This window comes from Manis pentadactyla (genome assembly GCF_030020395.1).
Source record: "Manis pentadactyla isolate mManPen7 chromosome 15 unlocalized genomic scaffold, mManPen7.hap1 SUPER_15_unloc_1, whole genome shotgun sequence".
In the NCBI taxonomy this organism is placed as follows: domain Eukaryota; kingdom Metazoa; phylum Chordata; class Mammalia; order Pholidota; family Manidae; genus Manis; species Manis pentadactyla.
Genome location: NW_026644588.1, coordinates 2,378,228 through 2,450,316, shown reverse-complemented (window position 1 = coordinate 2,450,316; position 72,089 = coordinate 2,378,228). Strand labels below are relative to the sequence as shown.

The following is a 72,089-nucleotide window of genomic DNA, read 5'->3' as shown; positions in this document are numbered from 1 at the left end:
CCTGGCCTGGAGCTACGAGACAGAACACGTGAGTCAGCCTCCCAGCTGAGTTACCCAGCTCTAATGCACCAGTTAGGACACCAGGCCGGACCTCGTGGGCACCCTGGAGCAGGCTGAGTCCTTGCCCATACTGTCTCTGCTACCGGGTCTCATGGGCAGATTCACTGGGTATGAAGGGAAGTGATAAGTGAGCGTCAGAAGCAATTCCAGGTTGCAGTGTCATTGTGAGGGAAACAAGTTGCTTTGTCAGTGACCTTACTTCTTGTTCCTTGCCACTTGAATTTGGGGTGGTTAATGCTGCCCCAGAATCTTGACGAGTCCCCTCCAACGACCGTAAAGTCTGAGCATCTTGAAAAGAGCCAGGTTGGGGGGAGCCAAGTAACAGGACGGGTGTCTGGCCCACAGGGCTGGCTTCTGAGGCCCCACTGGCTCCGCCCACATGGTCACGCGGGGACAAGCAGCTGGGGCAACATCATCTAATGAGGGGTAGTGGACATGAGGGTGGTGCCACAGTCCGCCTTCTCTGGCGGACCTGCCCCTCTGAGCAACCCCCCTGGAGTTCCAGGTCTGAGCTGCTGCCTGGATCCCACACATCCCCACTCAGGTCCGTGCAAATGCCGTCCTCTGCCCTCACTGTTCAGGATTTACTCATCTCATATCAGAAAATGTAAAATATTTTCCATTGTTCAAAATACCTGTTTGGTGTCTACATTTTGGCAGAATCTGTGTTAATTTTATGACGAGAACAAACAACAGTTATGGACTCTTTTATTCATGTCTATCATGTACTAAAGAGAAGAAAAATCTTTAATCACACAACTTAATGCAAACACAATACCTATTTTGATAAGAGGGACTAGCTCCAAAGGTAATCATTCCTTCTACACTGGAAATTTGACCTCTCCAGGGGCCAGGGACGTGTGGTCAGGAACATTCCGATTGGGGGGCCATATAGGGTTATCAAAGTGAAAGTAATGAGATGCAAATTGTGGCACACAGTGTATGTCCTCTCTGACTTGCTGACCTTTCTCCCCATAGTAGATGTGACCTTGGATGTTGACACAGCCAACAACTATCTCATTGTTTCGGAGGACCTAAGGAGTGTCTGCTGTGAGCAGTTCAAACATAATCAGAGGAACCGTGCTGAGCGATTTGACTATGCAGTCTGTGTCCTGGGCTCCCTTGGGTTCACCTCTGGCCACCATTACTGGGGAGGTGGAAGTGGGGACAAGCAAAGAGGGGGACGTGGGTGTTTTCAGGGAATTCATTAATCAATGAGGGCTGGTTCTCCTGTGTTTGGAACTTGGCTTCTGGACTGTGGGTTTGAGAAATGGCAATGTCTTCTCAGCCAGCACCATGCCCTTGACCGCTCTGTCAGTGAGCCCCCAGTTACACCAAGTGGGTATCTTCATAGAAATGGCCATGGGGATAGTTTCCTTCTATCATGTGAGCGATGCATATCATATTTTTATATTGACTAAAATGTCTGCTACAGAGCCAACGCATCCATTTTTCTCTCCTGCGAATTGGATTATGGATGATCAAGGCTTCCAGAGAATCTGTCCTCTGATGAATCTAGGCAACATCAACCACCTACTGAGTCCCAGGCAAGGCACATGAGGCTCTGACTACAGAAGCGTGTTCACACAGTTCCTGAGTGATCATAGCCATAGCTAGGAACTTTTCTGGTACAAGTATAGCAGAAAACTAGGGAACAGTACATGGATCATGAACACCACTGATTAGGGAAAAGGACCTTTTAAATATTAACTATTGTCATGGTTGCTTCTCCTGGGACTTGTTTTTATTCCTGTTCCAGTTAATGTGTTCTGGACTTTAGATCAGTTTGAAAATGTTTTCCTTTATATTTTCTGTACTATTAACATAGGGTGTGGTGGAAGGTATAAACTCAATAAAAATTTGAGACCTACAGATTGTATTTTCTATATACTATGGAAACAATTTCTATATAAATAGTAAAAACATGTGTGTATCCAGTTAGTTTCACTCAAAAACAGAAGAGTACACATTCATTTTGAGTATGCATTGAGCATTCCTGAGGAAGATTAAATCAGCTATAAGAGAAAACTCGTTGATTTTTATATTTATATAATACCATTATCTATGGCAAAAGAATTAAATTAGAACTCAGAAACAGAAAGAAATCTGGGGTAGAGAACCCCATATGTATAATAATTTAAAATCATGCTTCTAAATAAAACAGGCAAAAGATAAAATTATAAGTGATTTGGAAAAGAACATGAGCTGAATGAACATAAAAGCACACCTTCTCACTCTGTATGGCTTCCACTACAGCTTAAAGGGAAATATACAGCATTAAAACTGATATTAGGAAGCAAGACAATATCACAATCAGCTATAAAAGTTCCCACTTTAGGTTAGTAAACACAGAGTTAATTCAACACAAGGTAAACAGAGGAAAGAAATAATGAAGACCATGGTGGCAATGACAAAAAGTAGGAATTGACAAATATTAGATAACATCAAGACACTCAGAATTGTCTTTCTCAAGATCAAATAAATTGATCATTATTTACAGAGAGAAAGAGAGAGAGGGAGAGGGAGGGGGAGAAAGAAAGAACACACGTTACCTGTAATGTGAAGAACGATGGAGAGACATCACTACAGATTCTACAGATGTTAAAAGGAGAGTGAAACAGGGTAGAACCCAGAGATGTTGCAAAATAATCTAAAAGGCACATGCCAGCCACAACAACAAAAGTATTCTGGCCTCATGTGCAAATATCACAAAGGCTTGCAACCCCACTTTATGAGTACTGTAGCATTTTCTCTTGCAACTTTCAAGATGTCTCTGGCCTTTTGCCTTTGACAGTTTGACTCTGATAATGTCCAAGTATAGTTGTCTTGGCTTTTGCCCTTAGGGTTTGCTGAGCTTCTTGAGCTAGTGTACCAATTTTTTTTTTTTTTTACAAAACGCCTCTGATCTACCAAGCATGATATTAGGAAACACTTCTGTGTAGGTTTAATTAAATTCCTGATTTAAACATGAGGATATCTTATAAAAGTGAGCAAAACTGCATGTGAACAGGCTCCATTTCTTTCAGGAGATTTAATATGGATGCCAAATATTTTGGTTTAAAAACTTTTGCCCATTTTCTGAATCTTATCCAAGTCATAATATCACAGATGTAATTAAGAATGATGAAGTTATATTCAAAATTGAAGGGGAGGCTAAAAGTTTCCAAGATAAGCCATGGTTAAAGGAATTCACCACCATTAAACCTGCCTTAGAAGATATGTTAAAGGGATTTCTCTGGATGGAATGTTCTTTAGTCTAAATATTTTTAATCAGCAAAAATAAACCTACAGTAAATGTAGTAGACCAATTATTTACAAAGCAAATTTGAAGTTGAAATAAAAAAGTAGTAAAATCAACTACATACAAAATGAGTCAAGAGATACACAGAAATGTAATTGTACATTAAGGATACCAAAATAAGAATAATAAATAAATATATAAATATATAAATAAATAAGAGATACACAGAAGATGTAGATTATGACATCTTATACATAAAGGGAGGAGGAGGAGGAAGAATAAAAATATAGTATTTTAGATTGTTTTCTAAACAGAGTGATCATCAATTTAATATAGACTCTCATATGTTTAGGAAACCTACTGTGAACTTTATGTTAACCACAAACCTAAAGCCTATAATAGACACACAAAAAAATTTCTTAAAGGAGTCCAAACATAAAAGTAAAGAAAACCATCAAATTACAAGAAAAGAATATGAAAGAAGAAAGGACCAGAGAAGAACTACAAAAACAGCCAGAAAACAATGAATAAAATGGCATTGTATGTACCTATTAATCATTACCTTAAATAAAAATGGAGCAAAACCACCAATCAAAAGACAGGGGAGCAGAATGCATAAACAAACAAGACCCATCTACATATTTCCCACAAGAGACTCATTTCCCACCTAAAGACATACACAGGCTGAAAGTGAAGGGATGGAAAAAGATTTTTCAGGCAAATAAAAGGGAGAAAAAAGCAGGAGTAGCAGTACTTATATCAGACAAAGTAGACTTCAAAATAGAAAGTAACAAAAGACAAAGAGGAACATTACATAATGATGGTAGGATTGGTCTAAAAAGAGGATATAACAATTGTAAATATCTATGCCCCCGAAGAAGGCTCAAGATGGTGGCATAAGTAGGGCAGTGGAAATCTCCTCCCAAAACCATACATATTTTCAAAAAATACAACAAATACAACTATTCCTAAAAGAGAGACCAGAAAATACAGTACAACAGCCAGGCTACATCTACATCTGCAAGAACTCAGCATCTCATGAAAAGGGTAAGATACAAAGCTGTGACGTGGCCGGACCTGAGCACTCCCCCCACTCCAGCTCACCAGCAGGAGGGAAAGAATCAGAGTGGGGAGGGAGTGGAAGCACAGGACTGGTAAATAACCAGCCCTAGTAATCTTCACTGGGAGCACAGACACACATTGCATAATGTACTGGATATTAGAGAAATGGAAAAGTAAAATCTGAGATGGAGACTGCAAGCAGGTACCCACAGCCGGTTTCCCCAGGACAAAAGAAAAGCAGGTGCTTTTTAAAAGTCTTAAAGGGACAAGGACTCAACAGCTAGACAAAATCATCCCAGCACACTCAGCCCAGCAGGCTGGGAATCTTGAGGAAAGTCAGGCCCCCTAACTTCCTGGAAGGTAAAGCAGCTCCAAAGCCCCTCACAGCAATAATCTGCCTGCCATTCATTCTCCCCAGCCAGTGCTGCAAACAAACCAGCTGACCCGCCACAGCTGAGGAGCAGCCAGAATATAGGCCTGCCCACAGCAACCACACAGTATCTCCTCCCAGTGCACAGCTAACCAGCACAGACAGAGGAGGCCAGATCAAGGTCCAGAAGGCACAAAGGGGAGCTGTTCTCACAGGAGAATACATCCTGTGTGGCTGCGAACCCCCACAGTGCACTAGGCTATCCCGAGGGCCGCTCAGCCCACGGCAGCTCAGGGGATTATCACAGAGATTGCTCCCGGTGTCTGGGTAGATGGCACAGGCATCAGAGAGGGGCAAGGTGACCAACAAGCAGGAAGAGACTTTGATCTCCCAGCTGACACACGTGCCACCTGCCTGCGACCACTTCTATGGCCATGAAAAGGCAGAAGAATCTGGTCCAGTCAAAAATCACTCAGACAACCCCAGAGAGAGGGCCTAGTGAGATAGATATAACCGATCTCCCTGAAAAAGAATTCAAAATAAAAGTCATAACCATGCTGATGGACCTGCAGAGAAATAAGCAAGAGCTAAGGGATGAAGTCCAGAGGGAAATAACAGAAATGAAACAATCAATAGAAGGTCTTAAGAGCAGACTGGACGAAGTGCAAGAGACTGTTAATGGAATAGAAATCAGAGAACAGGAATACAGAGAAGCTGAGGCAGAGAGAGATAAAAGGATCTCCAGGAATGAAAGAACATTAAGAGAACTGACCAATCCAAATGGAACAACATTCACATTATAGGGGTACCAGTAGAAGAAGAGAGAGAAAAATGGATAGAAAGTGTCCTTGAAGAAATAATTGCTGAAAACTTCCCCAAGCTGGGGAAGGAAATAGTCTCTCAGACCATGGAAGCCCACAGATCTCCCAACACAAGGGACCCAAGGAGGACAACACCAAGACATATAATAATTAAAATGGCAAAGATCAAAGACAAGGACAGAGTATTAAAGGCAGCCAAAGGGAGAAAAAATCACGTACAAAGGAAAACCCATCAGGCTATCATCAGACTTTTCAATGGAAACCTTACAGGCCAGAAGACAATGGCATGGTATATTTAATACAATGAAACTGAAGGGCCTTGAACCAAGAATACTATATACAGCATGATTATTATTTAAATTTAAAGGAGGGATTAAACAATTTCCAGATAAGCAAAAGTTGAGGGAACTTGCCACCCAGAAACCACCTCTATAGGATATTTTAAGGAAATGCTCTAGAAGGAAGCACCCCTAAGGCTAAACAGGTGTCACCAGAGGAAATAAAATCACAGCAAAGAAAGCAGACCAACCAAATACTAACTAAAGGCAAAAAATAAAATCAACTATCCACAAAAGCAGTCAAAGGAAACACAAAGGAGTACAGAAGAAAACACCTAACATATAAAGAATGGAGGAGGAAGAATAAGAGAGAGAAATAAAGAATCATCAGACCATGTTTATAAAAGCTTAATAAGTGGCACTTGGGATTAAAGATGGCAGCATTAGAGGAGAGACAGAGGTTTCCTCCTAAAACTGGACACAATTAGAAAATATAGTTGGCGCAACTAATTCTGAGAGAGCAACAGGAAAGAGGACAGCATCAGACAGCACACACCTGGAGAAAAGCGCAGACCTCAGGGAACGGGGTAACGCACCAGAGCTGTGGCTCCGTGGGACCTGAGCCCCTCCCCCACCCCAGCAACTGGCGGGAGGAAGAGAAACGGAGCAGGGAGGGAGTGGAAGGCCTAGGGCTGCTGAACACCTAGCTCTGGAGATCTGCTCTGGGAGCACAAACCTACACTTCATGGTGCTTTCATCATACTCTTCTGATTATGGGGTTGGAAAGGTAGGACAGGCAGAGTTCCTGGGGAGACTGGGATTCCGGCTGCTTGTGGAAAGCAGGGATCCATATCCGGCTGCTCTGGGACAAAAGCTTATACCTGTGTGACTGGCCTACTGGTTCAGGCAGTGGAGACAGGCACAGGAGCCAGGAGGTGGGGAACAGATCTTTCCTCCCCTTAGTCACCAATACTAATCCCCTGTGACCCCCAACATTGCTTCAGGGGCTCAGCAGCTCCAGAGTAGAGCTTATGGACACTAGAGGGCGCCATATACAAACATGAAATGCCAAAGGAAGCTTGTCCAGAGTAAAATGAATATAACTCAAGAGAAAGATTAAATGACATGGACCTTACGACTCTTCCTGAAAGGGTGTTCAAAATAAAAATCATCAACATGTTAATGGAGGTATGGAAAGATATCCAAGAACACAGGAATGAATTCAGGTCAGAGATCCAATTGCTGAAGAGAATGATGGAGGGTATTAAAAGCAGGTTGGATACAGTGAAGGAGAAAATAAATGAAATAGAAACTAGAGAAGAGGAATACAAAGAAGCAGAGGCACAGGGAGAAATAAGGGTCTCTAAAAATGGAAGAATATTGTGAGAACTGTGAGAACAAATCAAACGGAACAATATTCGCATTATAGGGATACCAGAAGAAGGAGAGAGAGAGAAAGGGATAGAAAGTGTCTTTGAGGAGGTAGTTCCTGAAAACTTCCCCAATCTGGGGAAAGAGATAGTCTCTCAGGCCATAGAGATCCACAGATCTCCCAACACAAGGGACCCAAGGAAGACAACACCAAGACATATAGTAATAAAATTGAAAAAGATCAAGGATAAGGACAGACTATTAAAAGCAGCCAGAGAGAGAAATAAGATCACATAAAAAGGAAAACTCATCAGACTTCTCAGCAGAAACCTTACAGGCCAGAAGGGGGTGGCATGATGTATTTAATGCAATGAAGCAGAAGGGCCTGGAAACAAGATTACTTTATCCAGCAAGATTATCATTTAAATTTGAAGGAGAGATTAAACAATTTCCAGATAAGCAAAAGTTGAGAGAATTTACCTCCCACAAACCATCCCTATAGTCTATTTTGGAGGGACTCCTATAGATGAAATTGTTAAGTGCAGCTCCCAGGACATTTCATAGGACAGGACCGCCTACCCTCTGGTGGGACTGGGGTGCAAAGCAGTGAGGGGAGCAGGAGGGGTCCACATCCACTGCACTCAGGTGGAAATCACAATCTCAAACTGTTAGGGAGCAAGGGCCGAGGACCCCAAACTCCTGGGAAGACCAGCCCCCAGATCACACACTGATGATCAGCAAGCTCGCCCTGTGGATCACGTTTGGGATGGGGACAGAGCCCAGAGGGGAAGCCCAGGACACAGTGAGGGGGGCCCCTGTGCACTGCGTGTCTGCCACCTGATTACCACTTCCATCCTGACTGGATGCCCCCATGGGAACAGGGAACTTTCTCTCTGCTCAGCAGCTCAGAGACTTTCAGTAATTGCCAGCACTTGTCACTAATCGCCTGCCAGGCTGGAGGGTGATGTCACTGGGGTGGTACTTGCTGCTCGCTGGAGATGCCCTGAGCCTCCGAGCAGACAGTGTGTCCAGGACTAGCCAGGACGTGGTAATGCGCCCCCGTGGAGACATCAGGTCCGGGAGCCCTGCCCTTTAAGTATGGCCCCTCCTGAGTGACGTCTCTGCAGAAGCTCAGGAGCAGAGCCTGCAGGTAGGTGCCTCCCCGCGGTCAGGGAGCCAGCAGGGAGGGGTCTCCCCAGGAAGGACACAGAGCCAGGCCAGGGGTCCCAGGATAGCACAGGGACCCCCTGCCAGCTGCTCTGCTGCCCTTCGCAGACTAAATGGGCAGAAGGATGGTGGGCACACATTTTCCTGTTTGAAATCCCATTTGGGGGGATGCTGCCTCTCAGGGATTTCTGCCCAGTTGTCTGTGGGGTTCCTGTGTCTGTTGTGCTGTGTGTAAGTGCAGCTCATATTTCTATCCATGGAATCAAGTGGAGAAATGTCCCCTGTGCTTCCTGATGTGAGGGGGCAGGTGGAGAATGTAGTTATAGTGAGATGAGATCAGGTAAATTTTGAAAATGGTCCGTATGTTGGAATTAAGCCATGCACAGGACTTTTATTTAATGAGAAATAGGAATTAGACCCATACCCTCTGTGATGACTAATTTCACTGTAGTTGGAAATATGGTGGAAGGTGCCCTGGTCCAAGCACTTCTGTCTGAATGCCTGTCCCCCCAAGATGCATATGTTGCATCACAACCTCAGAGGTGACAGGAGGCTAGTGGGGCAAACGGTGCTCACAGGACCGACACAACGGCCTTCAGTTTGTTTTAGCAGAAGCTCAGCTATGTCCTCAGCAAAGTGGGTGGAGATGGGGCTTCAGAGTGTCCCCGTTTTCTTCAGAACAGTTTTCACCCACTCACCGAAGGATACGGGGAGTGACCTGCGCATGTTGTTCCCCATACATTCCGTGGGGGCCCCTGTCTCTGGCTGTGTGGGCACATGTATGATGGTGGGGTGTCGTCCAGGGTCTGTGTGGGGTAGGCTTGTCTGTCTGACTTCTGCCTGGATGGCTGGCTTCAGCAAGGCCCTGTGTGTGGGCGACGTGTGTGCCCACAATATGCGCCATCTCAGGGTGACCACCTCCCTGTCCAGCAGTCTCTCAGTGCAGAGGAAGGCAGCTGGGCCACGTGGAAGCAGGCAGGGGGCGCCTGCCTTCTTGGGGAGTCAGGGACCTGATGGGGAGATCTCTGGTGTGAGGAATCTGGGCTGAGAGTCAGTTCTGCTCCCACAGAGAAGGCGACCACCCACCCCAGAGATAATGGACCTGCTCAGGCCACTGCAGTAAAGAGAGTCTGAGAAATGACAATTCCCAGGAGTCTGTCCAGCAGGGGCTAATCGGGGGAAGGCAGGGAGGCAGCGATGGGGCCATCAGGGCGGGTAAGGACGCTCAGCAAACAGGGAACCCAGGCTCACTCACCGTGCATGGTAGTACTTTGAGCAACTTCTCACTCAGATTAACAGTAGGAAATGTAAGTATTTTATTTTAATTCATTTTTCCCTTCCAACGCCCTCCTTTCTCTGTGTAGACCCGTCTCTGACCCACGGCATCGTTCTGCCTCCAAAGGGCGTCCTGCACCGTCATGCATGGCAGGCCCAGGGCACCAAACCCCGTTTTACTTTGAGCCTTTACTTCTCCTTCCCTTTTGATAGATAATGTCACAGGGCCCAGAAACTACGTTGGTGGTATTTTTCTCTCAACACTAATATACTTTACTCCACTCCCCTCTGCTTGCATGGTGTCTGCAGAGAAACTGGGTGAAATGTTTCTTTGCTCCTCTGCCGGAAAGGAGTTTTTTTCTCTTATATTTTAAAGAAATGTTTTAATCCAATATATCCCACACATTCCAATGTTATGTGTTGGGGGAGTTGAGGGGTATTGTTTCTTGTTTGTTTCTGTTTTCTTTGCATTTCTCCTGCTTGGTGTCTGCTGAGTGTCCCCCAGCTGGGCTGCGGTGATGACATCACTGGGGGAATCCTCTGTCACTGTGCATTTATGTATCTCTGCTGTTCCTTCTCTGCCAACTCAGTTATGCACAGTTACCCCTCGGGTGGTCGTCCCACAGTCCAGGGATATTCTGAGCTGTGTTTTCTCTCATCTCTCTTCTATTTGCTTTCCAGTTTAGGAGTTCCTATCGATGTGTCCTCACGCTCCACGGTACGTGCCTCAGCCATCTTCAGTGCACTCACAGGCACATCGAGGGCACTGTGGTTTCTCTTACAGTGCACTGTTTTCTCCATCATTTTGTCTTGGTTGTTAGCCTTCCCTTCCTCTGCTCAGTTATCAGCCCTTCTTGCGTGCTGTCTGCTTCACCCATCAGAGTTCATGGCATATCAGTTAAAGGTGCTTCAAACGTGGGTCTCATAATCTGACTTCCCTCCACATCTGCACCTGATGCAATCTCTGTTTTCCAATCCATTGCTGTGGTGCCTTTTAGTCCACCTTGTCATTGTTTCTCCTGGTGGATGTGATGTGGGGGTTCGAAGAATTTCTCTCTTCATCCTTTTGGGTGAGTGGGATGTGTTGGGAGAAGGTACCACCTGTGCTCCTCGGATGAGGCCTCAGTGACTGGCGAGCATGTGCCTCTGGGCTGTGAACTGCACAGGGACCTCTCAGCCTTTTCCCCTGCAGGCAGGACAGGATGGCCACAGGGGCTGGGCCTGGGTATCCCCTTCCCCAGGGCAGTGGGCTCAGATAACACCCCAGCAGGTTAGGACCCTGGTAGGAGTGTCCTGGGGGAAGGCCTTGTTGAGAAGAACTCTGTGCTCTCCTGTTTCTCAAAAACGTCTTTCATTCCGTGTCAAAAAAATGCACTAGGGGGAAGTTCTCTGATATTTACTGAGAGAACTGGTGCAGCTCCAGGAAGTGAAAATTACAATACTGAGCTGGTCCCTCATTACTTAGCCTGCCTGGAGAATTTGGATATCAGCCTTTGCACACTGAGCCCCCAGCTCTTTGTGGACTAGAGGGTGGGATTCCCTACCCCCACCACATTTCTGGCGGTGGTCTCCTCTCAGAGTCTTAGATCCAGGAAGCCTTGATGGCCAGTACTCAGTGCCCCTCTCAAATCTCACCAAGGCAGTGATGTCCCTGGCGTCCTCAATTCTCTTATGAACTCAAGAATTTTGGAATTTTTGGTTGTTAAACTACTGTTAGAATGTAGTGCTGACTTCGAAGCTCATTACACAAAAAGCCAGATAGCAGAAACAGTCACTGATTTTGTAAACTTATGTTGTACCTGCTCACTCTACGGACTATGATCCACAGTGTGTAATGAAATTAATTTGATAACATTGCAGTCTCAGCAATATTTCTGAACTGTCCACTTCATGGTTGTTGATGACTCATCCATACAATAGGCAGATGACCAGGGTCTGTCAGGGGAGCAGCGCGTGCCCTTGTCCCTTGGGGCACAGTCACACTCGGGAGAGGCTATGAGCACCTATTGGACAGCAGTATGTGGAACACCACAGACGGATCCTCTTTTCAAGGACTGTACATTCTGGACAGGCAGAAAATAAAGTGAAATAAATACAAAATGATAATGTTGTAAATAGTAACTGGCATCAGGTGTATGTCCTCCAGGTCAAGCCATCTCTACAGAGGATGAAGTGTCTCCCTTTGCAGGAAAGAAAGGGAATGGATCCTTTCCAATGCTGATTATGTAAGAAGGCTGCTGATGTTACCACCAGCACAGGCCCTTTTGTCTCCACGCCTCCCTGACGCATTCTCCATGTCGTTTCTGAAAGATGTCCTACAAACCACAGGGGAAGTGGCTCTGAAAACCACCTTTCTATTACAGATTGTAGTTGGGACACTGGCCAATGTCATCCTCTTCTTCCACAATGTCTCCCCAGTCTGCTGTGGCTTCAAGCAGAGACCCACACATGTGGTTCTAACCAACATGGCCTTGGCCAACCTCTTGGTTCTTCTCTCCTCTGGGATTCCCCACATGATGGCAGCTTTTCTTTTGAGCAACCCCCTGTCCAGTCTTGGGTGTAAAGTGTTTATTATACACACAGAGTGGCTTGCAGCTCCACCCTGTGCTGCACGTGTGTCCTGAGCACCTGCCAGTTCTTCACCCTCATCCGTGGGAGCGTCGAGCGGATGATGCTCAGTATAGTCCACAAGGTCACTTGTCCTTCTTGTTGTGTTTGCTGGGTGTTCGGTCTCTTATTGAATATCTACACTCCCATGAGTGTCACCAGTGCACAGAACACGGGAAATGATACTGTCACACAGGGCAGGTGGTTCTGCTCATCCTCGAGTCCCAGGGCTTTTATTGTCATCCTGTGGTCCTGTCCGGATGCCGTGTTTATTTGCCTCATGGTCTGGGCCAGCGGCTCCATGCTGGGTTTCCTTCTCAGACATCACCAGAGGGTGCAGCATATTCACACCCCCAGGGGCCCCCACAGCTGCCCCCCAGAGATTGGAGCCGCCGACACCATCCTGATGCTGGTGGTCACCTTCGTCGTCTTCTACATGATGAATTTCGTTTTTACTTTTTACATCACTGTCTTTTTAGACCTTCAGCTCTGGTTGATACAGACATGTAATATTTTGGCTTTGTGTTTCCCCACTGTCAGCCCCTTCCTGCTGATCCTTAGGGATCCTAGAACTCCCAGGTTTTGCTCTTAAATTGTTAGAAATGATTCTTGAAATATTAAATACAGAGACGTCAGCTTCTATACCATACCTGGTATTGTACTTAGTTACCATTTACCAGTTAACCGCTTTTGTCATTTGTTCTTGTGTTTGTGCAGCACGTCATATTCATGACTTACCCATTTCTAAGTGCATAAAATACATTCACAACGTCTTTGACCATCACCACTGTGTGTACCCCGCACTTCTCATCATCCCCAAACAACTGGGACCTATTAAGATATGAAGCCCATTTCTTCTTGCTCTCAGCTGTCCCTGTGCTCTTTTATCTCCCTTGGATTTGTCTGATCTCTGAACTTCATGCAAGCAAACTCATGCAGTATTTGTCCATCTGTGTCTGTATTATCTCAGTGAGCAGAATGTTTTCAATGTCATTCCGATTTGTAGCACACATGAAACTTTGATTCACTTTTATGGTTGCAACTGGTTCCATTTTATCTATATATATATAATATTTTGTTTACACATTCATCTGTGCATGAACATTGTGTTGTTTCCACATTTAGACTATTGAAAATAACTCCATTTTGAACACTGATGTACAAGTATTTTGCAAATCTCTGCTTTGAATTCTTTCATTCACATACCTAGGAGTGAAATTTCTATGTCACATGGTACTTCAATGTGGAGCCATTTGATAAATCACGAGACTCTTTTAGCAAACCTACTGAATCATTTCATATTCCTAAAACCAATGCACAAAGGTGCCAGTTTTTTCACATTATCTCCAAATCTTCTTTTCTGTTTTGTATTATAGTCCATCAAGCAGGTGTGAAGTAGTATATACTTGTGGGTTTTTTTGCATTTACCCAATGATGATATTGAGCGTATTTCTGTACATCTACTGGCAATTTGTACATTTTTGGAGACATGGCTATTCATGCCCATTGCTCATTTCTGTATTGGGGTGCTGTTTTTCACTTATGAGGTTCTTTTTAGTAAATATACTCTGGATATTGATCCCAGTGAGTATAAGATTCACAAATTCTGTCTCCATTCTGTAGTTTGTCCTTAAATTGCAGTCTCCTGAGGGCAGTCCTTTAGGCACAGTGACTGTGTCAGAGTGGGGGGGGGGAAGACTGAGCCAGCCAATACAGGGAAACTGACAGGACATCAGATTCCCACGGTACCATTGTTAACACTACTCTGTTCCCTCAAACATTTGTTATTCCCTGTTCACTGCTTTTGGTCAACGATGTCTCCCTGCATTTAGGTGTGTACCTGGAGTGAAAGCTTTGATCAGTCAGAACATCTGGAAGGGAAAACACAAGCCATTCTGCAGCATGACTTCTCCCACCGTTATCCATTTCCTTTGAACTCATTGAGGTAACTGATGCACGGTGCTCCCATGTAAATACATTGTCTCTGTATCTTTTAACAGACTCATCACTGTTCCTACTTATAGTCCTCATTTCCAGGAGAAGGAAATATGTGGAAGAAATAGGTGAAATGAGATCTCCTCATGGTAAATGATTGTTCAGAGAAGAGAAGGGTGTTCCAAAGTGTGTGTGGAGTTATGATACTACTGTCTGCAGTGCTGTGTGCAGAAATCATCCATTGAAATTAAGATCTTACCCTAACATTCTCAAAATATTGCAAATAATAACAGGAAGGAATGATTCCAAATTCATTTTGAGACCAGTATTATTGCAATACCTTAATATAACAAAGACACTACACAAAATAAAATTAAAGGCCAATATCCATAGAAATGTACACTGAGAAAATATAAAGAAAAATATTAGCAAACTAAATTCAAAAACACACTAAAAGGATCATTCCACACAGCCAAGCAGGGTTTATATAAGGGATGCCGTGATGGCCCAATATCTGCAAATCCATGAATGTGGTATGTGTCATTAACAGAAGAAAGGATGAATACCACATGTTCTTCTCAACAGATTCAGGAAAAGCATTTGATAAATTCAACATTCACTCATAAAAGCTGTCACCAAAGAGGGTACAAAGGAAACAAAGCTCGACATACTAAGGCCCACATGTGACAAATTCACCACTCGCAGAGCAGTCAGTGGTGAGAAGCTGAGCCACACCAGGATGCCCACTCCCACCACTGTCACTCAACATGATCCTGGAAATCCTAGCCAGAGCACTCAGACAGGAAGAAGAAATAAAGACATGTAAATTGATATGGTGGAAGTAAAAGTCTAACTATCTGTAAATAACATGCTGCAATTAGAAAACTATAAACTCCACCAAAAAAACTTAATGAAAATTGAGAAATGAATTCAGTAAAGGTGCAGGATACAAAATCTACACAGATTTCTGTGTATTAAAATGTTGCATTTCTATATAGTAATAATGAAATTTAAGAAAAATTAATTAGGGATAAAATACAATATAGAACTGCATAAAAAGGTAAAAATACCTGGGAATAGGCAGAAGGGATTAAAGATGGTAGCATGAGACGTGACACAGAAATCTCCTCCCAAAACCACATATAATATGAAAATATAACAAATACATTAAGTCCATAAAGAGCTACAGGAAAGAAAGCTGTGGCAGACTGTTTACAATGGGAAAACCCAGCAGAACCCAAGGAAAAGGGTAACATACCAAAGCCATGATCCAGAGAGACAAAATCCCTTCCCCATCCTTGCTCAACAGAGGGAGACAGAGAAACAGAGTATGGAGGGGTTGGCGGCCTAGGACAGCTGAACACCCAGCCCTGGAGATCTGCTGTGGGAGCGTGTACCGAACTTACATGGTGCTCTGGAGACCAGTGTGGTTGGAAAGCTAAGACAGGCAGAATACTTGGAGAGACAGAGATTCCAGCAGCTTGTGGAAAACAGGGATCCACATCCAGCCAATCTGGGACTGAAGGAAGGCAGGCAGTCTTAGAGACTTCCTAACAGTGAGACGGCTGCGAAAGGGCACGGATTCCACTGTGCTTCCTGCTCAAGAGAAAGGACACATGGAGAAAATTTCCCAAGCACATTGTGCCCAGAATGTTTGGAACACTCAGGAGGTTCAGGTGCTCCATTCCCCTGGATAACTATGTGGCTCTGAGGCCCCACACTGTGACACTCATCCTGCTGCACCTTCCTCAGAGGCAGTACTGTCTGTACACAAAAACTACTGTGTACAGTTCACAAACTGGCTGTCTCAACTATTGCACCAGGCCAGCCAGAGGGTGGCACAACTTACGACAACTACAACTGCAAAGCACAGAGGCTTCTACCTGCACGCTCGACACGCAGGCCCTGGCAGTTGAGACAGGCACTGCAGGTGGAAGCTGGAGAGACTCCTTTCTTTCTGATAGGCAACAGCTCCACTTGCCTGCCACCCCCACCAATACAAATATGAAACATCCGAGTAACCTGGTTCAAACCAAAATACCACAAACACCAGAAAGAGGGTCTAGTAAAACTGAACTCATCAATGTGCCTGAACGAGATTTCAAAATAAAACTCATAAACATGCTAATAGAGATACAGGGAAATATTCAGTAAATCAGGGAGGAACTCAGGAATCAGATACAAATGTTCAAGAGTATGGTATCTGAAATTAAATATACAATGGAAGGATTTAAAAGCAGATTGGATGAAGTAAATGAGACAGTAAATGAACTAGAAATCAGAGAACAGGAATATAAAGAAGCTGAGGCACAGAGAGAAAAAAGGATCTCTAGGAATGAAAGAATATTGAGAGAACTGTACGAACAACCAAAACAAAACAGTATTCGCATTATACGGATACCAGAAGAAGAAGAGAGACAAAAAGGTATAGAATGTGTCTTTGAGGAGGTGATTCCTGAAAAGTTACCCAATCTGGGGAAGGAGATTGTCTCTCCAGCCATGGAGATGCACAGATCTGCCAACACAAGGGACCCAAAGAACATAACACCAAGACATATAATAATTACAGTGGTGAAGAACAAGGATAAAGGGAGAGTATTAAAAGCAGCCAGAGAGAGAAAAAAGACCACATACAAACCCATCAGGCTACCATCAGACTTCTCAACAGAACCTTACAGGCCAGAAGGGAGTGGCATGATGTATTTAACACAATGAAGTAGAAGGGCCTTGAACCAAGAATACTCTACCGGGCAAGATTATCATTTACATTTGAAAGAGGCATTAAACAATTTCCAGATAAGCAACAGCTCAGAGAATTTATGTCCCACTATACTGTATTTTACAGAGACTTGTATAGATGCAAGTGTTCCTCAGGCTAAATGCTATCACTAGAAGAAATAAAAACATACTAAACAAAGTAGAATAATTAATTACTAAACAGATGCAAAATGAAATCAACCACCCCCAAAGTCAGTCAACAGATAGACAAATGCTACAGATTATGATACCTAATATATAAAGAATGGAGGAGAAAGAAAAAGGACAGAAAACAAGAACCTTTAGATTGTGTTTGTAGAAGCATGCTAAGTGAGTTATATTAGACTGTTGGATAGTAAGGAAGTTTCCCTCGAACCTTTCATAACCATGACTCTGATGCCTGCAATGGCAATAAGTAGAAACCTATCGACAATCAGTTTAAATGTAAATGGTTTGAATGCCCCAATAAAAGGATGTAGAGTCACGGAATGGATAAAACAAAAGACCCACCTATGTGGTGCCTACAAGGGGGTCACTTTAAACCCCAAAACATAGACAGCCTAAAAGTGAAGGGATGGAAATAGATATTTCATGCAACAAATAGGGTGAAAAAAGGCAGTAGTTGCAGTACATGCATCAGACAAAATAGACTTCAAAACAAAGAAAGTAACAAGATGAAAAAGGACATCACATAATGATAAAGGGTCCAGTCCAGGAAGAGGATATAACCATTATAAATATATATGCACCCAACACAGGAGCACCTACATATCTGAAACAAATACTAAAAGAATTAAAGGGGGAAATAGAAAGCAATACATTCATTTTAGGGGACTTCAACACACCACTCACTCCAAAGGACAGATCCACCAGACAGAAAATAAGGAGACAGAGGCACTGAGCAGCACATTAGAACAGATGGACCTAATAGACATCTACAGAACACTCCACCCAAAAATCAGCATGATACACATTCTTGTCAAGTGCCTATGAAACATTTTTAAGAGTAGATCATATACGAGGCCACAAAAAAGAGCCCCAGTAAATTCAAAGAGATTGAAATTGTACCATCCAGCTTCTTAGACCACAAATGTATGAAACTAGAAATGAATTACACAAAGAAAACAAGAAAGCCCACAATCACATGGAGGCTTAACAACACGCTCCTATATAATCAATGCATCAATGCACAAATTAAAACAGAGATGAAGCAATACATGGAGGCAAATAACAACAGTAACTCAACACTGCAGAATCTGTGGGATGCAGCAAATGCTGTGCTGAAAATATATTGCAGTACAGGCCTACCTCAGGAAAGAAGAACAATCCCATATGAACAGTCTAATTTCACAGTTAGTGAAACTAGGATAAGAAGAACAAATGAGGCCCAATGTCAGTAAATGGAGTCAACATCATAAAGTTAACAGCAGAAATAAATAATATCAAGAAGAATAAAACAATAGAAAGAATCAATAAAAGCAGGAGCTGGTTTTCTTAAAAAAATAAACAAAACAAATAACCCCCTTGCCATACTTATCAAGAAAAGAACGGTACACACCTACACAGAATCATAAATGAGAAAGGAAAAATTACTACGGACACCACAGAAATACAAAGAATTATTAGAGAATTCAATGAAAAAATTATATGCAAATAAATTGCGTAACCGACAAGAAATGGGCAACTTTCAAAAAATACAACCTTCCAAGGCTGAGCCAGGAAGAAACAGAAAATCTGAACACACCAATTACCAGCAACGAAATTGAATTGGTAATCAAAAAACAACCCAAGAACAAAATCCTGGACCAGATGGCTTCACTGCTGAGATTTATCAAACATTTCGTGAAGACATAATAGCCATCCTCCTTAAAGTTTTCCAGAGAGTAGAAGAGGAAGGAATACTTCCAAACCCATTCTAGGAGGCCAGCATTACCCTAATACCAAAACTAGTAAAAGACGCTACAAAAAAGGAAATTACCGACCAATATCCCTGACGAAGATAGATACAAAAATACACAAAAAATTATTAGCAAATCGAATTAAAAATACAACACAAAGTACACGGAGGGCTGTACAATATAGAGAAGACAAGTAGTGATACACAGCATCTTACCACACTGATGGACAGTGACTGTAATGGGGAATGTGGGGGGAACTTGGTGATGGGGTAGTTTTGTAAACATAATGTTCCTCCTGTAATTGTAGATTAATGATACCAAAATTTAAACAAATACATCATAAAGAACATCCATCATGATCAAGTAGGATTTATTCCAGGGATGCAAGGATAGTACAATATTCAAAAATCTATCAACATCATACATCAAGTCAACAAACAGAAGGGCAAAACCACATGATCATCTCCATAGATGCTGAAAAAGCATTCAGCAAAATTCAACATCCATTCACAATAAAACCTCTCAACAACATGGGTATAGAGGGCAATTACGTCAACATAATAAAGGCCATATAAGACAAAGCCACAGCCAACATTATACTTAACAGTGAGATGCTGAAAGCTTTTCCTTTAAGATTGGGAACAGGACAGGGATGCCCACTGTCCGAGGTTTTATTCAACACAGTTCTGGAGGACCTGGCCACAGCAATCAGACAACACCAAGAAATAAAAGACATACAGATTGGTAAGGAAAAATTTAAACTGTCACTTTGCAGATGACATGATATTGTATGTAGAAAACCCTAAAGAATTCACCCCAAAACTACTAGAACTAACAGCTGAATTCAGCAAAGTTGCAGAATACAAAATTAATATACAGAAATCTGTAGCATTCCTGTACACTAACAATGAACTAGCAGAAAGAGAAATCAAGAAAACAATTCCATTCACAATTGCATCGAAAGGAATAAATACCTAGGATTAAACCTAACCAAGGAAGTGAAAGACATCCTGAAACCTACAAGACACTCATGAGAGAAATTAAAGAAGATACCAATAAATGGAAATAAATATTAATTAACACTACATTGTACCCCTAAAGTGGAAAAATATTATATCAACTATATTTCAATTTAAAAATCAGAAAATGAGTATTTTAAGGAATAAATATTAAATATAGTTGTAAAATTTACAGATCTTCAAAATGACATAAAATAATGAGAATGAAACATCAAGGTAAATAATTAGTCCTAAAAGTACATGAAAAGCATGACCACATACTCAAGCCATAACAAAAGACAAGAGAAATAATCCCTCACTGAAAAGCGTGTTAGAAACCTTGGGCAGGGAGCGCTTGTCCCAGGCCTGGGGACACTGGGCTGGCAGATGAGGCGGGTGATGGCCCGAGAGTCCTGACAGGGTACACAGAAGGGCAGGCAGCAAACGTCCCAGTCATGTGGGAACATTCTAGGATCAAAGGCCACGTGGCCCCTGTCACACCCACCCTTGCTGCCTTCCTGGGTGCAAGCAGCCAGACGACAATGGGGAAACCAGTGGGGCTGTGTTCCAATAAATCTTTGTTTACAAACATAAGCAGCCTGACCTCAGGAGAGGGATAGATGATGCTTGAGTTGGTGATTTGACTGTTCTCCACATTACTTAGTGCTCACCACAGCTAATGAGGTTACCAACCATTAACGTAGGAAGATGTTATAGAATCCCAGACTGTGTTCTCTATGCTGCACTTTCATCTCCATGACTAATTTATATCATGATTGAGACTTTTTGCCCCTGTATCGCCTCTACCTGTGTCGCCCCTCACCTAGACCCTCCCCCACGGTAACCACCAGTAGCCTCTCAGCGTCTATGATTCACCTCCTGTTCTGTTCATTTGGTTTTGTTTTGTTTTCAGAGAAAACACACATAAGTGAAACCAAACATATAGGCGGACCTGCCCGTCGTTGAGAAAACACCACTGTGAGGACAGGATTCTAATCTAGTGAGTGTGATATGAGGAAATACTACTGAGCAGGTTTCTATTTCCTGATCAAAGTAAGAGGCCCTCGTACATACGTGAGTAAAGGAATTTGAAACCAGCCGTGTCCATGTCCTGAGGACTGCATTGTTGCTACGTATTTGGTGGGACAGTCTCTGCCCTGATTCGAAATGCACATTCACCACAAAACACACCTCTCAAGTTATAATTCAGAATGAAAATAAAAGAGGGGCCATACTCATAACAAGAAAACCATTCTCAGGATAGTATGTTCTCTCCTTTTGAAATGGTTAAGTGCAGTTCCCAGGACATTTCATACCACAGGACCGCCTTCCGTCTGGTGGGATTGGGGTGCAGAGCAGTGAGGGGAGCAGGAGGGGGACCATGGCCACTGCACCCGGGTGGGAATCTCAGTCTCAAACTGTTAAGGAGCGAGGGCCGAGGACCCCAACCTCCTGGGAAGACCAGCCCCCAGATCATATACTGATGATCAGCGAGCACGCCCTGTGGATTGCGTTTGGGACAGGGACAGAGCCCAGAGGGGAAGCCCAGGACACAGTGAGGGGGGCCCCTGTGCACTACGTGTCAGCCACCTGGTTACCGCTTCCATCATGACCGGATGCCCCCACGGGAACAGGAAACTTTCTGATCAGCTGCTCAGGGAGACTTTTCAGTAACTGCCAGCACTTGTCTCTAATCGCCTGCCAGGCTGGAGGGTGATGGCACTGGGGTGGGATTAGCTGCTCGCTGGAGACGCCCTGAGCCTCCAAGCAGACAGTGTCTCCAGAACTAGCCAGGACGTGGTAATGCACCCCCGTGGGGACGTCAGGTCCGGGAGCCCTGCCTTATAAGTATGGCCCCTCCTGAGTGACGTCCCTGCAGAAGCTCAGGAGCAGAGCCTGCAGGTAGGTGCCTCCCCATGGTCAGGCAGAAGACAGCAGGGAGGAGTCTCCACAGGAAGGACACAGAGCTGGTCCAGCAGTGCCAGGATAGCACAGGACCCCCTCCCACATGCTCTGCTGCCCTTCCCTGCATGAACGTGCAGAAGGATGGTGGGCACACATTTGCCTCTTTGAAATCCCATTTGGTGGAATGTAGCATCTCAGGGATTTCTGCCCAGGTGTCTGTGGGGTTCCTGTGTGTGTTGTGTTGTGTATAAGCATTGCTCATGTATTTATCTCTGGATTTGAACTGGGAAACCGCTTCTGTGCTTCCTGAGCCTGAGGGGGCAGGCGGAGAATGAAGGATTATAGTGAGAGGAGATCAGGTTAGTTTTGAAAATGCTTTGAATGTTGAAAAGAAGCCATGTACAGGGCTTTTATTTAATGAGAAATAGGAATTAGACCCATGCCCTCTGTAATGGCTAATTTCACTGTAGTTGGAAATATGGTGGAATGTGCCCTGGGCCAAGCACATCTGTCTGAATGTCTGTCCCCCCAACATGAATATGTTGCAGTCACAACCCCAGAGATGACAGGAGGCTATTGGGCCAAACAGCACTGATAGGACAGACAGAATGGACTTCAGTTTGTTTTAGCGGAAGCACAGCTGTGTCCTCAGGAAAGTGGGTGGAGATGGGGCTTCAGAGTCCTCCGTTTTCTACAGAACGTTTCACAACCTCTCACACAAGGACGCGGGGAGTGACCTGCACATGTTATTCCCCGGGCCTGTGGGTGGAGATGGTGCCTGGGCGGCAGGCCCTGGGTGTGGGGTCATGGGATGGCATAGGCCACCTTCTATGGAGGCCCCTGGCTCTGGCTGTGCTGGGGCCCATGTGAGGGTGGGGCAGCACTCATTGTCTGTGAGGGGCAGGTGTGTCTGTCTGCCTTCTGCCTGGATGGCTGGTGTAGGTGAGGCCCTGCGTGTGGGCGATGTGTGTGACCCATGTATGTGCCACCTCAGGGTGACCACATCCCTGCCCGGTGTCCATCAGCCCAGAGGAAGGTGGCTGGGCCACCTGGAGATGGGCAGTGGGGTACCTGCCTTCCTGGGGAGTTAGGGGCCTGGCAGGGGGCCTTTGGTTGTGTGGAACGGGGCTGAGAGTCAGTTCTGCTTCCACAGAGTAGAGGACCTTGAACCCCAGAGATAATGGAACTGCTCAGGCCACTGCAGTAAAGAGAGTCTGAGAAATGACACTTCCTAGGAGTCTGTCCAGCAGGGGCTAATCGGAGGAAGGTGGGGAGGCAGTGCTGGGGCTGTCACGGCGGGTAAGGACGCTCAGCAAACAGGAAAACCAGGGTCACACATTGTGGATGGTATTACTTTGAGCCAACGTCTAACTAACATTAACAGCAGGAAATGAAATATTTTATTTTAACTCATTTTTCCCTTCTAACCCCCTCCTTTCTCTATGTAGACCCATCTCTGACCCACGGCATCTCTGCCTCCAAAGAGCTTCCTGCACCATCCTGCACAGCAGGCCCAGGGCACCAAACCCCGTTTCTCTTTGAGCCTTTACTTCTCCCTCACTTTTGATGGATAATGTCACAGGGCCTAGAGAACACGTCAGTGGGATTTTTCTCTCGACACTAATATTTTACTCCACTCCTCTCTGCTCACATGGTGTCTGCGGAGAAACTGGATGAAATCTTTCTTTGCTCCTCTGCAGGAAAGGTGGTTCTTTTACTCATACATTTTAAAGAAATATTTTAATCCACGATGTCCCACACGTTCCAATGTTATATGTGGTGGGAGTTGAGGGGGTTTTGTTTCATGTTGGTTTCTGTTTTCTTTGCATTTCTTCTGCTCCATGTTTGCCGAGCAGCCCCCAGCTCGTCTGCAGTGCTGACATCCCTGGGGGAGTCCTCTGCCACTATGTGTTTATGTATCTCTGCTGTTCATTCTCTGCCAATCCAATTATGCAGGGTTACCCCTTGGGTGGTCGTCCCACAGTCCACGGATATTCTGACCTGTGTTTTCTCTCATTTCTTCTGTTTGTTTTCCAGTTTGGGAGTTTCTATCAGCATGTCCTCACACTCAACCATACATCCCTCAGCCATCTTCAGTCCATGCACAGGCCTCTTAAGGGCCCTGTGGTTTCTCTTACAGTGTTTTGTTGTCTGCATCATTTTCTCTTGGTTGTTAGCCTTCCCTTCCTCTGCTCAGTTATATACACTTCTTGCATGCTCTCTGCTTCACCAATCAGACCTCATGGAATATCAGTTACAGGTGCTTTGAATATTGGTCTCATAATATGACTTTCCTCCACATCTCTACCTGATGCAATCTCTGTTTTCCAATCCATTGTTCTTGTGCCTTTTAGTCGGCCTTGTCATTGTTTCTCCTGGTGGATGTGATGTGGAGGGTCGAGGAAATTCTCTCACAGTGTTTTTGGTAGAGTGGGATGTGTTGGGAGAACGTTTCACCTGTGCTGCTAGGATGAGGCCTCAGAGACTTGGGAGCATGTGCCTCCAGGCTGTGAACTGCACACGCAGCTCTCAGCCTTGTCCACTGTAGGCAGGACAGGATGGCTACAGGGGCTGGGCTTGGGTATCCCCTTCCCCAGGGCAGTGGGCTCTGATAACACCCCAGTGGGTTAGGCCCCAGGCAGGAGTGTCCTGGGGGAAGGCCTTGTTGAGAAGAACTCAGTGCTCTCCTGTTTTTCAAAAATGTCTTTCACCCCCTGTGCCAAAAGCAAAAGGGGGAAGTTCTCTGATATTTACTGATAGAACTGGTGTAGTTCCTTTAAGTGAAAATTGCATAACTGAGCTTGTCCTTCATTACTTGGTCTGCGTGGAGAATCTTGGTCTCAGATTTTGCACACTGAGCCCCCAGCCCCTTGCGGACTACAGGGTGGGCTTCCCTATCCGCACTACAGCTCTGGGGGTGGTGTTCTCTCAGGGTTTCTGATCCAGGAAGCCTGATGGCCACTACTGAGTTCCCCTCTCTCACGTCACTAAGGCATTCATGTCCCCAGGGTCCTCAACTCTCTTACGGATCAAAGAATTTTCATATTTTTGGTTGTTAAACTATTGTTACTATGTAGTGGTGACTTCCAAGCTCATTACACAAAAAGCCAGATAGCTTTTTCATTACACAAGAAACAGCTACTGATTTTGTAAACTTATTTTGTATCTGCTCTCTCAATGGATTATGGTCCAAGGTGTGTAATGAAATTAGTTTGATAACACTACAATCTCAAAAATATTTTTGAACTCTCAACTTCATGGTGGTAGGTGAGCCATCCCTACAATAGGCAGGTGACGAGGGTCTGTCAGAGGAGCAGCACGTGCCCCTGTGCCTTGGGGCACAGTCACACTCGGGACAGGCTATGGACACCTATTAGACAGCAGTATGTGGAACACCACAGACTGTTCCTCATTTCAAAGACTGTACATTCTTTACAGGCAGAACAGAAAGTGAAATAAGTACAAAATGATAATGTTGTAAATACTAACAGGCATCAGATGTATGTCCTCCAGGTAAAGCCACCTCTACAGAGGACGAAGTGTCTCCCTTTGCAGGAGAAGAAAGGGAACGGATCCTTCTCTACTGCTGGTTATGTAAGAAGGATGCTGACGTTACCACCAGCACAGCCCCCTTTGTCCCCAGGCCTCCCTGAAGCCCTCTCCATGACTTTTCAGAAACATGGTCTAAGAGCCACAGGGAATGTGGCTCTGAAAACCACCTTTCTGTTACAGATTGGGTTTGGGACGCTGGCCAATATCACCCTCTTTTTATATAATGTCTCCCCAGTCTTACATGGCCACAAGCAGAGACCCACACACGTGGTTCTCACCCACATGGCCTTGGCCAATCTCCTGGCTCTTCTCTCCTCTGGGATTCCCCACACAATGGCGGCTTTCCTTTTGACCAACCCCCTGTCCAGTCTTGGGTGTAAAGTTGTATATTATACACACAGAGTGGCTCGCAGATCCACCCTGTGCTGCACCTGTGTCCTGAGCACCTGCCAGTTCTTCACACTCATCCCTGGGAGAGTGGAGTGGATGATGCTCAGGAGGGCCCCCAAGGTCACTGGTCCTTCCTGTTGTTTCTGCTGGGTGTTTGGTGCCTTAACAAGTATCTATATTCCCGTGAATGTCACTGGTGCACAGAACATGGGAAATTATACTGAAATGCAAAGTGGGTGGTTCTGTTCATCTTCGATTCCCAGGACTGGCATTGGCATCTTGTCATCATGTCCGGATGCCGTGTTTATTGGCCTCATGGTCTGGGCCAGCGGCTCCATGCTGGGTCTCCTCCGCAGACATCACCAGAGAGTGAAGCATATTCACACCCCCAGGGGCCCCCACAGTTGCCCCCCAGAGACCAGAGCCACCCACAGCATCCTGATGCTGGTGGTCACCTTCGTGGTCTTCTACATGATGAATTTGGTTTTTACATTTCACATCACTGCCTTTTTAGATGTTCAGCTCTGGTTGATACAGACATGTAATATTTTGGCTTTATGTTTCCCCACTGTCAGCCCCTTCCTGCTAATCCTTAGGGATCCTAGAACTCCCAGGTTTTGCACTTAAATTGCTAGAGGTCATTTTTGAAATATTAAAGACATAGATGTCACCTTCTATACCATCTCTGATATTATACTTAGCAATCATTTACCAGTTAACTGATTTTATAATTTGTTCTTGTTTGTGACTGTGCAGAATGTCATATTCATGACTTACCCATTTCTACCTGCTCGTCATTGGCATTAAATACATTCACAATGTCTGTGACCATCACCATTGTCTCTACCCAGGACTTTTCATCATCCCCAAGCAACTTGGCCCCATTAAAATAATAAATTCTATTTCTTCTTTCTCTCAGCTATCCCTCTGCGGTTTCATCTCTCTTAAATTTGCCTGTTCTAGGTACTTCATGCAAGCAGACTCATGCAGTGTTTGTCCATCTGTGTCTGCATTATCTCAGTGAGTAGAAGGTTTTCAATGTCATTACAGTTTGTAGCACACATGAAACTTTGATTCCCTTTTATGGTTGAAACTGGTTCCATTTTATCTATCTCTATGACCTTTTCTTTACACATTCATCTGCGCATGAGCACTTGGGTTGTTTCCACCTTTAGACTATTGAAAATAACACTGTTTTGAACACTGGTGTGCAAATATCTGACAATTCCCTCCTTTGAATCCTTCAGGTCACGTACCTGGGTGTGAAGTTTCTATGTCGTATGGTACTTCTATGTGCAGGCTTTTGAGAAATCACTAAACTGTTTTTTCAAACCTCCTGCATCACGTCACATTCACACCAGCAACACGCAAAGGCACCAGTTTTTGCACATTCTTTGGAAAACTTATTTTCTATGTTGAATTTTAGCCAATTATTCACGTGTGAAGTAGTATATACTTGTGGTTGTCATTTGCATTTCTCCAATGGCTAATAATGTTGGGTGTATTTCTGTTCATGTAGTGGCAATTTGTATATTTTTGGAGAAATGCCTACTCATATCCATTGCCCATTTTTATATTGGGGTGCTGTTGGTAATTTACGGGTTTTGTTTTTAAATATACTATGAATATTTGAATACTGACACTGTCAGTATAAGATTCACAAATTCGTTCTCCATTCTGTAGTTTGTCATTAAATTGAGGTCTCTTGAGGGCAGTCCTTTACGTACGGAGACTCTGTCACAGCGGGTGGGGCAGACTGCGCCAGCCAGTACAGGGAATGTGACCGGACATCAGATTCCCACTGGACCATTGTTAACACTATTCTGTTCATGCCCTCAAGCCTTTATTATTTACCGTACACTGCTTTCGGTCAATGATGTTTACCTATGTTAAGCTGTGTGGCTGGAGAGAAAGCTTTGGTCAGTCGGAACATCAGGAAAGCAGCACAGCAGCCATTCTGCACCATGACTTCCCCACTGTTCTCCACTTCCTTTTGAACTCATTGAGTTAACTGCTGCATGGTTCTCCCTGTAAATATATCATCTCTGTGTCTTTTAATAGACTCATCACTATTCCTACTTATTATCACCACTCTCCAGGAGAAGGAAATCCATGGAGAAAATAGGTGAAACAAGATCTCCTGGTGGTAAATTATTGTTCAGGGAACACAAGGGTGTTCACAAAGTGTCTGTGGAGTTATGATACTATTGACTGCAGTGTTGTATGCAGAAACCACCCATTAAAATTTATATCTTACACTAACATTCTCAACATATTTCAAATAATAACAGGAAGGAATGATTCCACATTCATTTTGAGACCAGAATTATTACAATACCTTAATATAACAAAGACACTACACAACAGAAAATTAAAGACCAATATCCATAGGAATGTACACCCTGAAAATTTCAAGAAAAATACTAGCAAGCTAAATTCAGAAACACACTAAAAGATCATTCCACAGATCCAAGTAGAATTTATATAAGGGATACAAGGATGACCCAATATCTGCAAATCCATGAATGTGATACACCTCATTATCAGAAGGCTGGATGAATACCACATGTTCATCTCAACAGATGCAGAAAAAGCATTTGATAAAATTCCACATTCACACATAAAGCTGTCACCAAAGAGGGTATAAGGGAAAAGCATCTCAACATACAAAGGCCCACATGTTACTAACTCACCACTCACAGTGCAGTGAGTGGTGAGAAGCTGAGCCACACCAGGATGCCCACTCCCAACACTGTCACTCAACATGATCCTGGAAATCCCAGCCACAGCACTCAGACAAGAAAAGAAATAACAGAGATGCAAATTGGTATGGAGGAAGTAAAACTGTCACCATTTGCAGATGACATACTACAATTAGAAAACTAAAACCCCACCAAAAACACTTCATTAAAATTAAGAATTGAAATCAGTTAAGATACAGGATATAAAATTGACATACATTTATGTGTCCTAAAATGTTGCATTTCTATATACTAATAATGAAATGTCAGAAAGAGAAGTTAGGGGAAAAATACCATTTACAAATGCGTAAAAAGGTAAAAATACCTAGGAATAGACAGGAAGGATTAAAGGTGGTGGCTTGAGACGTGAGACAGAAATCTCCTCCCAAAACCACATATAATATGAAAATATAACAAATACATCAAATCCTGAAAAAGTAGCAGGAAAGAAGGCTTTGACAGACTGTCTACACAAGGGGAAGCCAGCAGAACTCAAGGAAAAGAGTAACATACCAAAGCCATGATCCAGAGATACAAAAACTCTTCCCCACCCCAGCTCAATAGAGGGAGGAAGAGAGAGTAGAGAAGGTGTGGAGGCCTAGGACTTCAGAACACCCAGCCCTGGAGATCTGTTCTGGGAGCACAAATCTACATTACATGGTGCTCTGGAGATTAGTGGGGTTGGAAAGCTAAGACAGGAAGAATACTTGGAGAGACTGAGACTCTAGCAGCTTGTGGAAAACAGGGATCCACATTCAGCCACTCTGGGACCGAAGGAAGGTGGGCAGTTTTAGAGACATCCTAACAGTGAGACGGCTGCGAAAGGGGCAAGGATTTGACTGAACTTCCTGCTCAAGTGAAAGGACAGGTGGAGAAACCTTCCTGGGCACTCTCTTCCCAGGAGGTTGGGAACATTCAAGAGGTTCAGGTTCTCTATTCCTGTGGATAACTATGCAGCTCTGAGGCCCCCCACTGTGATATGCATCCTGCTGCACCTTCCTCCTAGGCAGTACCTGTTTGCAAACTGGCTGTCCCAACTATTGCAGGAGGCCAGCTAGAGGGTGTCTGCACTCATGGCAATTACAATTGCAAAACATAGAGTCTTCCACCTGCACACTCGACCCACTGGCCCTGGCAGTGGAGACAGGCAGTGCAGCTGGGAAGCTGGAAAGACTGCTCTCTTCCCGATAGGCACCAGCGCCACTCGCCCGCCATGGCTCAAGACGATGAGCAGCTCCAGAGAGTACAGCTTCTCTGCAATAGAGGGTGCCACCTACAAATATGAAATGTCCAAGGAACCTGGTTCAAACCAAAATACCACAAACACCAGAAAGAGTGCCTAGTGAAAATGAACTCATCAATATGCCTGAAAGAGATTTCAAAATAAAAATCATAATCATACTCATGGAGCTACAAAAAAATATTCAATAAAGCAGGGAGGAATTCAGGAATGAGATACGAATGTTCAAGAATATAGTATAAGAAATTAAACATACAATGGAAGGATTTAAAAGCAGATTCGATGAAGTAGAGGAGACAGTAAATGAACTAGAAAGCAGAGAACAGGAATACAAAGAAGCTGAGGCACAGAGAGAAAAAAGGATCTCTAGGAATGAAAGAATATTGAGAGAACTGTGTGTCCAAACCAAACAGAACAATATTCGCATTATAGGGATACCAGAAGAAGAAGAGAGACAAAAAGAGATAGAATGTGTCTCTGAGGACGTGATTGCTGAAAAGTTACCCAATCTGAGAAAGGAGATTTTCTCTCCAGCCATGGAGGTGCACAGATCTCCCAACACAAGGGACCCAAGGAACACAATACCAAGACATGAAATAATTAAAATGGAGAAGATCAAGGATAAAGATAGAGGATTAAAAGCAGTCAGAGAGAGAAAAAAGATAACATGCAAATCCATCAGGCTATCATCAGACTTCTCAACAGAAACCTTACAGGCCAGAAGGGAGTGGCATGATGTATTTAATGCAATGTAGCAGAAGGACCTCAAAACAAGAACACTCTACCTGGCAAGATTACCATTTCTATTTGAAGCAGGGATTAAACAATTTCTAGATAAGCAACAGCTCAGAGAATTTATGTCCCACTACAGTGTATTTTACAGGGACTGCCATAAATGCAAGTGCTCCCCAGGCCAAATAGCTATCACTAGAAGAAAGAAAACCATACTAAAGAAAGTAGAACTATTAACTACTAAGCTGATGCAAAATTAAATCAATCACCCCTCAAGTCAGTTAACGGATAGACAAAGACTACAGAATATGATACCAAGTATATAAAGAATGGAGGAGAAAGAAAAACTATAAAAAAAGGACCTAAGATTGTGTTTGTAGTAGCGTAGTCAGTGAGTTAAATTAGACTGTTAAATAGTAAGGAAGTTACCCTTGAACATTTCATAACCACTAATCTGAAGCCTGCAGTGGCAATAAGTACACACCTATTGAAAATCAATTTAATTGCAAATGGTCTGAATGCACCAATGAAAGACATAGACTCACTGAATGGATAAAAAGAAAAAAAAAGACCCATCTGTATGATGCCTACAATAGACTCACTTAAAATCCCAAAACATGCACAGTCTAAAACTGAAGGGATGGAAATAGATATTTAATGCAACATGTAGGGATAAAAATAGTAGTTGCAGTACGTGTATCAGACAAAACAGACTTCAAAACAAAGAAAGTAACACAATGAAAAGAAGAAAGTCACATAATGATGAAGAGGTCAGACCACAAGAGGATATAACCATTATAAATATCTTTGCTCCCAACAGAGAGTACCTACATATGTGAAACAAATATTAGAGAAAAAGTGGGAAATAGAAATCAATGCATTTATTTTAGGAGACTTTGTCACAACACTCACTCCAAAGGACAGATCAACCGGACAGAAAATAAGTAAGGAAACAGAGGCACCGAACAGCACATTAGAACATATGGACCTAACAGACCTCTACAGAACACTCCACCCAGAAATCAGCACAATACACATTCTTGTCAAGTGCCCATGGAACATTTTCAAGAATAGATCATATACGAGGCCACAAAAAAGAGCCTCAGTAAATTCAAAGAGATTGAAATCGTACCAACCAGGTTCTCAGACCACAAAGGTCTGAAACTACATATAAATTACACAAAGAAGACAAGAAAGCCCACAAGCACAGGGAGGCTTAACAACATGCTCCTATATAATCAATGCATCAATGACCAAATTAAAACAGAGATGAAACAATACATGGAGACGAATGACAACAGTAACTCAACACTGCAGAATCTGTGGGATGCAGCCAATGCTGTGCTCAGAGGGAAGTATATTGCAGTACAGGCCTCCCTCAGGAAAGAAGAACAATCCCATATGAACAGGCTAAATTTACAATTAATAAAAAGAGAAAAAGAGAAACAAATGAGGCCCAAAGTCAGAAGAAGGAGGCACATAATAAAGATTGCAGTAAAAATAAATAATATCGAGAAGAATAAAATAGAAAGACTCAATGAAAGCAGTAGCTGCTTTTTGAGAAAATAAACAAAGTAGATAAACCAAAATCAGACTTATCATGAAAAAAAGTGTCTACACACATAGAAGCAGAAACAAGGAAGGAAAAATCACTATGGACACCACAGAAATACAAAGAATTATTAGAGAATACTGTGAAAAACTGTATGCGACCAAATTGGATAACCTACAAAAAACAGACAAATTTCAAGAAAAATACAACCTTCCATGGCTGGCCCAGGAAGATACAGAAAATCTGAACAGACTGATTACCAGTAACGAAATTGAATTGGTAATCAAAAAATCGCCTAAGAACAAAATTCCTGGAACAGATGTCTGCACTGCTGAATTTCATCAAGCATTTAGTGAAGACCTAATACCCATCCTCCTTAAAGTTTTTCAGAAAGCAGAGGAGGAGGGACTACTTCCAAACTCATTCTAGGAGGCCAGCATCACTCTTGTATCAAAACCAGGCCAAGACACCACAGTAAAAGAAAATGACAGACCAATATCCCTGATAAACACAGATGCTAATATACTCAACAAAATGTTAGCAAGTTGAATTAAAAATACATCAAAAAGAACATCCATCATGATCAAGTAGGATTTATTCCAGGGATGCAAGGATGGAACAATATTTGAAAATCTATCAACATCATCCACCACATCAACAAAAAGAAGGACAAAAACCACATGATCATCTCCATAGATGCTGAAAAAGCATTCGACAAAATTCAACATCCATTCACGATAAGAACTCTCAACAAAATGGTTATAGAGGGCAAGTACCACAAAATAATAAAGGCCATATATGACAAACCCACAGCCAACATTATACTTAATGGTGAGAATCTGAAATTCTTTCCTTTAAGATCAGGAACAAGACAAGGATGCACACTCTTCCCACTTTTGTTCAGTGTAGTTCTGGAGGTCCTCGCCACGGCACTCAGACAACACACAGAAGTGAAAGGCATCCAGATTGGTTAGGAAGAAGTTAACTGTCACTGTTTGCAGATGACATGATATTTTATGTAGAAAACCCTAAAGAATACACCCCAAAACTACTAGAACTAATAACTGAATTCGGAAAAGTTGCAGAATACAAAATTAGTATACAGAATTCTGTTGCATTCCTGTAAACTAACAATAAACTAGCAGAAAGAGAAATCAGGAAAACTATTCCATTCACAATTGCATCAAAAGGAATAAATACCTAGGATTCAACTAACCAAGGAAGTGAAAGACCTATACTCTGAAACCTACAAGACACTCATGAGAGAAATTAAAGAAGATACCAATACATGGAAATTAATATTATTAAACATTACATGGGACACCTAAATTTGGAAAAATATTACATCAACTACACTTCAATTTAAAAACCCGAAAAATGTATATTTTAAGGATAAATATAAAATATAGTTGTAAATATTATAAATATTCAAGCTGACATAAAATAGTGAGAATGACACATCAAGGTAAATAATTAGTCATAAAGGTAGATGAAAAGCATGATGACATACTCAAGCCATTACAACAGACAGGAAAAATAATCCCTCAGTGAAAAGCATGTTGGAGACCCTTGGGCAGGGAGCGCTTGTCCCCGGCCTGGGGACACTAGGCTCTCAGATGAGGTGGGTGGTGGCCCGAGAGGCCTGACAGTGTATACAGAAGCCAGACAGCAAACTTCCCAGTCACGTGGGAACATCCTAGGCTCAAGGGCCACATGGTCCCTGTCACACCCACCCAATGCTGCCTTCATGGGTGCAAGGAGCCAGATGACAATGGGAAAACCAGTGGGGCTGTGTTCCGACGAAACTTTGCTTAAAAACACAAGCAATCTGACCTCAGGAGAGGAACTGCTGATCCCTGGGTTGGGGGCTCAGGTGCTGGGACAGGGGGTTCCCTTTAGGGTGGTAAGGGCATGTGCCCCCACTGACAGCAGAGCAGAAGTGTGGGTGCATGGTGGCCTGGAAGGACGTTGCCAGGCGACCAGCTGGGGGGATGGGATTTTTATGGGGAGAGCAGGGGTGTGCAGGAGGAAGCGTTTGTTTTAGGGGAATCCACAGGGCAGGCGGGGCTGGCTGGCAGGGCTGTGTCTGTAGCTTGGATGGGGGGTTCTTTGTGAGAACAGTGACAGGCAGGTGGGTCCAAACGCCTGGGGGCGCACACAGAGGGGGTGGCAGCTATGAGCACTGCCAGGTCCCAGGACAAGGTCACATGCCCAGTGCATGTTAACTGGAATCTAAAGAATGCGGGTGACGTTCCTGTAGAACAGGAGAGTGTGTGTAAGGAGCTGTGCACGTCAGGGAGAGGCTTGGGACTTAATTTCCAAACTTTTTTTATACAAGTTTTTCAATACACATTTTTATTGGAGTTGATACACTATATTATATTGGTTTCAAATATACAAAGTGGTGGTTTTACTGTTTTCCACATTATTTAGTCCTCACAACAGCTAATGAGGTTACCATCCGTCAACATCAGAAGATGTTACAGAAACACCGACTGTGTTCTCTATGCTACACATTCATCCCCGTGACTGATTTATATCATGACTGAGACTCTGTGCCCCTGTATCGCCTCTACCTGTGCTGCCCCCGATGCAGACCTGGCCCCATCGTAACCACCAGTCACCTCTCAGTGTCAATGACTCAGCTGCTGTTCTGTTCATTTTGTTTTGTTTTGTTTTGTTTTGTTTTCAGAGGAAACACATATAATTGAAACCAAACTTATAGGCGGACCTGCCCATTATTGAGAAAACACCACTGTGAGGACAGGATTCTGATCCAGTGACTGTGATATGAGGAAACACTTCTGAGTAGGTTTCAATTTCCTGATCAAAGTAAGAGGCGCTTGTACACAGGTGAGTAAATGTGTTTGAAACGAGCCATGTCCGTGTCCTGGGGATTGAACTGTTGCTAAGTATTTGCTGGGACAGTCTCTGCCCTGATTCGAAAACTGCATTCATCACAAAACACACCCCTCCTGTTCTAATTCAGAATGAAAAGAAAAGAGGGGCCATACTCATAAAAGAAAACCATTCTCAGGATAGTATGTTCTCTCCTTTTGAAATGGTTAAGTGCAGTTCCCAGGACATTTCATAGGACAGGACTGCCTTCCCTCTGGTGGGATTGGGGTGCAGAGCGGTGAGGGGAGCAGGAGGGGGACCATGTCCACTACACCTGGGTGGGAATCTCAGTCTCAAACTGTTAAGAGCGAGGGCCGAGAAACTCAACCTCCTGGGAAGACCAGCCCCCAGATCATATGCTGATGATCAGCGAGCACGCCCTGTGGATCTCGTTTGGGATGGGGACAGAGCCTGGAGGGGAAGCCCAGGACACAGTGAGGGGGGCCCCTGTGCACTGTGTGTCTGCCACCAGGTTACCACTTCCACCCTGACTCGATGCCCTCACGGGAACAGGAAACTTTCTCTCTGCTCAGCTGCTCACAGAGACTTTTCAGTAATTGCCAGCACTTGTCTCTAATCACCTGCCAGGCTGGAGGGTGATGGCACTGGGGTGGGATCCGCTGCTCGCTGGAGACGCACTGAGCCTCCGAGCAGACAGTGTCTCCAGGACTAGCCAGGACGTGGTAATGCACCCCCATGGGGACATCAGGTCCGGGAGCCCTGCCCTATAAGTACGGCCCCTCCTGAGTGACGTCCCTGCAGAAGCTCAGGAGCAGAGCCTGCAGGTAGGTGCCTCCCCGTGGTCCGGGAGCCAGCAGGGAGGCGTCTCCCCAGGAAGGACACAGAGCCAGGCCGGGGGTCCCAGAATAGCAAAGGCCCCCCTGCCAGGTGCTCTGCTGACTTTCCCAACCTGAATGGGCAGGAGGTTCGTCATCACACATTTCCTCTTTGAAATCCCATTTGGTGCGGTGCAGCATCTGAGGGATTTCTGCCCACATGTCTGTGTGGTTCTTGTGTGTTTTGTGTTGTGTGTTAGTGTTGCTCATGTATTTATCTCTGGATTTGAACTGGGAAACCGCCTCTGTGCTTCCTGAAGCTGAGGGGGCATGCGGAGAATGAAGAGTTATAGAGAGATGAGAAGAGGTTTATTTTGAAAATGGTGTGAATGTTGGAAATAAGCCATGTACAGGGCTTTTATTTAATGGGAAATAGGAATTTGACCCATAAACTCTGTAATGACTAATTTCTCTGTAGTTGAAAATATGGTGGAATGTGCCCTGGGCCAAGCACATCTGTCTGAGTGTCTGTCTCCCAAAGATGCACACTTTGCAGTCACAACCCCAGAGACGATAGGATGCTAGTGGGGCAAACGGTGCTCACAGGAAAGACACAACGGCCTTCAGTGTGTTTTAGCGGAAGCACAGCTGTGTTCTCAGGAAAGTGGGTGGAGATGGGGCTTCAGAGTCCCCCATTTTCTCCAGAACTGTTTGCACCCACTCACCCAAGGACACGGGAAGTGACCTGTGCATGCTGTTCCCCATGCCTGTGGGTAGAGGTGGTCCCTGGGCAGCAGGCCCTGGGTGTGGGGTCCTGGGATGGCACTGGCCACCTTCCATGGAGGCCCCTGGCTCTGGCTGTGCTGGAGATGTGTGACTTTGGGGTGGCGTTCAGGGTCTGTGCGGACCAGGCGTGTCTGCCTTCCTTCTACCTGGACGGCTGGTGTAAAATGAAGCCCTGCGTGTGGCCGATGTGTGTGGCCATATTATGCACCACCTCAGTGTGACCAAAACCCTTCCCGCGGACCCTTAGCCCAGAGGAAGGTGGCTGGGCAACGTGGAGATGGGCAGGGGTCACTTGTGTTCTCAGGAGCCAGGGGCCTGGCCAGAGGCCAGAGGGTGTGTGGAATTGGGGCTGAGAGTCAGCTCTCCTACCACAGAGGAGCTGACTGTCCACCCCAGAGATCATGGACCTGCTCAGGCCACTGCAGTAAAGAGAGTCTGAGAAATGACAATTCCCAGGAGTCTGTCCAGCAGGAGCTAATCGGGGAAAGGGAGAGAGGCAGCACTGGGGTCCTCGGGGCGGGTAAGGAGGCTCAGCAAACAGGGAACCCAGGCTCACACACCGTGGATGGTATTACTTTGAGCAAACTTATCCCTAAGATAAACAGTAAGAAATGTAAGTATTCTACTTTAACTCATTTTTCCCTTCTAACGCCTTCCTTTCTCTGTGTAGACCCGTGTCTGACTCACGGCATCTTCCTGCCTCCAAAGGGCTTCCTGCACCGTCCTGCACAGCAGGCCCAGGGCACCAAACCCCGTTTTACTTTGAGCCTTTACTTCTCCTTAGCTTCTGATGGATAATGTCACAGGCCCCAGAAACCACTTCGGTGGGATTTTTGTCTCAACCCTAATATTTTACTCCACTCCCCTCTGCTCGCATGGTGTCCACAGAGCAATTGGATGTAAATCTTCTCCATGCTGTTTTGTAGGAAAGTTGTTTTTTTCTCTTACATTTTAAAGAAACGTTTTAATCCACGATGTCCCCCATGTTCCAATGTTATCTGTGGAGGGAGTTGAGGGGGTTTTGCTTTGTGTTGGTTTCTGATTTCATTTCATTTCTCCTTCTTGGTGTTTGCAGGGCATCCCTTGGCTCCGCTTAGGTGATGACATCCCTGGGGGTATCATCTATTGCTATGCATTTGTGTATTTCTGTTGTTCCTTCTATGCAAGTCCAGTTATGCAGAGTTACCCCTCAGTGTTCATCCCACAGTCCAGGGATATTCGAACCTGTGTTTTCTCTCATCTCTCTTCTGTTTGCTTACCAGTTTGGGAGTTTCTGTCAACACGTGCTTACACTCAATGGTATGTGCCTCAGGCATCTTCAGTCTACGCACAGGCCCATCATGGGCACAGTGGTTTCTCATACACTGTTTTGTTTTCTCCATTATTTTGTCTTGGTTGTTAGCATTCCCTTCCTCTGCTCAGCTATCTAGCCCTTCTCATTTTCTCTCTACTTCACCCATCAGAACTCATGGCATATGAGTTACAGGTGCTTTAAACATTGGTCTGATAATCTTACATTCCTCGACATCTGCCCCTAAGGTGATCACCGTGTTCCAAACCATTGTTGTTGTGCCTTTTAGTTTGCCTTGTCATTGTTGCTCCTGGTGGACCTGATGTGGAGGATCAACAAACTTCTCTCATCATTCCTTCAACGGATCCAAGAATTTTCAGATTTTTGGTTGTTAAACTATTGTTAGAATGTAGTGGTGACTTCCGAGCACATTACATCAAAAGCCAGATAGCAGAAACAGCTACTGATCATATAAACTTATTTTGTATTTGCTCACTCTATGGATTATGGTTCCAAAATATGTAATGAAATTAGTTTAATAATATTACAATCTCAGCGATGCTTTTGAACTCTCCATTTCATGGTTGTAGATGAGCGATCCATATAATAGGCAGGTGACCAGGGTCTGTCAGAGGAGCAGCGCGTGCCCTTGTCCCTTGGGGCACAGTCACACTCGGGACTGGCTATGAGCACCTACTGTACAGCAGTACATGGAACACCACAGACTGTTCCTCATTAGAAGAACTGTACATTCTGGGAAACCAGAAAATAAAGTTAAATCAATACAAAATGATAATGTTGTAAATAGTAACAGGCATCAGGTGTATGTCCTCCAGGTCAAGCCACCTCTACAGAGGATGAAGTGTCTCCCTTTGCAGGAGAAGAAAGGGGATGGATCCTTTCCAATGCTGATTACGTAAGAAGGCTGCTGACGTTACCACCAGCACAGGCCCCTTTGTCTCCAGGCCTCCCTGACGCCTTCTCCATGCTTTCTGATAAAGATGCCCTACGAACTACAGGGAATGTGGCTCTGAAAACCACCTTTCTGTTACAGATTGGATTTGGGACGCTGGCCAATGTCACGCTCTTTTTCCATAATGTCTCCCCTGCCTTGTGTGCCCACAGGCAGAGACCCACACACGTGGTTCTCACCCACATGGCCTTGGCCAATCTCCTAGCTCTTCTCTCCTCTGGGATTCCCCACACGATGGCATCTTTTCTTTTGAGCAACCCCCTGTCCAGTCTTGGGTGTAAAGTTGTATATTATACACACAGAGTGGCTCGCAGCTCCACCCTGTGCTGCACCTGTGTCCTGAGCACCTGCCAGTTCTTCACACTCATCCCTGAGAGAGGGGATTGGATGACGCTCAGGAGTGCCCCCAAGGTCACTGGTCCTTCCTGCTGTGTCTGCTGGATGTTTGCTGCAATAACAAATACCTATATTCCCTTGAAAGTCACTCGTGCACAGAGCACAGGAAATGATACCAGCACACAGGGCAGTTGGTTCTGCTCATCTTCATTTCCCAGGGCAGGTGTTGCCATCGTGTTGTCATGTTTAGATGCCGTATTTATTGGCCTCATGGTCTGGGCCAGCGGCTCCATGGTGGGTCTCCTACACAGACATCACCAGAGGGTGCAGCATATTCACACCCCCAGGGGCTCCCACAGCTGCCCCCCAGAGACCAGAGCCGCCCACACCATCCTGATGCTGGTGGTCACCTTCGTTGTATTCTTCATGATGAATTTGGTTTTTACTTTTTACATAACTGTGTTTTTAGACCTTCAGCTCTGGTTGATACAGACATGTAATATTTTGGCTTTGTGTTTCCCCACTGTGAGCCCCTTGCTGCTGCTCCTTAGGGATCCTAGAAATCCCAGCCTTTGCTCTTAAATTGATAGAACTCACTGTTGAGCGTGTAAAGAGATAGAAGTCAGCTTCTGTACCATCCATGATTATATATTTACTAATCACTTACCTGTTAACCATTTTTATAATTTTGTCATGTTTTAAAGTATACATAACCTCATAGTCATGACTTAACCATCTCTGAGTGCACATCATTGGCATTAAACACATTCCCTATGCCTGGAACCATCACCGCTGTCCATACCCAAGGGTTCTCATCATCCCCAAGCAACTGTGGACCCATTAAAACAATACCTCCCATTTCCTCTCTTTCTCAGATGCCCCTAAACTCTGTGTGTCTCTAGTTCTTGTCGGTTCTAGGTGCCCCATGTCAGTAGAATCACACAGCACTTGTCCTTCTGTGTCTTATCTCAGTAAGCGATAGTTTTCAAGGTCATTCCATGTTGCAGCATGAATCTAGATTTTGACCCTAATCTATTCCATGACATTTTGTTTATCCATTCATCTGCACATGAGCACTTGGGTTGTTTCCACCTTCGACTATTGAAGATAGCCCTGCACTGAACATTGATGTACATACATCTGTCAAGTCCCTGCCTTGAATTCTTGTAGATATATACCTAGAGGGTGAAAATTCCATGTCAGATGGCACTTCTATGTTTAACCACTTGAGAAGTCAGCAAACTTTTCCAAAGCTGCAGCATCATTTCACATTCCCACCAGCAATGGCCAAGGGGGTCAGTTTCTCCGCATCCTCTCCAACACTTATTTTCCATTTCCAGCCCAGCAGGTGTGAAGTAGTATCTCATTGTGGTTTGATTTGCATTTCCCTGGTGATTAGTGATGAGGCGCATCTTTTCATGTGTCTGTTGGACAACTGCATGTCTTTTCGGGAAAATGTCTCTTCAGGTCCTCTGCCCATTTTAAAATTGTATTATTTGTTTTTTGGTGTTGTTGAGTTGTACAAGTTCTTCGTATATTTTTGTTATTAGTCTCTTCTCAGATGAGTCATTTGCAAATACCTCTCCCTCTCAATACTTGCCTTTCCATTTTTTTGATGGTTTTCTTGAAGCTTTCAAGTTTGATGTCGTCCCAGCTGCTGATTTTTGCCTTTGCTGATTTTGCTGTCAGTGTCACATCCAAAAAATCACTGCAAGGACCAAGGTCAAGGAGCTTCTACCATGTTTTCTTCTAAGAGTTTCATGTCATCAGGTCTTATGTTTAAGTCTTTAACCCATTTTGAGTTACTTTTTGTGAGTGGTGTGAGGTAGGGGCCTGATTTTCCTGCATGTTTATCTTATTTTCCAACACAATGTGTTGAAGAGTCTACCCTTTAAGGAGGGTCTTTGGCTCGCTTGTCAAATATATTGACCATACGTGTGAGAGTTTATTCTGGGCTCTCTATCCTCTTCTGTGAATGTATTTTTATGCTGGCACCATGCTGTTTTAATTTCTATAGGTTTGTAGAATATTTTGAAACCAGGAAGTTTGATACCTCCAGGTGTGTTCTTCTTTCTCGTGATTGCTTTGGCTATTTGTGGTTTTTTGTGGTTTCACACAAACTTCAGGAATAGTTCACTATTTCTATGAAAGATATCAGCAGAATTTTGGTCCAGATTTCATTGAACCTATAAATTAAGTTCAGGTGGTATAGACACTTTACTGATATTAATTGTCCCAGTCCAGGAACACACTCTCTCTCTCTCTCCATTAGTTTGCTTTCCCCCTATTGCTTCATCAAGGTCATGGAGTTTCCATTGTACAGAGTTTTCATTTTTTAAATGTACCCTCAAGTATTTCATTATTTTTGATGCTATTGTGGACGGGACAGTTTTCTTCCTTTTTCTCAGATATTTCGTTGTTAATCTATAGAAATGCAACTGTTTTCTCTATGTTGATTTTATATCCTACAATTTTACTGAATTCATTGATTAGTTCCAACAGTGTTGTTTTGATTCAGTCCTGAGGGTTTTCTATATAGAAGAGCGTATCATCCTCAGACAGTGACGGTTTTACTTTCTCCCTTCGGACATGGATGGATGTTATTCCTTTGTCCTGCTCACCTGCTCTCATTGGCCTCCTTTGAGTAAGAGCAGTGGGAGGGGCGCCCCTGACTTGTCCCTGGTCTCAGAGGAGAGGCTCGCAGCTTTTCACCATTGAGTATGACATCTGTGGGTCTGTCACATGTGGCCTTTACTGTGCTGCGGTATGGGCCTTCTGTACCCAATTCCTTGAGAGTTTTAATCATGAAAGGATGTTGTATTTTATACATCAACATGTCTGTGTACAACTCCCAGGTCCCTGGGTACAGCATCGGGATAACAGTGCCTGTTGATTCCATCTTCCTAATTCTTAAAACTATAAAGGAGATCTTGTCAATCATTACAATCTGTGACCCATTTTTCATTTGCAGTTTATTCTGAAAGGCATATGTGGGATGCTGGAGAATAACCCTCTCTCCAGCCTTTCCAACAATTCTGTGGGCACTTAAGATCTATGCAAGGATCTTAAATCAATGGAGAAAATAAACAATTCATGAGAAACTACACAACTAATAAGCAACAGGAGAGAACTGGGCACATTCCTGGCACTGTCACCTAGAGCTGAGTGCCAAGGCAGTCAGAGGGCCTCCTGAGTCAAACTAGGAGGCCTGTGGGGGATGCCCTGGACCTCATGGCCCAGGGAACCAGGAAAGTACTTGAGGGGATTTATTCAGTGACCCAACCCTGAAAGACACTATGGCCAGACGCTGTTGTGACTTTTTAATGATCATACACTCTTTGTGAACAAACTATATTATGTGTTAAAATAATAACAAACCTAAGGGAGTTTGGAAAATAGAATATGGATCTCCTGAGTGAAGGACCACATACTGAAGTGGTTCTCATGGGCCTGGGGTAGAAAGTGAAGATTTTAATAATTAAAGGATTTAGAAGAGGGTGAAGGAAGAGAAAGCAGATCAGGAGGGAAAAGAAAAGTTATGAAGGGAGAAGTGGAGATGTCTGAATGCAGAGACTCAGGGGCCAGGAAGATTCTGGGGGCCCAATGAGGCAAGAAGAGGGGCTGTGGGGTGGACAAGCAAGGACCCTGTGGTGACCCACCAGTCAGACCTCACCTGCTTCCAGACCACACACTCCCAGAGCTGGGGGAGGCCCTGTGCCCACCCAGGGCCAGCTGCTGGCTGGAGCTCAGCCTGCCTGGCCTCCTGCTGCAGACCTCTTCTTTCCCTCCCTAGGCCTCTGTGAAGTCCAACCCATAAGAGTAAGCCCCCAGGACTCTCCTGGGCTCACTGCCCACTGCCGGAATGGCCACCCAGTCAGTTCAGCCCTCAGGAGACCCATCTAGCTGACCCCAAACTTGGGGCATTTGGTCAACTCAGGAACACTTTCATTCTTGCGATCGGGTGAGTTCCCGAGTCTGTTTATTGGGCGACCTCAGAGCTACCTAGACAGAGACTAGATCTTCTCACCCTGCCAGCACTGGACACAAATTTCTCTCACATAACAGCCAAATCCTCATCACACAGTGATCTGAGTCCCGAACTTGAGTCTCACCACTACAAAATGGTCAATGAGAGAGGTGGGGGCTCAGGACAACCAGTTGTGTTCACTCCCCACTCTCCATTCCTAGTGTTCTTGTGCCCACCTAGTGCCAGACCTGAAGTCCACACATATACCAAGGAAACATCAATGCCACACAAAGATCAGAGCCCTAGACCAAAGTCTCACCTCATCAACATCTCATCAAACACACACACACACACACACACACACACACACACACACACACACACACACACACACACACTGTGCCCAGACAACTGGTCAACCCAGCACATAGGGGAAAGAAAATATTTTCATGCAAACCCCACTGAAAATGTCTCACTTGCAAAGGACATCTGCCTGATGATGTGGCAGGGTGTACACATGCACAGGAAGTATCCAGATGGTCTTGATAGCCCGACAAGGACAGGAAAAGCACTTGTGTGACTGTCTGAGTTGTGAACTGAACTAGAAACTCTCATGGAACATCATTTTTACTTGAATAGATTCCTGTCAGGCTATGGTCAGAGTTAGGTTTTCGATACACATTTACTTGAATATTAACAGTCTGTCAACTCAAGCAAACTATTGACAGCATTGAATTTTTTTAATTGAAATATTGATATACAATATAATGTTGGTTTCAGGCATACAACATAGTGATTCAACAGTTGTATACATTATTAAATGCTCACCATGACAAATGTATTTATATCTGTCAACATACAAAGATATTACAATATTATTGACTATATTCCCTGTGCTGAACTTTCATCCTATGACTAATTTATATTATAATTGGATGTTTGCACCTCTTTATCGCCTTCACCTATTTCACACACCCCTGCTTCCACTATGGCAACCATCAGTCTGTTCTCTGTTTATAAATCTATTTCTGTTTTGTTTTTTCAATTCCACATAAAGTGAAATCATATGGTATTTGTCTTTGGCTTATTCCTAATCACTTAGCCTGATACCCTCTGGTTCCATCTATATCATTGCAAATGGCAAGGTTTCATTCTTTTTTACAGCTGAGTAATATTCCGTTGTATAAATGAACCACATCCTCTTTATCTGTTCATCTATCGATGGAGATTTTGGTTGCTTCCATATCTTGGTTATTGTAAATAATGCTGCTATAAACATAGGAGTACGTACGTACTACGTACTTTCCAATTAGGGGTTTTGTTTTCTTTGGGCAAATTCCCAGCAGTGGAATTACTGGGTCATATGCTAATTCTATTTTCAGCTTTTTGAGAAACCTCCATAATGTTTTCCATAGTGGCTACACTCATTTGTGTTCCCACCAACAATGTACAGGGGTTCCCTCTTCTCCACATCCTCTCTAAACCTTGCTATTTCTTATCTCAGTAGTAGCCAGTCTGACTGGTATGAGGTGATAACTCTTCGTGGTTTTGATTGTATTTCCCTGATGATTAGTTGTTGAGTATCTTTTCATGTACCTGTTGGTCATCTATATGTTGTCTTTGGAAAAATGTCTATTTGGATTCTCTGCCTGTTTCTTCTTTGGAGTAGTCTTTTTGGTGTTGAGTTGTACAATAATTGGATATATAATTTGAAAATACCTTTTCTCATTTAGTAGGTTGTCTTTTCATTTTTTTGATGGTTTCATTTTCTGTGCAGAAGCTTTTTAGTTTGATGTAGTCCCACTTGTTCATTTTTGCTTTTGTTTCCCTTGCTTGGTGAGACATATACAGAAAAATATTCAAGAGTTTACTGCCTATTTTTTCTTCTAGGAGTTTATGGTTTCAGGTCGTCTATGTAGGAAACTGACACCATGTTTCTGCTGGTAATAAAATTTGACCTTTCAAGCCAAAATGATAACTGTGAAAAAGTGGTATCCACCACAATATGTTATCTATTTTCCCCATTTTGACTTTTCCAATGAGATAAATGAAGGTATTATAGAAAAAGCTTAAAAAATACTGTATAATAAAACATGGAAACATTTAGAAGATCTGCATACTCGGTGAACTTATATTTCCCAAATGACCAATGCCAAATGTTATACAATTGTCCATGAGTAAAGGACCTATTCAAACGCAAGACTGCCCTATAAGTTTTATGTAACAGAGATCACTGATCTGATTTCGGATTGTACATTGCAGCCAACCATGAAGAAGTTGCCATATCTACAGACTCACTGCAACCTGTAAAAACATTCAAAGTCATTCTTTACAGAAATAGAAAAAACTATCCTAAAATTTGTATGAACTTACAAAAGACCCTGAATAGCCCAAGAAATCTTTTTTTGTCTTTGTCCCAAGCAATCTTCAGAAAGTACAAAGCTGGGGGGATCACACATCTTCATTTCAAAAGATATTACAAAGCTAATATAATCAAAACAGAATAGTACTGACTTTAAAACAGACATATAGACCAGTGGAATAAAATTGAGAATGCAGAAAAAATTCACACATTTATGGCCAACTAATTTCCCACCAGAGTGCCAAGAACACACAGTGTGGAAAGGACAGTCTCTTCAATAAATGGTGATGGGAAAACTGAAGAGCAGAGGTGGACCTGTATCTCACTCACATCACATATAAAAGTCAACTCAGAATGACTTAGTGACTTAAGTGTAACACCTGAAACTCAAAGCCCTAGGTGGGAACATGGGGAAAAAACTTCTCGACACTGGTCTTGGCAATGACTTTTTGGATACGACACTAAAAGCACAGGTAACAAAAGCAAAACAGACAAGTGGGGCTGCATCAAACTGGAGAGCTTTCAGACAGCAAAGGAAACAATGGAGTGAATAGGCGACCTACAGAGGGGAGCGAAATCTGCAGAACTCATATCTGATAAGGGGTTAATATCCAAACATACAAGGAACTAGCAAACAGCAATGAAACAGCAAACAACAAACAAACAACCCAATTTAAAAAGGAGAAAAGGACCTGAATAAACATTTCTCCAAAGATGACGTACAAATGTCTGACAGGTACATAAAAAGGTGCTCCACATCACTAATCACCAGCAAAACACAAATCAAAACCGCAGTGAGATATTACCTCATGCCTGTTAGGATGGTTATTTAAAAAAGAGACAAGTATTGGCAAGGGTGTGGGGAAAAGGGAACCCTCATATCCTGCTGGAGGGAATGTAAGTTGGTGCAGCCTCCATGAAAAACAATACTTATAATCCAGAAAAGGATTTTCAGCTCCTAAGAACTCCAAAACCTGTCCAACTTGAAGAACCCTGAAACCTACCTGATTTATTCCCCTTCATCCCTGAGTCCATTGTAGATACAGTAGCTCCAAATGCTTAGAAATGGGGTACCACAAGTATGGTGTCAGAGCTGGAAAAGTTATTCAAGGATTCCCAGTTTCCATGTCCCTTTTTTGAAAGAAATAGTAAAAGGGAGAGGGTTTTCCGAGATCAGACCACACATTTCCCTGCAGCTTAGGGGGAGGTTTCCTTGAATTCCATGGGACACTCTTGCCACTTTGTGAGCAAAGAGGGTAAGATAAAGGGAACAGATACTAGTTGAGGCATAAGCAGATCAGGGACGAAAGAGTTGACATAGAAACACAAAGCAAGAAAGGTAAGATAAAAGTTTCTTTTCAAAAGATACCTTTTCGACGACTCTACTAGCTGTGAAAGGACCGTGGGTCTTCAATACACTTCCTCCGCTTCATATTGCCCACTGATAAAGGAATCATATTTAATACTTTTTCCCCATGCATTTTGACATTTTATGACTTCATATAATGTTTTCATTACTCTTGGGAACGGTGTAAGAAGTGATTGACTTGATCAAGTCACAGAACAATAGGAATGACACGCCAAAATTCAACTTTTCCTGCATCTGGGTGAGACACGTTTTATGAATATGATTGAAGGGGTTTCTTACACACTGAAGTTGACTTCTTGAGCCTAAAGTTTCTGGGATTGTGGAAACAGATTAAATGCCAAGTGAAGTTGGGTATCATTGAAACTGACAGAGCAAACATGTATCACCAAGACCATTGCTGTCTTTTCTGCCTTTCTTGTTAGCCCAAGATGGATCAGTGAAGACCAGTCTGGTATTTTCCTCTTTTGCAGTCATCAGCAACGTCATGGTTTTTGCATGCACATAATTTATTTGAAATCTGAGAAAATACACAGGGAAAGTTCTCGTAATTTTATATCCTATATTTCGACTTTGTTGCATCAGTGACTCATTCCCCATACATCATTCTTTGGGAATTCTTGGGAGTCTTGCATGCTGCCTCTGAGGAGGACAGAAATCTTCTCTAGACTAAAAACCATCACTGTGGTAGATGGAAAACTCTCCATTATGCTTTGGAGCATGAGGCATGAAGCCCAGTGGAAGAGTAGTTTGAAGTTAATACTAACCATTGACACTGGGCACTCAATGCTTTACAGGTATATATCAATGACTATTTTTAGTTTTTTGAGAAACTTTACATGTATATATCAATTTCTATCAGTTTTGCCCAAAAATGCAGCTAACTGGGTACAGATATCATTTCTAATCCATGTTTTTGTGATAATGAACTTGAGCTCAGCTAAGTTATTTTAGAAAACTCTTCCAATGTTCATTTTTCTACCTCCCAGTACTCACATCAAAAACCAGCGTCACTGCAAACAACAACACATGCTGGCGAGGTTGTGGAGAAAGGGGGAACCCTCTTACACTGCTGGTGGGAATGCAAATTAGTTCAACCATTGTGGAAAGCAGCTCTTCTGATCACATGTCCTGATCAACTTTAAAAAAAAAACCAAATGTCCATATCAAGTATTACTGTCTGATGTGGGAGTTGACAACCATTTCCTATAAAGAGCCAGATACTACATATTTGGGCTTTGTGGGCCACGCAGTCTCTGTCACCATAACTCAACTTTGCTATGGTAACACAAAAGCGCACATAGACATGTGGATCAATGTTTGTGTTCCAATAAAACTTTACTTACACAACAGGTAGATGGCCAGCTTCGTCCCCTGGGCCGTCGTTTGCTGGCCCCTGGTCTGGCATGATCATGATACACAGCTTTCTTATGTCTTGATTTCCTGTTTCCCCCATAGCCAGTACAAAGTCCATTAGGACATGAATGTTTGTTTTGTTTACTGATTTACTCAACCACGTTAGAAGCCCAACTGACAGTACACACTCAGTGATTATTTATTGAATACTTAGATATTGAGCAGATATCAGAAAATTCCAGTATTATTTGTTCAGTAGTTATAGAGCATTAACAATGTTCCAACCAGTGTGATAATTTTAGAATAAATATAATATGCATCTGTGCTTTCAAACTCAAACGGACGTGTGGTAAACAACAGAGTTTTATATGCACTGCAAGACCTCAGAGAAGAGGCCCCAACACAGGTAAGGGTAGGCAACAGAAGAAATGGAAAGCTATACTCAAGGGGATTTTTTAAGGATGACAGAAGACTGTGTGGAGTCTACAGGAGAAGACAGCAACCTGCAGTCCATGAGCCAACTTCCTGAACTTGCAAATAAAGTTTTATCGAAACACAGCCATACTCATTAATTCATATATCATCTGCAGTTGCTCTTGGGGTACAACAGCTGAGCTGAGTAGTCACAACAGAGGACATATGGCCCACATAGCTCCAAATATTTACTCTCTAACAGAAAAAGTTTGTGATCCCTGGTCTACAGCATTAAGTCTATTTACTTCAAACTGCTGAGCAAAAAGGAAAGGCTACAGTTAAAAAAAACAATACTTATTTTTCCAAAGGCAGGTACTTATAGACTGCCATGCCAGAGGAAGCAAAATTATAGAAATAAAAGTTTTCCTCAGAATCTTCTATGTTTTCCTTGACCTGTCTATCCCCACCAAAATGAAGTAAAAAACAAACAAACAGGAATTTAATTAAGTTGGTTGCTCTGATCAAGTCCACTGAGTGCCTCAGTTCAGGAGCCCACAGTCCGTAGTGCTGCTGTCTTATGCACAAGAGATACCTTTATGATCTAGATTTCTCCTTTCTGAGCCAAAAAGAAAAAACAGACGTTTGAGGAAGGACATTTTCAAAGAACCACTTCGAAGAATTTAAAAGTTACTAGGTTACTCCAATTTTTTCAGACTAGATGACAGCTCCGGTTCTGAAAGTGGACCATAGGTGGCCACCCATCCAAAAGCTACACACACCTCAATGTCTTCTGCTGCCACAGCCCCAAATCTCTACCCACAGCTTTCTTATTGGGAATAGGAAATCGACAGTACCTGAAATAATGCACAGGGTGGAATACAGAATAAACCACACAGAACAGGGCATGAGAAAAATCAGACCCCCATTTTCATTAACTAGATAACCTTACGGCAAGGATGGTTCAAGATATGCAAGTCAATCACTGGCTACGTCACGTTAATAGAAATTACTTCTACAACTTGGTTTCCTCATTGTTTGGGATGGTGTGCTTGACTAAGTTTTATCCTGAAATTCTTTTTGGTTTTGAAATGCTATCAGTCTAACAGAGTTACTTTGCTGATCACACTGTAAGAACTGCAGGAGACTTTGAAGAGGAATGGTAAAGACAGAAGGCACTGCGGATGCCTCTCTGTTCTGGATGCACAGACTCATTTTGTGGTACCAACAATATTGTTAAGCTTTCACTTCTTGGCAATATTAATTTCCAATCTGCTTTCCTAGCTTCGAAAAACTGGATCCATGCTCCCACACAGAAAAAAGACAAGCTCGAGCAGGATTCGGCCAAGGGCAGGCAGAGAATAACATCCAGCTCTCCCCCCGTTTTTGTACAGCTGTGCACTACGAGTGGTTTTTATGCTTACAAAGGGTTGAAAAAAAATCTAAAGAAAAGTAATGTTTCACAATGTGTGAAGGTTCTATGAAACTTGAAATTTAATACTCAGTGTCACTGGCACATGGTTAATATGTCAACGAGTAGGTGTGGCTCTGTCTGTTTTCTTGCTACAACACAGTTGACAAGTCACTTCAGAGATGAAGACTGATAGCCCCAGAAGCCTCATGCACTCTCTAGTCTTCTACAGAAAACACTTTTCCAAGCCCTGGGCCACAGGGTTGCCCACCTCTTCCCTTTAAATATGGCAATCCTGTCCTGTCTGCTACAAGTTCCCACTCAACTCTGTCATTCATCCATCCGTTATACCTGCCTGGCCCCAGAGGCCCTGCCTGTCCATTGTGTGATGTAAAGAAATTCAAGTCACTACTGAATTTACTACTGTCACTGTTTTTATGTATTTCTCTTGACTTTCCTATGCATAGTTTTGATCAAACCAGAAGATCAGGATTTGTATATCTTTTAGTTATTTTAATACAGTAACATACATTTATAATACCTTAATGAACTATTCATACTTCAATTGTTCTGAGCAATGAACTGTGTGGTTCTACCAGACTTAATAGACTTTTACCCTATTTGCTAACATTTACATCAACAACATATAACATTCACTAATGTTGCAATATGTATTTCTTATCAAGTTCTTCCATTTGTTTATTTCATCAGGACATCTTCTTAATGATGGAATATCTGGGTAAGACTATTAAATCATTCAGAACACTTCATACATAAAAAATTAGGCAATACTATAATGAGTATCATGTACCCATCACCAAGCCCTGACAATTATCAACTCATGGTCATATTTGCTCTACCACCTATATTTTGAAGCAAAGACCAGATTGAAAGAATTCACATTAGTGTAAAGTATAAAGAAAATATCACATTTTTTTTCTTTTTTTCAATATTTCTGAATTTATCCCTAAATGGCAAGGTATCCTTTAAAGTAGCATTTTTATCACACCTCAAATAATTGTTAATATGGGTTTGATCATGTAAATTTATGGTATATTGAATTTGTATTAGAAATCAAATGTCTGTTTTCATCCACTTCTACTGGGTTCTAGACAATGATTATGAATATTCTTGTTTACTAATTAAATTTCTCCAAGTGGTATCCTGTTAGCATATTAATTTGGCTTTCTTTGGTATCAGTGATATGGATTGCATTCTCACTTACATACTGATTTGCACTAATTATATATAAAAGCAAAAATAAGCTAAAGGAATTTTCTGTTATCTTTGTAAGGGCTGTTCAGAAACTACCACCATCAACCCATTGGGATATTATTATCTCTCAGATGTCGGATTTGGTCAAGACTTGATCTTTTACAGATATTTTCTTTATACTAATGTGAATAATTACTTCAGTGTGCTCAGGCTTAGAAGTTTCTTTCCCACATGAAAATAAACTATAAAAGTAGAAAAAAATCTGGATCATTTAACATATAAGTGTAAACTGTGAGCAACTCCGTGTTGAACGCCTTCTGGGGTGATGGAAACAGCCCCGAGCAGCGGTGGTGATGGCTGTGTGACTGAGCACGCTAAAAAAGATGGACTATACACTGCCAGTGCATGAATTGCATGGTGTCTCAATTATCCCCAATCTATGAAAAAAACCAAAAGGTGACAGATCTAAAAAATATAGATATATGATGAAATTATACCTCTTTGGAGCCCCATTATTGAACCCATGATTTCTGTCCCTTGTTCGTAGCACCTCTTATTATAACATAAAATTAGTTCATATTGGCAATCATTTACTGGTTTCCTCTGGGTCAGATGTATTTAAGGACAATTTGTGATTTGAAGAACAATTATATAATAGAACATTATGCAATACTAACAGAGGGGTTAGTCTCACAGTAAACCACAGGGATATTTCTACAGGAAAAATTTAAATAATAAAGACGATAAGGAGTTGTTTCAGTTCAGGTCATGTGTTGAACTCTAGTGAGTTCTAAAAAAAAGTTAAAATTATATTCTTCAATCATTGAAGAATGAATTACATCAAGTATTGAACTATTTATTGTTTAGTTTTCTGACCATTCCTGTCATCTCCACCCTTCATTTTTGTAGCTTTATAATATAATACTTTATTTTACATCCAATTTTCCCTTTGAGTTAAAGATTCCTGAGTTTAGGGGTAGTCACCTGGTAACAGTCGGCTCAGAGCAACTATTACATGTTTGACTATCAACCATTACACATTACTCTTTTCTGATTTTATTTATGCATATCATTACTTAAATCCTGATTATTTAATGATTTACTAAAGATAAATGAAGTGATATATGACTAAACTTTACATTTTTTTTATTGTAGAGGCAATTTCAGTTCTCTTGAGAATATATAAGGTAGCACTTCCATTGGAATAAGGAAACACCAGATTTCTTTTAAAGACCATTAAAGCTATTATAGAGCTTACAGACATAAAAATGATCCTAAATAATACACTTCCAGACAGAGACGAGTCCTTCCTCGGTGAGCAGATGCCCGAAGATTTTACCCCAGGGACCAGGGCAGCCAGGAGAGATGTTGCCCCCCAGAAGCTGCAGGAGGACTTTGATGGACTAAATAAAAGCCAACTGCTCTCCCCCACTGCACCGGGGCTGATGTGGCAGACCGGAACATGAATGACAGATACGGCTCTTCCCAGGGGACACGGGCCCCATGGATGGAAACGCCTGGTCCTACCCTCAGCTGGCCAATATCCTACCAGGTCCTGACCCAGCCCATCTGAACGGGAAGAGGAAAGGATTCGTCCCCTCAGGAATAAGTAATATTTCTTTGTCTACTGTTTTTACATACAATATCTGGCATACCATAAAAATTAAGATTCAGAGAAGCAGAAAACCATGAACCCCTTTCTAGGAAAGATAAAGTCAATAGAAGCTCACCCACATATGACCCAGGTTTGGAATTTAAGAATTTAGGATTTTATAATAATTAAATTTTATAATAAAATAATATTACATGTATTTAAGATCATATATATGTAATAAATTTCAGAGGAAAAGGAAATAAAAATGAGTGAGCAGAGAGAATCTTTGTTGAGAGAGTGACAACTACAGAAGGAACTAAACTAACTGAAATATACAGTATTCAGAGTGAAGACTTGATGGGAACGGCTTCACAGCTGATGGCGTACAACAGCAGAAAATACAGGACACCCACACGGACTAACGGAGATATCTGCAAAGAGAAGACATCATAGACTCGGTAGACCATCAGGGAATGGTGGCATAGTATCAAAGAGCATGAGTAAAAAATACTTGTAATTACAGTTCCAGGAGAAGAAAAAGAGGAGAAGTAAGTATAGAAGCAGCATTTGAGGACTAACTAATGACTTAGAAGTTACTGAAGTGAAAGGGATCGTTCACATTCCTACTGCCTATGGCTTGGCTCCTGTACATGGCACCCTTGGGGTAGTTGAGCTTCCTTATGTGATGGCTCAGGGTCCCAAGAACACATTTCCACAAGCCAAGGTTGAAACCCAACCACCGTAGAAGTCAGTAGGATCACTTCTGCTAAACTTTATACCATCCAGAATATTCAATACTCAGCACACTACATGGGAGGCGACATAGACTCCACCTCTCAGCAGAAGGAGCAAAGAACTTGCAGAAATTTTAAAGCAGTTACCATCTGCATTCTGACCACAATTTGCATTCTCCAAAGTATTAACTAACGAAGTTTACAATCACCTCCTGGATCTGATCTCTCCCTGAAGGCCTTTCATGAGATCCTCCGTGGTCAGAAAAGCCCATCCTAAGACCTTCATATTTCCTCTTCAAAAACTCAAGTCTATGCTTTAGTTCCTATTTCTAGTCTCTCCTTTGGTTATAAGCAGAAGAAACCGGGTCACACCTTTATTCTCCCAGAAATATCCTTATCTTCAAGTTCATAATGTATGTTTTCTACATTACACATCAAGGCCACAACCTTGCTAAAGTTGCCACCACTCTGCAGCAAGTGATTCTTTCCTCCACCTTTTAATAACATTCCTCACATGCATTTAAGTCATTGCAGAAAAAGCTGTAAGACCCACAGGGCCCCGTACCAACTCCATCCCCAATCCAATGCTACATGTTTTGGTGTCTCTTAAAAAAAAAAAAAGAGGTAGCAGTCTATTTATCTCACACCATACCAAAAACAAACAAACAAAAAAACAGAACTCAAAATGGTTTAGACATTTAAATGTAAGACCTGAGACTGGAAGGCTCCTGAAAGAAAACATCGGGGAGATATTTCTTGACGTTGGTTTTGGCAATGATTTCTTGGATATAACACTAGAAGCAAAAATAGACAAGTGGGACCACATCAAACTAAAACGCTTCTGCATGGCAAGTGAAATGACAAAACGGAAAGGCAACTCTCAGAATGGAAGAAAATATTTGCAAACTACACATCTTATAAAGGGTTAATAAGCAACATTCATAAAGAACTCATACAACACAACAGTGAAGAAAAAAAAAAGACCCAATTCAAAGTGGACGAAGGACTTGAGTAGACATTTTCCCAAAGATGACGTACAAATGGCCAACAGGTCTAATAATAAAAACATGCTCCACATCACTAATCATCAGGGAAATGCAAATCAAGACCACCATGAACTATCATCTCATACCGGTCAGGATGGCTGTCATGATGAGAACAAAAGGCAGCCAGCTGGCGAGGATGCAGGGAAATCGGAGCCCTTCTGCACTGTTGGTAGGAATGCACATGGGCGCAGCCACTAAGGGAAACAGTATGGGTTCCCTCAAAAAAGTTTAAAATGGAAATGGAGTGTTTCTTTATATTATTTGACATTTATTAGATTTGTTTTGTTCTGACTACAAATATGCCTCCAGGGAGCAGATGTGAAAATAGACATCAAAGCAGTTTTCCACTCTAAATAAGGTGGGTGAGTGAGGCGTCCTGGCCGAGCCTCATTGCTTACCAGGCCCTGCATCACAGACCAGCAGTATCCTCTCGTTTTGTGTCAGAGGTTTAAAGCCATCAGGGTTAGGGTTAGGGGCCTGGTCCTGGCCCATATGATGGTTTTGCTTGAGTTACAAGCCGTGTTCTTTTCATTTAAAGTAGTTGTCAACAATGAAGTGTTAAAAGACACACCAAACATTCCAGATCTGACATCTCTTCTCATATCTGAAGATCTGGTAATTTGGGAGCCATCTCACCATCATCAAAAATCAGCAGTGGCTTAGTGGGGAGTCCCCAGTGAACTATGCTGGGCTAACCTGGACACAGTCTGGCATCTTTCTCCCATAAGACTAGCTAAAATTCTCTGGAAGGTAACAAGAACTGAGGGATAGTAATGAACCTGACCCCTGTTTTGTCTAGAGCTGACAACTGGACATTTGCATTACCTGTCTCACTGGCCCCTTGTAATTCTTCAAGTCCTTCCAGACAGAAGGAGAATGTAGGCGTGATGGAAAAGATACCAAGATTCTGGCATTTAGAGTCAGTGAGATTTGGGTAGAGCCTTAGCTCTGCCGTTTAAGGGACTTTAGAGTGGAGTCATGATAATTGTAATTTCTCTTCTTACCTCTCAGATACTCCATTTCTCTGCATTGGAAGAATTACAGCTATTTCTGAGATGTTTAGTAGTGGCTGAATGAGCCAATGGACAGGATACGCTGCTTAGCAGACTACCTCCTAAGTTAATTCTCTAAACCTTTGCACACAGGTGCACAGATTTCTTTAGCCAGATCTTACAGTTCTGTAATGAAGCTTCATGCTTAGATTCTACTCTAGCTTAATCACTTCCTCTGGATGGGTCTAATCCTTCAATTGGCTACTTTCATGACTCAGTAGGATGGAAGAAAATGGGGGTAGAATCTGAAAGGTACACACAACAGGACAAGACCCACGTCTGACCTATCATTGGTCCACTTACAGCTTCCAGATCTGAAGACGGGCTCTCTGGGGATGGAGATGCTGCTTATCAGAACAATCAGCCTTCCGTGAACCGCCCCATCCCTACCCACCACTCACGGTTTCGTCCAGCATTGATCTTCTCACAGAGATCTCGACGATGGATCTCTCGGAAGATTCTGAACATATTCCAGACATGCTGTGCCTCATAAGAAGTCATCAGGAGGTTAACCAGCTCTCGCCTGACTTTCATTGGGCCAAGCTTTGGGGGTCGGTGGCAGTCCAATCCCCAGATGCTTGTGTCTAAGGTGCTCTTTCAAACTCTGAAATTCCTTTTTATTGAGCTTCTTCAGATACCACAGCAGGCCAAAGTCAGTAGAATCCAACTCTGTCGTCTTACGTCTCAAACACGATCAGACTTAGGAAGGATCTCAGGACCAAGGAACACGGGATCTAGAAAATAAAGATGGAATCAGAGATTCGAACTACACAGCACCATCAATTCATTCAAAGTTGACATGGTAGAACAGGCCTGTGGTCCCACATGAGCTGCTTTTTGATGATCTATTAACAAAAGGTCTGACCTCTTTCCAGGGCAATGACAACTGGCCGTGGCACACTACTGAGTCGAGATAAAATGTGGAGTATTAGTCATATTGAAAGGCAATGTTCTTATTGTAAATATTACCCTGAACAGTACCCAGCATTTAGGTATTGAGGATGAGGGTTTTATAAAAGCTTTTGGGGAAGGCAGACATAAATTTCTGTTGGATGGTGTCTCCTCAGTAACTCATGCCTTACAGCCCATGAAGGAAGGCGACTCACACGTGCGTGTGGTGTCTGTGTGTGTCCGCAAGCAGCGTGAATTCACACTGAAATGAAGGCACCTGCATCAAATGACGCAGAGAAAATTGGCTACCTGCTAAGGCACAAGGAAAACATGAGTTTTCCATCATTCCACATGCAAACTCCAGGTAAACAAATGAGCTGGCTGTGGTTTTTTTTTAAGGAAATATGATTGGAACTTAATAAAAACATAGGCATATATCACGTGCTTTTGTTTTGAAGAAAAAAACATACACGTGGAAGCAAAAACTAAGAATTCAAGAGAACCAAGGTAAAAATTAAATCCGCCTTGATTCAAGAGCTCTACTACTAACCACTGAGAAAACACCAACTGCCAGTTACAGAAGCTGGAAATAGAGACAAGAAATGATAAGTGGCTAAAACATGCAGTCAGAGCAGCACACCTTATAGTTCAGAGAAAGGAAAATTCAAGAAATCCACTAAAAAGCATTGCAATGTGGTCAGATGTCAGTGTAAAGCAGTGGTATCCCTTTGGGAAAATCTGTATCAAAAGCTTTTAATAAACTTAAACACTTTGAGCCAGAATTTCCTTTCAAGTGCCTAAGAAGCAGAACCACCAGGTGTAAAGTTTATGGAATGCATGATTCTCTAAATTGTCCTGCATAATAGTATAAAACCAGAAACTGAAACCTGACAACAGAGCATGATTGACTATTTCTAGTGTCTCAATGTGTATTACAAACCCACTGAAATTCATGCTTTCAAAGAACATTCCACAAGAACGAGCACCACAACATGTCGGGAGATAACTGAGTAACAGCATATTTATAAGGTCCCTTCAGTTCCTTAAGGGGATGTATCACTAGAGGGAAGTATGTCCGTTCAACACTGGCTGTGTTTGAGCAGCACAGGTAACTGTTTCCTTCTTCTAAGTCTTGGCTGCAGGTGTTTGTCAGTGAACCTGAGTTTATTACACAGCAATAAATTTAAGCCTCAGAAAATCCGCCCCTTCCCTGAAATCTCGAGGTCCTCCCCTCCTCTGAGGTCTATTTCATACCCTTAGCTTTCTTTGAGCTTCCTCCTCGGGACTGTGGGGGGAGAGCTGACTCGTTCTCAGAGCTGAGAAGGGTGCACCGCCTGCACCCGAAAGCTGAAGCAACAAAGCCTCCCAACTAAACGGGTCACGGGGCAGAGCAGCTGATGACCAGCCAGCTGGACACCTGAGCACCTCTGGCCAGACCTTCTCAATCATCCTTGGGCAGAGCAATCTCTTGGGGAGCTCTTAAAACTCCTGTTAAAATTAAATACAAAAGGGAGTCCAGACTTGACAATTCCCTGAGCAGATGGAACCAAGTCACGTAAGCAAAACTAGACTTTGCTGATTTCACAAACATAGGAAGAACTTATTTCTTGTAAATGCCTCCGATAACCATAAGAGAAACATAAGCCATCTTCCTGAAAAGGGTGTCAGACCAGCATGTAGCACTGGTCCCCTGCCGTCTGGAGGACCGCCACCCCCGCTGTGATGGACCATCACTGTATAAACCATCGCGTGAGGTCGCACCCCAAGCTTCAGATCAGTTTGGGATGTGAAAGCTCCCGGTTCATGAACTGTTCTTACGTACATAATAAACTCTTACTAAACATTTTACTGACCTCTTGGTTTTAATTTTGACATTTTCAGATTTTTTTTTTTTTTTTTACAATCCCGGTGCCCAGAAATACCCACCACACCCATTAAACCAGAAAGTGAAGTCAGACCCAGAAATCCATGTTTTCTTACAATTTTCCCCGCTGACTTCAGTAAGTGACCAAAATTGAGAACCAGTGCCTCAGACTCAGCCGAGCTTTCCTGGACACGGAGAAGCTGTATCCTGACCCTTGAAAATACCCTAACATTTTACACGCCAGACAGAAGTGTGGTGTCCATGGTCAGGTCACAAGGATGGGTTTCTGGTTAAGAAAAACCGCAAGTGAATCTTAAGAAAACATAAATAAAAGCATCAGGAGAAGCCAGTGGGCAAGGTAACTCTCCAGTCCGGACGCCCCGTGTCCTGGGCCACTTCCCAGGGCGAGCCAGGAAGCAGGGACGGTGGGCAGGCCGGGTAATCCTTCCCTTTTCATAGGGTCTCACGACCAGGCCCGCAGGGGAGGGAAACACCGCCCTACCTGGGCCCTGTGATGCTGGCGCTCCTGGGGCATCTGGCCAAGGACCCCCTAAACAGCTGACTTGGGCAGTGCCGGAGAAAAAGAGCTTCTTGGCTGATAATCGCAACTTCAGACGACCAGCTGTACCGCAAGCTACGTAACAGCAACACTTCACTCAGTCTCCACGAGGATCCCGCAAGGAGCCTCTCAAACACACTGCCTGGGGAATGATGCAGTCCTAGGCATGTCTGCCAGGTGGTGAGATTCGCTGAGGCACTTCCTACATCCCAAGCCAGCTCCTAAGCCAGATTTGCTGCACAACCGGAATCACCTGGGACCTCTGCCCGAGGCGCCCCGCTTTCATCGGGTAGGACTCGTAAACAGAGCTCCTCAGATGCAACAGGTTAAAGAAGCAAAAATACGGTCATCTATCTTACAGCAGCCAAAAGGGTAAATCTAGAAAGTTCAGTGCCTATTCATGCTCTTGGATGTGTCTTTGTAAAGTAGGAAAGAAAGGAATTTTCTTAACCCAACAAAGCACTCCAAAAGTGCCACTGAAACGTCATAATTAATGGAAAGACGAAAGACTGCCTCTTAAGATGCAAGACAAACAGACCCTTTGTCACCAGCATTCCTTCAATGTAGTGGTGAAAGAATGCCTACTCAGTAGGACAAGAAAAGGGATTTGAAAGAGGAAAATTATAAATTATCTGAGATGATTTGAGATATCTGTGCAAACACCCTCCCTGCAAATCTATAGAAAACTGTTGGGATTAATACCATATTATATACTCGAAAGTTGCTAACAGAAGAGATCTTTAATGTTCTCACCAGAAAAAAGAAATGGTGATTATATGACATGATGGAGGTGTTATTTTGCAATATAATAGTGCATCAGATCAGCACATTGTACACCTTAAATGTATACACTGTAAGAAAAGCAGGTGTGATGAATATAAAATGATATAAAAATCCATTTGTATTTCTATAAATAAAACTAGTTATAATTTGAAGTTTGAGTGTCCCATACAGTGATAAAAATAGTAACTAAAAATAAATCTAATGAAAGATTGTAAGCCTTATTGAATAAAACACAAATTTTTATTGACAGCCATATAAGCATGTAAAGAAATGAAGAATTTTACAATATGGTTGAGTAGGCACGATCATTATTGTTTCATCATTATAAGGATGTCTTCTTACTCCCCAGATAGATTGCTGTATTCAGTAAATTGCTAATAAAATCCCAACAGAAACTTTTAGGTCAAAATATAATTCTAAAGTGTCTATGGGAGACAGAGGGAGTTAGTGTAACCCTAGATACTTCAACCACACAACAGAGTTGGGGGAAGGCATGCTGACTGACCTGGACCTACCCTACAAAATTTTCATTGAAAAGCTGCAATAATTAAGGCTTATCAGCACATAGATGGACAAATGAATCAGTGAAACAAAGGACAGAGCCCAGAAGCAAAGGCAATCGATGTGAAAAGGTTTGTAACAGATTGCTGGGCAGTGGGGAAGGCAAAGTATTCCTTAACTGGAGCTACTACTATTTTTATTCAAATTGGAAGGAAAAAATAGATCCCTTCTTCCCCTTCTACAGAAAAGCAATTACAAGGGGATGAACACTTCTGTACAAAGAGCAAAACTCTACCATATTTTAAAAGACAATATAAAACATCTGTGTGATGTGAGGCAGGGGATGATTTTTTAAAACAAGACCCTAAGTTTATCCATCATAAAGTAAACCTTGATAAATTTGATTTCATGAAAAGTAAAAACTGTTCAGCAAAAGACCCATCAGAAAAAGAAATAAAAATCCAAACCATACACTGGGCAAAGACGTATGCACCATCCGTGAACAGGCCAGGCATCAGTACCAGAATGTGCAAATAAAAGCAGGGAATAACTGAGAGGCAGAGAAGAGAAGCCAATAAAAGGCACTTCGCCAAAGAAGCGACAGGCGACCCACAGAGAAAACTGCTGAATTGTATTAGGAAAGATGTAAAGGCAAAGGGTAGCAAGCAGGAATGGTTTCCCCACCCAATACTTGCAAGCAGTTAATACAAGATTAAATAGCGAGATCTTACAAAAATAAGCTAAACTTTGTCATGAACTTGTTTAATTAAAATTTAAATCTTTAACCCTAAAGGTAATATTACTCAAAGCATATCAAACATAGTATCAGCTTGTATTTCTTTGGTTCCTAGTTAGCAAAGAGTACAATTTCTTTGCTAAGTAGCAAATTAATTTTTATAGTCAATGTGTGCAAGGTCCTGTAAAATATCCAAAAATAGAAAAATAATTAAGGCATAGAAAATGTTTAACTGTTCAGTAAAGCATGTTTTTATCATTGCAATGTAATATAGGCACTAAGTTATGAAAGTTTTTTGAGATTCCTCTTATAACTGAAAAAATGCTAAATATACACATATACATATATACACACACATAAAGCTTAATTTCTAAAAATAATTTGTAACAGTGAGAAACACGCTTGTACTCTATTCAGGATAGGAAACTGCGAAAGCCTCAATGGCTTGGGTTTTATTATGGTTAAAAACACAATTGCCTATAAATCTGCAAAGAAGTAAAAAGCTAACCTTTTCAAACAATAAGGCTTCTCTCTCACTTACCAACTTCACATTTCCCTGTATGGCCCCAGAAGATGACTGGTTAGCCAGAGACGGGTAAGATTCCTCAAGGGAGGAACAACCTAAGACAGGCACAGTCGCAGGGGGGCCATCAGGTGAGAAATTGGGGATCAACAGAGGTGAGGCTTAGAACCTCACCCCCCCTGTTCTGAGAGAAATCTTCTGCATCCGTGGATGTTTTATTGCCCTTGTCTAGCTTGGATTAACACATAGTCTACAGGCACACACCTGATCATCTACATTTGCTCTCTTACAACACTAAACTATGTTTTCTACCTTTATCTTGCATCTACCTACCACTTCAGCATTTGATTAAAAATAATAATAACAATAATAATAAGGGAGAAATGTGGGATTCACATATAAATCAAGTATAAAAATCAAACGGATATTCATATTTGACCTGATTGTTTATAGTTCATAATGCATGATCAAAACCGAAAGTTTCTGTGATGACTGCCCTTGCACTGTTCACTATATAAGAACTTATTCACTATGTAAGAATTTGTTCACCATGTAAGAACTTGTTTGTTATGCTTCAGAAGATTGGAAACTGTGGAGAATTAGGCTTGGGGTTGATTAATGATTGTGCATTGAGTCCCCTATACAGAATTTTATTGTTGTTAACAAGCACATGATCAATAAATATGAGAGATGCCCTCTCAAAAAAAAAAAAAACACAATTGCCTACAGATGCCAGAGCATGAAGATCAGTGGGATGAACAAGCCTGTGCGGTGGCTTGTGTGAAAACGAGGGGCTTGCGCTCCACCTGCAGGAGGCAGCTTTCCCGCCCATCCTGGCCCAGTGGATCACAGCACAGGAATGTGGATCTCTGTTGCCCAATACCCCAATCTTCCGCAGAGGTTGAAGCATCCAGATTTTTATATGAAACTGCTGATGTTTAAAGGTTGGCACTCATTTTTAAAGATATACCAGTGCCAGCAAATTTACACATCTGTAGGCAGTACGTGGTCCGTCTGTCACCAGCTTGCAACCTCTGCCTTAGACTTTGCTGTATGTCACGACTTTTCCAAACTGAACATGCGTCCCTTTGGAAGCCACAGACTTCCCAGGATTTTAAAGATGAACAGAATTGAGAAAGTTGAAGGGGATTTTACACATGAGGTGATCCAGTAACTGCCAATCTGTGAGGAGCGGTGTCAGAAGTTTGATGGCTTGTCCAAGGGCAAGTGGGTGGAAAACCAGAACCAAAATTTTCTAAGCTCTTCTAGAGCATTCTTTCTGCTATATTCTTGTTTCTGCATTACACAGTCGGTTTTGTTTTCTAACCCCTCGACTGTGTAAGATGAAACAAAGGGAGGTATATTCAGATAAGCCAGAAGTTCATGGCCTCGCTTGAAGACCTTGTCTGTGAGATCTTAGCAACACCTGTTCTGTGGAGGTAGAGGTCTCCGAGCGACCGTTACCCTCTTCCCTCCGTAATAAAACTCGAGCTCTTGTGGATCCCACAATTTCATATCTTGATATCGTCCTCATTATTAAAAACTGTGTTTTGAAACTAAGCTTTATATTTGTATTCAGCAATTTTTTTGGTTATAAAGTGAATCTCAATTTAATGTCTGTCCCTACAGGTCAGGTAACTGCTACCTCGAGAGCATTGCCGGGAAAACCTCTATGAAGTTCTGTGTCACAAGAGTCTGGGCCTCAGGGTAAATGTCCTGGAACATGAAGCCTTTAAACTTCTCTGCGAGGCAGGGAAGCAGCCAAGCTGCCCCTACGGTCACTGTGCTAAGTGTCTTGGAGGTTACCCTGCAGACCGAGCCTCCTTTTCGGGGGGCTTGGATTGCTGAGAGGGCCCCTGGGGCTGCAGGAAGCCGTAGCATCCATGCCTCAGAACGTGAAGGTTAAAAATTACTTGATTCAGACTATTGTACAAATGTGGTAAAAAAGCTGACCCCTTGGCTCTTGTGTCACAGATACTATGTTGTCAACAGTCACTCAGCAGGGTATACATAAGGGCTGAGAGAGGGAGAAAAGGGACGATTTTATGGTCAGATGTTTGCCATGAGTTCTACAGACGTGTAAGTTTCCTCAGGTGGAACAGCTGAACCGAAACTCCAGGTGGAAGGGTTAAACCTGTAGATGGGAGGCCAGGTAACATATGTGGGAATTAACACGGATGAAGCAAGGGATACTCGAGATATTTGATGAAGGAATAAGGGTAGTGAGAATGATGGGAAAGGAGGCCACAGAGACCCAGGCTCTTGTCATGACATTGAGAAATAGGCTGGTGTCCTTCGGGTGGCAGAGTTGTTTGGGGGGACAAGTCGCTCTTCCCTGAGAGATCAAGAGACTTGTGGGTTAGGGAGAAAGATTTTGCCTAATCCGTCAAGAAATCTGAGTTTGGACTTTTGTGTTCTTTACTCAAAGAGTTTGTTAAACAATGTGACAAGAGAGACACATTCCTGACCTCATGGTGGGGGTCGGGCTATCAGGCTCTAACCTTTGAACTGAGAGCTACTAAAAATATTAAATATGATACTTTTTAATATTAAAAACATCTGAAAGTTGAGCCAGAAGAAGTCTCTATAGTAGACTAAATGTAGACCACTTGAGGATGTCCAGAAATCCTTGTGATATAAATTTATGAAAAATAACCTTGCACTACTACTGTCTCTAGACACCCGGGAAAAGCAGGCACATACCTTCTCTGGGGGTAGATAGGAGGACAACATAATAACCTTTGGGCTCAACTTATTCCTGAAATGATCTTTCAAGGTCAATAAACACCACACAGTGAAAATGACCTAACACACAGGGAAATCGAGCTCGATAAGCAAGAACAAACCATGACACCCACCAAACTTCAGGAAGAGGGGAAAGTGTTGACCTGAGATGCTGGAAGACATAGAAGCTTCTATGCACATTAGAAGAGAACCAGAAAGCATCGCTAGCTACCGAATCAGCAGAGAAAACGGAATGATAAAAATACCAAGTCAAAACAAAGCAAGAAAGAAAAATAAAGGAACAGATAAAAAAATACAAAATACGACAAGAAGTAGATGTAAAATCAGATATATCAGTAACTGTATTAAATGTAAAAGGACCAAGGCTTTCAGCCGAAAGACAAAGGTCATCTTATTGGATTCTAAAAAATGAATGCTTATAAGTGACATTGAAATATAGGGAGGTTTCACAAAACATTGCACTGAAAATGCCGCTGAATCATTCACTTTAAAACAGTTGGTTTTATGTTATGGGAACATCACCTCAACAAAAAAGACAAAAGGTGGGAAAGTGGAAAGATGGAAGAAATCTGCCCTGCAAATACTGACCAAAGGAAAGCTTACGTAGCTCTGTTAATCAGATGACGAAGCCGAGGCAAAAAGTATTATTGATACACTATTTGGATCACGTTATCTGTTAAATTATCATCCTACTCAACTGAACTCGAATTCTTGCGAAGTGAATGTAGTGACTTCCCACACGTTTTCCATGAATCAAAGAAGAGATCTTAGTGGGTCTCTCACCACAAACTGAAGGGATGAAGCCAAACACAGGAACATCTTAGAAAACAAAGGGCTGAGGAATAATGGGCTCAGTATCCATCTTAGGAAACATTTTAAAGGTAAAACAAGCCTAGAAAACAATTGAAGTGTGAAACTTTTAACTGAGAATTTGTGGATCCAGTTGTTTTTTAAAGAAACAGTGAAGAAATTTGGGGATAGTCTTGGATTGGGGGCTAGCAAATAGTATGCTGGATTATCAGGATTCACACGATCCTGTTGTAATAACTAGTAACCTAAAGTAAGTAATGGATGGCATGGAGATTTAAAAAAAACAAATGTTTACATCTGCCTTCAAGTCTCCACCTTGACAAGATTTCCTGTTGGTTCGCCTACCTGCCCCCAGCCTCATTCCCCCTCCCCCGCCCCGTTTCATCTACAAGAACAAAGGAAGTGAAGGAAGACAACGTAACCGTTATTCCAGGGCTCTGCGCTGCACTTGCATCTGAGGGGGGGACAAGGACCGGTGAGAGGATCCCAGCCCTCCGCGCACAGGATCCTGTGAGGCATGTGGGCTCTTTGAGAAACGCCAGATTCAAAGTCCCATTATTTGACTTATGTTCTCCAATCAGGTGCAAAGCATTCTGTGTGTCTTTGTTTTTAAATCAGTGATGTCGGGGTGTCCCTCCGTGGGGCTTTGATGAGGCCTGGGACTCACTGTGAAGGTCTTGTAGCTCTGAAATGCAAAATAAAATGAATATCCAACTGCGCCCTGAGATCGATTCTCAGAGCTTTGCTTACTGAGTATCAGCACCAGAAGAAAACCCTCGTGTCAGGCAAGGAGAGGAGGTCACAGCGGAGGGGGCTCCTGCCCTGCACACACTCCCATGCCTGGCGGCACAGATTTCACGTCGTATCCTGCACAGGAGCCACCTTCCTCAGTATTGTCAGGTGGGTAAAGTACATTTCTGATATCAAACAGCCATAGATCATTCAAAGGTAGAAGGGAAAGCCAAACTTGGGTCTACCTGGATATTGGGAGTGGTTCTGGATGACCGCCTAGCTTACTTAACCACAGTATTACAAGTACGGGGTCGCCCCGTCTATCCGTCTCTCAGTCCGGGGGAAACAAGGCTTTAGGCTTCCTCGAGGGGTTTTTACATCTTTTGCTTTATTGAGTCCTCTTTACATCCCCAAGAGTTAAAAACATCAAACCCAGAAGGACAGAGGGCAACCGAGGAAGCCTGTGTAGGGTCTTGGGACCAGCCAGAGCGTTAGATTAGGTTGCTGGACATGCGATGTGCTGCCTGCGATGCTGTGAAAGCATTCGGGAGGCAGCGGCTCATGTGTCCCCATGAGCGGCGACTCCTGGGCAACACAGAGGTCGGGCCCTCCAGGGGTGGAGCTCCGAGAACATGCCATGCTCAGCTGCGGCATCTCCCCGGATCACCACCACCGTTTGTCTTCAAGGTCGTTGAAATCCCACCTGCACTTGCCTCTCAGAAAGGACCCCTTCTCCTGTAATTCCTCCAACTCTACCTCCACTATGGCGCACAAGTCTCTTTCGAGCCTGCAAAAAATAGAATAAGATAAAATCATAACATGGGTGTCCCATACAAAAGCTAACTGTGGTTTACATCATGCTGGCATGTCTCCACCTCTAGCCTCACCCAGAAAGACTGGGGCAGGGAGACTGAGGCACAAGAGCCCCTTCCCCTAGGGCAAAGTGCACCACAGGGATGAGGGAGAAGATCCCAGCCTCGGGACAGGGAAGCTCAGGCCACTGTTTGTCGGTGTAAACAAACGATTCCTCTCATTTGTACTGGCAACCCATGTTTAGCAGACTTTTGAAAACATTGAGTCCTGGCATTCTCTTCTCTGAGAAGAGGTGAGAGTCTGGGTCAGAAGTCCCCTCTCCAACTTGAATTACACACATACACAATTGTACTGCAGAAATGCCCATCTCTACTGGTCACCATCCCACAACTTTTTTAAATGCACTATTTAGGTGTGAAGTTGGTCACAGAAAATCCTGCCAGTACAGGTTTTGACCAACTTCCCATAGGAGGCAAGCGTCCTTGGCACCCACAATGGTTTCTGCTTAAACATATCCAGTGCCAGGTCTTTCTCCAGGAAAAAAAATGCTAACTTCCTGACCTCATCTCCAGAACACTGGAGAAAGTGGAGAGTGTCCTAACTAAACGCTCTTCCTTCAGTGCTTCAAAGGGACAGCCCAAGGCTTGGCCAACCTCAGGGCCTTTGCACACACCGCTCCAACTTCCTTAGGACACCCCGCTGTTTATTTCCAGTCACCTCCCTGCCCACATTCCCCTCCTGACGTACGGATTCCTCCTTTCAGACTCCTCAGGACTTAAGATCAGTGATACTCCCTCACGCCCTCCCTTAGCACCAGATCACCCTTGCTTTTCTCCTCACAGCTCAGAGAGCAGGTACGAGAATAGGAAACACAAGGGCACCCCAAACACCCAAATGTCCATAGGGCTGCACTGTCCCCCATGGCAGTTACTCACCCCATGAGGCTCTTCAGGTGAATTCAAACTGAAGAAGATTAAAACTCCAACCCCCAGTGGCACTAGCCACATTTCAAGCACACATTACTACATGCGGCCAATGCAGATACAGACCACTCCCTTCGTTCCTGAAGGTTCTGGAGGCCAGCGCTGCTCCAGGGGACTGGACGCAGGGTGAACTGGATGTGTACTTCAGATCGATAGCCAGTCCACGCAGCTCGGCAGGTGCTTCCCTGGGTGAACATCAGCGGAGATTATCCAAGTTTCTGGAGCTTGCATGGCACTGTTTTCAAGGATTTCCACAGCACGTGGACTCCCTCGGGCCCCAGGTCATTTCCTAGCAGGGTCAGATTAACCAGGCTTTGACTGCTTCTGAGAACAGAAGAAAGATGCTGGCAGCAAGCAGACATCAAATTGCATTTCTCCAACCTGGGGGTGATGAGAAGGAAGCATGAAAGACAGTCATCTGAGATGGGGGAAAATAGAAATGAAAGTGAGACAAAAGCTAGGAAAAATTTTTGCTAGTAACAGACCAGCTAACAGGGACTGCTTATCACACGTCAGTTTTCCAAATGCTTACACATGACTAGTTCAATCCATATGCCAATCCTATAAAGGTGGGCAGTATCTTAAACCCCATCTTCCAGATGAAGAAACGAGTGCAGCCTGCCCAAACGTGAAGAAACAATTTTAGTATAAAGTGGATGGGAGTTTATATACAAGGCCCTCGAAAGGACTGATAGGATTACAACCCCTTCATTACACTTTTTCATCCTGTTCCTAAATTCAGCAATACAAAATCTGAGCCTACGGGTGGCTGGCTACTAGGAACACAATGACAATAGTGACCAAGCGTGTTATAGCAGTTTAACATAGCGGGAATTCCCACTTAAGTCTATAAGGAAATGGGACATGGCTACATGTGTAAAATGTGGCACGTGAAATTCAGACCGAAGGATTATATTTCTTTGGGTTGGAGCAGGTGGGCAGGCTCCTGAGGATGCTTCAGGTAAGAGTTCCCCTGGACGGACAGGAAGAGCATGGTGTGAGAAAACCGTGGGTATGGGCGTCAAACACCTGCATCCCAGCGTGTCTGGTCTAACGCTGCCAGGGGGCTTTTACGACCCCTTATTACATACTGTTGACCTGGGTCGTGCACCTGTAAGAGCATTCCTTCAGTCTTTAGGCCAGTGTTCTGTCAGACGTGATTTCTCCCCCACAGGAGGCTAGGTGATGCCTGAAGACCAGGGAGGTGCCACCGGCATGCGGTGGGCGGGGCCCAGGGGTGCTGGCCAACACCCTTGGAGGCACAGGACAGCCCCCAGAGCAGAGGACCACCCTGCCCACCATGTCACTCTGACACTGAGTATCACTCAGCTGGCTCTGAGAAACCCTACCTGGACTGTAAAGGTGGGACCCTGTGTGCACAAACGCAGGACACACCGGCCCCTCCTTCGAGGCTACACTGCAGAATGAAACCTGATGAAAGGGGGCCAATATAAGGAAGGGCGGCAATAGGACACACTTCATCCGTGTCCCCCACTTCTGCCTCCAGGAGAAGCACCAGGAGAGCGGAGGCTTGAAACCAGACCCCCATTCTTTTGAAAGCATAAATATGTCCCTGATATACTTGTATACACCCAGTGGCTTCTCCTTTACCTATAGGATAAAGGATATTGCACCTGAAGATGCTCCTTGAAGAATAGGGATGAGATGAAAAGCATTGGCTTTTGATTTATCTCACTTGGTGCAATGCCCTTGCGGTCCAGCCATGTTATTGCATCAGCACAATTTCCACCCCATGAGAAATACTGTGTGATCTCATCTGTGTGCGGAACCTAAAAGAGCCAAACTCATGGAAGCAGAGAGTAGAGTAGTGGTCACTGGGGGCCCAGGGAGGGAAGTGGGGGATGCTGGTCAAAGCACCATGTCCTGCCACCGCTCGCCTCGCTGCCTTCTGCTCTTCCGCGTTGCAGGTGTTGTTTCCCAGCCAGGCTCTCCCCGTGTCCCTTGTTTTGTCGCCCGGTGCCGGGCTCTCTCCACCGTTAGCTTCTCTTCTCTCCGCAGTCACAGGCGAGCCCCCCAGTGGACCCCACCGTGGGGACCAGCAGCGCACCGGAACTCACTAGAAATGCGCATTGTCAGGTTCCTTCCCGGAAACTACTAAGCCGGAAACCCGGGGCGTGGGCCGCCCCTCGTTAAGCCCTGAAGTTGAAAGTCAAGTGGGTTGAAGGAAGGACCTGCCATTGGTCTTGGGGGACAAAGACAGACTGCAAACGTCTGCACAGGAAATCCGCTGAAGGAAATGCTGACATGCGAGTAGGGGTGGCGGCTGCTGTGGACTTTCGGGCCTGCGTAGGCCACGTTTCTTCTGCAGTGTTTGTATTTTAAGTTGCATTTGGGGCATGACTTGTAGTAAAACTTCCCCCTTTTGAGTTTTGGCGAACAGTTGGATGGCCGTCACCAAACTATATAGGGCAGTTCATCTAACCAAAAATTCCCCTCATGCCCATTTGTAGCCATCCTCCCCAACTCATCCCCTGGCCACCGCTGGCCCAGAAATGACTTCTCTGAAGGAATGCAATGGCTGCTTTTACAGGCCCACGTGACTGGATGGTGAGGTGCAGGTATTTGGGTGAACATTGCTGGTGGCACCTGGGAGGGCGTTTCCAGATGACATTAACATGTGATCGGTGGGAAAGCATTTGCCTCCCCGGTGTGGGGGTCTGTGAGGGGCCTGGAAAGAGCAGCAGATGGGAGGATGGGGCCCTCCAGCCTGGCTGTGGGCTGCAGGAGCCAGAACGCCCACCTGCTGGCCTCGGCGCTCCCAGCCCCCAGGCCTGAGGACCCAGAGGGAATCACCCCACCAGCTCTGCTGCCTGCAGACGGCAGGTCCTGGGACTTCTTGGCCCCTGTACGGCTCATAATAAATATTTCCTCACGATGAATTCCTCATAGTAAACACACAGGTATGCATATGAAGAGATGTTACTGTATTTTATTCTACGTCTATTAGCTCTGTTTCTACAGAGAGCCCTAACCAAGACAAGAAGTAACATTTTTGCAGAAACCTGGACATTAGGAGGGAACAGCTGAGCAACCCGACATGAGGCGGAGGTCCTGGCACAGGAACACCTGGGGCTGGCCCTGAGGTTGGGGAAGGGAGCCATGGCATACAGGCCCAAGGAGTGGCCCTCTCAGGTAGGGCCGGGAGGCCAGGGCTCTGGGTGTTGCTCTGAACACAGTAGGAAGTCATCACAGGGTTCCCAGCCCCACCGCACGCTGCCTGCGTCCTGGGAGCCTGGTGCCCCTGCCCCTGGGATGACAGCAGGCCTTCCCCCTGGCTGCCAAAGCTGACTTTGGAAAAGCAAGGCGTTCTAAAACTACCTCCCCAAGGGCGGAGGGCTGCACACAGAGCACGTGGCTCCTTGCCTCATCATCCAGGCCCCACAGCACCCCGAGGTTTACATGTCGCCATGAGGAGGCAGAGCAGCGAGGGGACAGGGGCCTCACCTGGAGGGGCCCTCGGGAGTCCTGTGGCATTGGGTGAGTCTGTGTGGGGTGGGCATCCACAGGGCGCTGATGACTCTGGACTCCCCATTTGACATTTTCTCCAGGGGCAACCCTTTCCCCGGGTCATGTAACACAGAATTCACCCCCCACCCACCCTGCCACGCTTTGCCACATTTTGGGTAAATGTGTGTGTATGTGAAGCCGTATGAATTCTGAAGCTTTAAGCCACAAGTAACGGCATACCTGGCCAAAGTCACTGGCTGGAAGTTTCCGGTTTCCAGCACCATGTCCAAGGCAGTGACCCCAGCTTAGCCCAGCCCCGCAGGAGGTCAGGGTCCCGGCCCCTCCTGCGTGTCCCTCAGGCCTCCCCTGAGGCTCACTGGCAGTGCAGCACCATCCTCATCTTTATAAAGATAAGCCGGCACGGAAAGCATGGGCTGGCAGGTTCTACGGCAGGGATTCACCCTCAGCACTGTTACCTCTGGGGCTGGGTGATCTCGTGTGGTGGGGCAGGGACCGTGCTGTGCACCATAGGAGGTTTTACCCACAAGGTGCCAAGGGGCACCCATGTGTCCAGTTGTGGCAACCGAAAATGACTCCAGACATTGCCGATGTTCCTGGGGCAGCCGCCCTGCCTGCTCTACATTAAATAGGAAGGCCTCCCTCAGAAGCCCCCTGGTCCCTGGACCCCAGCAGGCCCCACTGTTCACAGGGACCCCTAGACCTGCATGGGGTGCCACGGTCGGCACCACTCCTGGCTTCTCTGTAGCAGGGGGGCAGCTCTTTGCCAGACACCCGAGCGCATAGCTGCGTGCTTCACACCTGCCAGAACTTGGAAGCCACAGAGCTGCCCTCCGGCCAGGCGAATAGACAGGAGCTGTGGTCCATCCAGACGAGGGAGGGTTACTCTGCGCTAACACGAATGAGCTGGAGAGACACGGAGGAACTCAAATGCCTATCACCCAGCGAGAAAAGCCCATCTGAAAACAGTATGTCCTGTATGACTCCAACCCTGACATTCTGGAAGAGGCGACACTGGAGACAGAAAAGGGTGTGTGGTTATCCGGGGCTGGGGAGGTGGGAGGGTGGGCGGAGCACAGGGGGTGTTTAGGGTCGTGGCACTACTCTGTGTGACATTGTAACGCTGCGTTACACGTG

At 43.8% G+C, this 72,089-nt stretch overlaps 2 protein-coding genes, 1 long non-coding RNA gene and 1 pseudogene across 4 annotated transcripts in view; all 4 read left to right on the top strand.

The window, feature by feature from the left end:
• Positions 1 to 11,939: 11,939 nt before the first annotated feature.
• Positions 11,940 to 12,844, top strand: LOC118913234 (vomeronasal type-1 receptor 1-like; annotated as a pseudogene).
• A 12,482-nt stretch (positions 12,845 to 25,326) lies between these two features.
• Positions 25,327 to 26,314, top strand: LOC118913242 (vomeronasal type-1 receptor 4-like). The gene has a single exon (XM_057496594.1). It carries the CDS (start codon positions 25,349 to 25,351, stop codon positions 26,312 to 26,314), a length of 966 nt encoding a protein of 321 aa, XP_057352577.1. The 5' UTR covers positions 25,327 to 25,348.
• A 12,374-nt stretch (positions 26,315 to 38,688) lies between these two features.
• On the top strand, positions 38,689 to 39,632 carry LOC118913243 (vomeronasal type-1 receptor 4-like). Its single transcript, XM_057496593.1, has one exon. The coding sequence runs from the start codon at positions 38,689 to 38,691 to the stop codon at positions 39,592 to 39,594; it is 906 nt and encodes a 301-aa protein (XP_057352576.1). The 3' UTR covers positions 39,595 to 39,632.
• A 30,297-nt stretch (positions 39,633 to 69,929) lies between these two features.
• LOC118932708 (uncharacterized) overlaps positions 69,930 to 72,089 on the top strand; it is a 2,374-nt gene continuing 214 nt past the window's right edge. Inside the window, exons 1-3 of one of the 2 annotated variants that reach the window (XR_005032852.2) lie at positions 69,930 to 70,387; positions 70,486 to 70,964; positions 71,761 to 72,089. The exon at positions 71,761 to 72,089 is cut by the window's right edge and continues 214 nt beyond it. This is a non-coding gene — a long non-coding RNA (uncharacterized LOC118932708). Of the gene's footprint in view, positions 70,965 to 71,760 lie in introns of both variants that reach the window. The other variant, XR_005032850.2, reaches the window with a different exon arrangement.

What these genes read in the sequence shown, in the direction of transcription:
- LOC118913243 (XM_057496593.1), top strand. Translation starts at nt 38,689, where the DNA reads ATGCTTTCTGATAAAGATGCCCTACGAACTACAGGGAATGTGGCTCTG.
- LOC118913242 (XM_057496594.1), top strand. Translation starts at nt 25,349, where the DNA reads ATGCTGACGTTACCACCAGCACAGCCCCCTTTGTCCCCAGGCCTCCCT.